This window comes from Syzygium oleosum, unplaced genomic scaffold (genome assembly GCF_021117445.2).
Source record: "Syzygium oleosum isolate NSW1041296 unplaced genomic scaffold, Sole_v2.1 Sole_v2.19, whole genome shotgun sequence".
Lineage (NCBI taxonomy): Eukaryota > Viridiplantae > Streptophyta > Magnoliopsida > Myrtales > Myrtaceae > Syzygium > Syzygium oleosum.
Genome location: NW_026607503.1, coordinates 1,352,302 through 1,423,468, shown reverse-complemented (window position 1 = coordinate 1,423,468; position 71,167 = coordinate 1,352,302). Strand labels below are relative to the sequence as shown.

The 71,167-nt window shown below is 40.6% G+C and overlaps 4 protein-coding genes, 2 long non-coding RNA genes and 1 pseudogene across 8 annotated transcripts; 4 read left to right on the top strand and 3 right to left on the bottom strand.

Moving 5' to 3' along the window:
• Nucleotides 1-8,082: 8,082 nt before the first annotated feature.
• LOC115670441 (uncharacterized) lies at nt 8,083-11,334 on the top strand. Of its 2 annotated transcripts, XM_030591720.2 has the most exons (3): nt 8,083-8,229; nt 8,657-10,336; nt 10,996-11,334. In XM_030591720.2, exons 2-3 carry the CDS (start codon nt 8,787-8,789, stop codon nt 11,282-11,284), a joined length of 1,839 nt encoding a protein of 612 aa, XP_030447580.1. In that variant the 5' UTR covers nt 8,083-8,229; nt 8,657-8,786; the 3' UTR covers nt 11,285-11,334. The 2 variants fall into 2 exon arrangements, with proteins under 2 accessions (XP_030447580.1, XP_056176000.1); XM_056320025.1 differs by lacking the exon at nt 8,083-8,229 and having other exon boundaries at nt 8,339-10,336.
• A 1,302-nt stretch (nt 11,335-12,636) lies between these two features.
• On the top strand, nt 12,637-13,052 carry LOC130140535 (uncharacterized). The gene is made up of 2 exons (XR_008818522.1): nt 12,637-12,840; nt 12,992-13,052. It is a non-coding gene; the product is annotated as an uncharacterized LOC130140535 (long non-coding RNA).
• A 159-nt stretch (nt 13,053-13,211) lies between these two features.
• Nucleotides 13,212-16,763, top strand: LOC130140503 (uncharacterized). The gene is made up of 2 exons (XR_008818489.1): nt 13,212-13,253; nt 16,709-16,763. It is a non-coding gene; the product is annotated as an uncharacterized LOC130140503 (long non-coding RNA).
• Nucleotides 16,764-22,195: 5,432 nt separating this feature from the next.
• On the bottom strand, nt 22,196-25,376 carry LOC115670352 (putative receptor-like protein kinase At3g47110; annotated as a pseudogene).
• Nucleotides 25,377-46,545: 21,169 nt separating this feature from the next.
• On the top strand, nt 46,546-49,157 carry LOC115670353 (transcription factor MYB64-like). Its single transcript, XM_030591608.2, has 3 exons — nt 46,546-46,994; nt 47,162-47,288; nt 48,270-49,157. The coding sequence occupies exons 1-3, from the start codon at nt 46,546-46,548 to the stop codon at nt 49,095-49,097; spliced, it is 1,404 nt and encodes a 467-aa protein (XP_030447468.1). The 3' UTR covers nt 49,098-49,157.
• A 9,929-nt stretch (nt 49,158-59,086) lies between these two features.
• On the bottom strand, nt 59,087-63,315 carry LOC115670482 (GDP-mannose transporter GONST2-like). 2 transcript variants are annotated; one of them, XM_030591773.2, is made up of 10 exons: nt 63,220-63,315; nt 62,467-62,679; nt 62,051-62,261; nt 61,765-61,904; nt 61,462-61,591; nt 60,583-60,681; nt 60,237-60,391; nt 60,031-60,147; nt 59,553-59,650; nt 59,087-59,467 (listed from the first exon to the last, which is right to left on the bottom strand). In XM_030591773.2, the coding sequence occupies exons 2-10, from the start codon at nt 62,676-62,678 to the stop codon at nt 59,424-59,426; spliced, it is 1,206 nt and encodes a 401-aa protein (XP_030447633.2). In that variant the 5' UTR covers nt 62,679; nt 63,220-63,315; the 3' UTR covers nt 59,087-59,423. The 2 variants fall into 2 exon arrangements, with proteins under 2 accessions (XP_030447633.2, XP_056176060.1); XM_056320085.1 differs by lacking the exon at nt 63,220-63,315 and having other exon boundaries at nt 62,051-62,364; nt 62,467-62,597.
• Nucleotides 63,316-69,117: 5,802 nt separating this feature from the next.
• On the bottom strand, nt 69,118-70,883 carry LOC115670436 (uncharacterized). The gene has a single exon (XM_030591713.2). It carries the CDS (start codon nt 70,669-70,671, stop codon nt 69,523-69,525), a length of 1,149 nt encoding a protein of 382 aa, XP_030447573.2. The 5' UTR covers nt 70,672-70,883; the 3' UTR covers nt 69,118-69,522.
• Nucleotides 70,884-71,167: the final 284 nt, after the last annotated feature.

The following is a 71,167-nucleotide window of genomic DNA, read 5'->3' as shown; positions in this document are numbered from 1 at the left end:
ATATGCCCAAGAACAAAACCATAAGGCTCAGTTTGGAACGGGCCAAAGCGGATAATATCTCAGTAAGTTAGTTCAGGGATGTCACAAATATGGCCTAAGGTTCATATCGAGCGAGTCCGAGCAAATAATTCCCTACTCGGGCACGAGCCAGTCCATATATGATGTCTGAACCCGCACAGACCCAATTGTTTATTCAAACTAATCTTATATCATGGACGGGTCTCGGCACGGACTTTCTTGACTACTAAGGGTCAATGGATCACCGCAAAGTGAATATCTGCAAGAATATCTCATATAGATTAATGAAACTTGCAAAACATACTTCTGTTTTTAGAAATATTCGGTCCAGACCCCTCGTCCGAGGCGTGGGCCGAACTTTTCTATTACAAAACACCCGTATTATTCCATGAAATTCCCATTAAAGTAAGGAATCTCCATCAAATTTTACTAGAGTACAAAAGCGTTCGTTTCCGCATCTCTAGCAGCAAGCGAGCAAGCATGTTTTCTAAAAGTGCGTCCATTGAATATCGCTAGGGTGCATTCATTATGCATGTGACATTTTGCCTTACCTTAAAGGAGTTAGTGAGAACAAGCATCATTGAGTAGTATGATGAGCCGACGCGACAAGTGGTTGGAGGAATGTGGTTTGGCGAAATCAAGAAGCCTTGAAAGCCTTGGCACTCTGGACATGTCAAGGCATCCCCGTCACTCATTATCGTGAATAGAGGTGATCACTGGTTAGTGACTCATTCAGCTCGAGAGGTAAATAAATGGATTTGGACGATGCTCTTGGATGAGAAAGCCCGGCCGTGTCCATTTTTGGCTTGGGCCGGCTCGGTTTGCAAGCTCCTATATCAATTTTGTGCGATTGGCAAGGTTGGACAACATATCAGGCCCGATCTTCGAGCTTGGGCGTGGCCCACCCGATGATCGCCTCCAATCGAGAAGTTTGCATGATGAGATATCTTTTTATCATTGAGAACGTTCGATATCACGACAGATGATTACAATCTCGTAGCTGTTCAGGGTGGCCTCATAAAATTAACAGCAACACAATGCGCCCTATGACCGGGCCATTTCGAAAAGGGTTTGTTGGTGTCGCCTTTTACCTGATGGATGTTGTGATGTGAAGACTGTGAACTGATGGGAGTGGCAATTCCTGTTGAATTGATCGCTACATATGCGCACTGTCACACACACGGCGATCCACCCTTCCCAAAGTTTCTCAATACTTTTCCTTTCGTCGCAACTTAAGGATGATGACAACGCTGGTTGAGTAAAGTGATTGTCGTCCTTCTCTATTGGAGATCTCCATGGTATTGTCACTTCAGGTTTAACTCTAGTTTTGACTATGGAGCTGCATTACCTCTCTCTATAAGTTAGGTTTTATCTTCAATTTGACTCCAGAGTTGCATTCGCTGTTGCGAAAAAGATCGTAATTCTGGCGTGATTTCCGTTCACAAACATGATTAGACGCCCGCATATTAGACTTTACTAGTTACTATGATTGAGATGCTCATCCATGTCCGGTTCATGAAAATTGCAAGGTTTTGGCATCTCCTCTCTAAGCAAGCATGTTTCGCCCTTCATTATGCTAAACAGACCGTAAATTGGATAAAACATAAATTAATCATAGATATCAATTCTTTAGTTTACCTGATGTAGATAATGCAAGCGAGTTACTTTTCTAGTTTATATAATCTCCTCTTCTCGTTACCGTCTCTGAGGCATTGAGCTAGTTTTTTTTTTTTTCAACCCGAAACTCTATGCTTGGGAACGAAAATCCGAACGCTGGTTCTCGGGTCCCCAGCATCCAGGACCAGATCTCTGGCGCCCAAGACCAAGTGCTAGTGCCCCAATCCTTGACGCCTTGGTTGTGGTCCATCAAGGCCGCACTGGGACTCTAGTGCCAATACCTGATTTCTCGGCTACCCATGTGTAAGTTACAAGTGCCCGAATAGTGTACGTTTATTTAGGAAAATCAAATTAGATTTTCCATACCAAACGATGGAAAATATTTACCAGATCATTTTCAAGTTTCAATCAAACTCCGGAAAATATTGTCATTTTCTTGAAAAATAACTTCCTAGAAAAATATTATCCGGAAATGTCACATTTTCCACAAAACAAATGTAGCCCAAGATTCTGAATTTTTTTATTTCATGTTAGGATGCACGTGTGAGTTGTGTTAGAGAAATCCTATATCGAATAATTAGTGTGGTGTAAAACAATTAATATATCTTAGTTGGCTCATAATTCATTGGCTTAAACTTTTGAGTGAAGACGGGTCCAACTGGATATATTAACAGGCTCGGACTTAGGCTCTTTCTTGGTGATTTCCCAGCCCAAAAGGTATTGGGTTTCTGCTATATTTCCGTAACATCCCGTGAAACTACTCATGATAAAAAAATCAACTTTTTCTTTATATTGGTCCTTTTAATTAGAATATGAATAAAAAATAATGTCATAAAATGCCGCTTCAGCACGAATTGGACCGATGTGTGACACTGAAAATACGGCGAAAAAAAAAAACTATTCATATCGAGACTAGAAGGTTCAAGGAATTATTCGTGTGAAAGATTGGGAGACTCGACGGCTCCGGTGAAAGATATTCTAGCCAATATGAATTGGAACCATTACACAATAATTTTACATACAGCCAAAATCATTTGACTAGTTGGACGGTATACATTGAACGTTTAGCATCAACTTGGTTATCGAAAAGTTTGCAAAAAATAAGCTGATTGGATCCCATAACATTAGAATTCTACATCTCAAGACATCACAATCGTAGGAGATAGCAATAATGTATCTACCCACCCAAAGATAAAATCTTTAGAAGACGACTTTCTTCACATGGAAAGATTGAGTTTCCTATTTCACAAGCATGCCCGATCTATTGTTAAGAAAATATCTCGCGCGAACTCGATCGACGACAAATTGAACCGATTGCAATCATCAATTACATGACTCCACCTGAATTTTATAAAAATTCAACCGCTATGGTTGCACTTGATTCACGAATTTGAACGGCGCAGTTAGCGACCCCTTTTTCATTCCAGCACTCGAAGACAAGACATCATTAGTTTCGTGTCGTCTGTTTACTGATTTTACATTTGAGTAGCTCCTTTGGCGGCCGAACAAACAACAGCTCACGCCCCAATGCTCCTGTCTGTCTTCGGCTGGTATACGCTGTATTACAGGGTAACAAAATCGAGGTTAAATCATGCGATAACGACCCCAACTCTAGGTAAACGAACGACGGGACGAAAGTGACTGGGGAGCCGGAGAAAGAGCCAATCGAATTCCAGCCGTGGAAAAGATCTTCCGCTCGACGACGCCGCGCCCGCCGTCCCATCGATCGCCTGTCACCGTCACCGACCGCCGCGCTATCTCCCCATGTGGGAATCTCGTGGCGCAAGTTGGCCTTACAGCTTTCGCATTCCCGAAGCTTTTTCTCTCTGCAATTCTGGACCGTCGGCTCCTTAGCCCTTCGCCTTCCAACGAGATATATATATATATATATATATCTGTCCAGATTTTGTCCCACTTTCCAACACTAAATATTTCTGTAAAAAAACAAACGAATAAATAGATAAATAAATAAAAAAGCAACTGCTGGTCTTATTATATATCAGTAAAATGAATATTAAAAAAGGGTTAATACCACGAAAACCCCAAATTAGTATACATGTGACAAATTTACCCCAAACTATCACAAAAAAATCCAAAACATGTAAATATGTGACAATTTTACCCTCCGTTAGTTTCCGTTAAATTTTACCGTTAAATTTCTAAGTTGGATGACACGTGATAGTTGACGGGTATACTAGTTTGGGGTTTTAACCTCCGTTTGTTACGGGTGTACCCGTTTGTGATTTTTCATGGTATTAATTCAATTTAACGGATAGCAAATTTGTTACAAATATACCAGTTTTGGGTTTTTAGAGGTTAAAAAATTAGTTTTTGGTAAATTTATCACAGGTGTACCAGTTTGGAGTTTTTGGTGATCAAAAAATTAATTTAAGGTAAATTTATCACATGTGTATCGGTTTGGAGTTTTTGTGGTATTAGCCCTATTAAAAAATGAGAGGAAAATTGGAAAAAGTGGGAGAACCGCTACTCATTGCCTCGTTGGAGAAATTCAACTTAATAATTGAGCAGTCTTTAGAACAAAATAAAGAAAAAAAAAAAACCACGGATGCTTTTATGCCCTCAGTGACTTAATTTAGCCCTTGGAGCCGCATTGTCGACCACTGAGAACGACGAATGACGTCACCCAACAATAATGCATTCCTTTTCTGTGAGGTAATTATTCGAGCATCTGTTGTGCGTGGTAATCGGAAGAAATCAAGTGATTTTGTCTATAGATAAAGCAACTTGGAGTGTCTTGTCTAACCTCAATTTTTACTAGAATAATCTCATGAAAATTCCTATTTGTTATTAGAGGATGACGACACGAATGATTCTTGAACTTTCAATTTGTTAAACGCGGTCCTTAAATTTTAGCGTAATGTTCAATGTGATCCTTAAATTTTTAATTATTCAATTTAGTCCATGGACTTATGAGTTTCAATGAGTCGGGGTCGGGTCGGGTCGGGTCGGATTTTCATGATGCCCAAAGGCGATCCAAAATACTAAACATATGTCTTGGCGGCCCGAGACAGAGCGACCCAAACGAGAATATCGACACACGATCGACCAGGGTCGGAGTCGGGTTAGGCGGGGTTCATGTTTCGAACAATGAATCCTAGAAAATTCTAGATTCTACGCTCTCTTTGCGCATCACCCATACGTTCACGTGGACTGTGTCCGCGACTCACTTTAGCGTAATTTTCAATGTGATCCTTAAATTTTTAATTATTCAATTTAGTCCCTGGACTTAAGAGTTTCAATGAGTCGAGGTCGAGTCGGGTTGAGTTTTCATGATGCCCAAACCGACCCGAAAAACTAAACATATGTGCTTGGCCCGACCCGAGACAAGACCCAAACAGAATATCGACACACGATCGGACCGGGTCGGGTCGGGGCGGGCCGGGTTCATGTTTCGAACAATGAATCCTAGAAAATTCTAGATTCTACGCTCTCTTCACGCATCACCCATACGTTCACGTGAACTGCGTCCGCGACCCACTTTAGCGTAATTTTCAATGTGATCATTGAATTTTTAATTATTCAATTTAGTCCATGGACTTAGGAGTTTCAATGAGTCGGGGTCGGGTTTTCATGATGCCCGAACCGACCTGAAATACTAAACATATGTGCTTGGCCCGACCCGAGACAGGACCCGAACAGAATATCGACACACGATCGGACCGGGTCGGGTCGGGGTCGGGCCGGGTTCATGTTTCGAACAATGAATCCTAGAAAATTCTAGATTCTACGCTCTCTTTGCGCATCACCCATACGTTCACGTGGACTGCGTCACTCGCGGTCGCGGACTCTCTCTCTCTCTCGTCAGTCACTCTTCAACTTCTCACAAGCGTACCGCTCGCCTTCTTCCATCACCAAGTCCCCATCATCTCCTCCTCCTTCGCCACACAAATTCCTCCTCATTCAAAGCCCATAAAAACCCATGTCGAACCGACCCTCGCCCGCCCATAGCCGGTGCGAGACCGGCGCCAAGCCTCCTGCCAAGCCGCAGCAGCAGTTGGTCCCCAAATCGATGCAGAACGAGACCCCTAGGGCCCCCAGCCCCACCGCCACGCTCTCGAGCTCCCTCCGGGGCCCGCCAGCTAAATACGCCTAATAATAGACCGCGACAGCGAAAAACTAAGAATCTCTTCCCCCCATGGACAGGACGACCTCCGGAAGCTCGGCGCCGCTTCACATCCTGAGTGCGGAGCCGAAGACGAGGGCCACGACGGCCGCCGCTCCGGCAGCGGAGAGGATCGACGGGGAGGCAGGGCCTCGACCTGGGCGGTCGCGGCGAGCGCTGTGAGGGCGAGGACGAGCACCACCACGGCCATGTTTGCGAGCTTTACAGCCCGCCATTGCCACGATCTCGAGCTTTGCAAGGGCGACGAGGAGGGGTTGAGCGAGACAGAGAGAGAGATGTAGCTAGGGTTTCCAAGAGCAAGAGTGAGTGAGCAGAGCAACAAAACCCAGAACCAAAAGAGGCGAGAGAGTGAGAGACATGTGGAAGAGATCTCCCCGTCCCAGGGTTTCATTGTTTCGGGTTGGGCTCGGGTACCCGAGCCCAATAGAGATCCAAAACAATACCCAAATGTTTTTACTAATACCCAAACAAGTTGAGGCCTAACCCGATCTAATACAAAAATTTTCGGTTTGGGCCGGGTTGGGTTGGGTCAGGCCGAATTGGGTTGAGTCAGGTCGTGTTCGATCGGGTTTTTTTGACAGCCCTACCTGGACTTTTGGTACACATTCAGTATCGCTCCTAAACTATGTATGAAAATGTTTAATGTAGTTTTTCCATTAACTCGACATTAGGAACAATGTAAAGTCTATGGACTAATTGAACATGTACCAAAAGTTCAGGGATCACATTGAATATTATGTTAAAATTCATGGACCATGTTGAGCAAATTAAAAATTTAAGAACCATATTGCACATTGAACTAAAATTCATGAACTATTTCTGAAAGTGAATGATAGTAATATTTTATCATATAGAGGCAAACTTTTCACTTGAAAAAGATGATAATATTCCCGTACAGTCTCTTCAATCTTCCACACGTTTTCAATTAGAATTCCAATTGGAATTGGATACTTCATTCAGTTTTTCAAAATACATCAATACGTCCTTCATATCTCTTTCGCTTTAGCTTTTCTTTCCAAAATTTTTACTTTAGCATACAAAATTTGAAGATAGAAGAATCTGCTAAGCTAAGTCTAATCTCGTGGGGTATTTTGTATAATTAGCCAGATCTTTGTTTATTCCTTTTAAGTGATATTAATCTATTCAATAAAGAAGAACATGGCACATCTTTTTATTTTTTTATTTTTGGCTAAGATAAATCATGGCACATCATTTAAAAAAGTAGATGAATGATTGGGATTAGTTTTTGTGATCGAAATCTCCCCATCTTAAAGTGATCCTTAGAGGTCACCCCACCGTAAAGCCCATCCGACAATTCAGATTAATTCTCGAATTTTCCTTTTTTTCTTTCCTTCCCTTTTCTTTCTACCTTTGCCATTTTCCAGTTTTGCCCTCTCTTCCACAAACCCGCAAGGGCCCCGAACCGAGCACCGTGCTCTCCGATCGTTAAAAAAAAATTTAAAAAAACCTTTCAAACACTCCCGTCGAAAGAAGGAATACACACGAGCCGATGTCTTCCCAACCCGACTCTAATTAAGAACTATAAAAAAAATCTCAATAAATGCATAAGCGATCCGCACGCATGAAAATCGATTACCGGAATCGATATCAACACGCCCGGCCACCGGCGCTAGGTGTAAAAAACTTTCTTTTCACGGGTCATCGATAAATAACGGAAAAATCCATCGATAAAAATCGAAATTGGGATTGGTCAAAAGCCGAACCAAATATCGAAAGCCACACGACGAAAAACGTAAAACCCGCTCGAAAGCGCGTTCTTTTACACGCGGAAGAGCAATTAAGACGGGTCGGTGGGGGGATCACGGTCTTTGGGACGCTCGGATCTCCTTTCCCGGGGGGGGGGCACGAGGTCCGCGGGCACACGTGGCGACCGATCAACGGCCAGATCGGATCCCCCCTCCCCCCCCCCCCCCCCCCGAGACTGGTCCCCGTGAAAGCAGCCGCGTGGCACTGGAAAAAATCCCCGCCCCCCCACGCATCGGGGGCTTCTGACGCGGGGGGGCCCCGCATCTCTGACCGGCCACCCGCTCTCCCTGTAAAAACACCGCACGTCTCGTACGGATCCCGAATGTTGCTTATTTTCGCGTGTATAATTCCAAACCCCGCCGAGCCCAAAAAAAAATCGCCTCCCCCCGAATTTCCACAAATACCCTTGCAACCGGCATTAGCCTGTCGAGGTTTTTTCGTCCCCTCTTTTTAATATATAATATATAAATTTTTTTTTTTTTTGCCCCGGGGTATAATTTTCCCGTTCGCCGTCTTGTATATATGGCTCTTCTGTGCTCCTGCTAGGGAGCGAAGCTACGGCGGCGACTTCCCTCCGCCAGAGATTTCGGCCGGGAAAACTCCTCGCTTCCCCCTTACCTGTTCCCTCGCCTCTTTTCCGAATCCGGGCTTCGCCAGAGAGAGAGAGAGATTCATCGATTCGGGTAATTTGTTGATTAGGGATTTTCCGAGCAAAAAAGTTTTCCCCTTTTTTCGTTTAGTCTTTCCGTGTGCCCGGGAGGAGGGAGCGGGCGGGGGTGCCCTCTTCGGGATCCGAGTTTTCCTGGGGGGAGCTGTTGAATCCGAGCTTCGAGCTTCTTTCGTGGGCACATGCGCATGAGCTTTTCGAGCTGACCGCTCGAAGTTTATTCTCGGGGTTATCTTTTCTCGAGAGAGTGAAGATTTTCCCCTGCTTTTCTTGGGTTGCGCTTTCCGGGAAAAAAGAAAAGAGTTGGGTCGATAGTGTGAGCGAGAGATCGAGACTCTGTTTCGGCGAAAGTTCATTAGCTTTTGTGGTGGTGGTGGTGGCAGCGGCGAACCTGTTTCTCCTCTCTTGCTGACTCGGTTTCGTTGGTGCCTGCGACTTCTCAGGTTTTGCGCGAAGGTGGGAGGAGCAAAAGTCGCGAGCTTTCCGATTGGTGGGAGCTTTTTTTCCCCGGGGAAAGTTTTGGATTTTCACGCTTGGAAAGCTTTCGCCTTTCGCTTTTGCTGCACCGTCATTATGGGGGTGAGAGTGCCGACGGCCTGCTTGCAGTGGTCGCAGCCCATCGTTCCCCAGCCGCCGTCCTCGTCCCAGACTCTGGCCTCCGCGATCTCTTCTCCTTCCTCGCGGCGGCGGCGGGCCCGGAGCGACGCCGGGCCTCTCCTGTGCCGGTACGTGCAGAGCCTGGAACGCTCTGCTCTGTCCGGCGCTCCTCCGTCGTCGACGGCGGCGAAGCTCCACAGGTTCCGATCCTCCGACTACTCGAAGCCCGGAGCTCGTACTGTGAAGCGCGCTTGCAGTGCGAGCCTCGACGACGCTTTCTCCGACGAGGAGTTCTCGAAGAGGATTCAGGAGCTGGCGCTCAGGTTTCAGCTCTCCGACGACGTTGATGGTGGCATGGATAGTATCTCTGCAGATGCAGAGGCGGAGGCGGAGGCGGAGGCAGAGTCGGTCTCTGGCTGTGGGGAGGACGAGGTTTCTTCGAGAATGAACAGTAGCGTCAACTTTGACTCTGAACATATACAACTTCCATTGTCGAATATAGAGCATAAAGAACATCCATGGCAAGACGAGAGAATTAAGCTAGACTCTTCAGATTATGAAGGCGGTGAGGCGATCATCCCTGCGAATATCGAGCGGAGGGCGAATAGCGTCGATCTCCCGCTCTCGCTGAGGATGATCAAGAGGAAGATGCAGTGGAAGGAGGGCTTCAGAGAGGCCGAAGAATCGGCGTATTGCTCTGTGAAGAAGGCCTTCGCCTCGATGGTTTTCATCATCCGAGAGCTCCACAGCTTCGCTCTGCAGATGAGGGAGGTCCTGTTTTACGAGGATTTGCAGGGGATCCTGGCCCGCGTGCAGCGAGAGATGCACGCCTCTTTCGTGTGGCTGTTTCAGCAGGTTTTCTCGCACACGCCGACGTTGATGGTCTACGTGATGATCTTGCTAGCGAATTTCACGGTGTACTCGATGGGGAGCAATGCGGCGATCGCAGTTGCACCGCCGGTTGGGACTTACGCTGCCGCCACAGAGATGGCTTCCGCGGTCGAAGTTCAAGACAATTCGCAGCAGAAGTTCGATTCGTCGACTGTTAAGACATTTTCGATTCCGTCGTCAAGTGGGAAGACGACTTCGGTAGGTGGAAACAATGGCGGGGGCGGGAAGGTTCGCCCCATCGCCAGCGGCATGGATGGCGAGGGACAGTTCCATCGGTCCGACAATTACCCTCCGATACTCCCCGACGGAGCCTCTCAATTATCCTCATTCGGGGCCACGACAGAAGCCGAGTCGGTCTCGGGGCAATCGATCCGGGAAGAGGAGATGCTGCTGTGGAACTCGATGGTCGAGGAGGCCTCGCAAATGCAGGCTCCCTCGAGGGACGAGGCCCTCGACCACGAGGTGACGCAGAAGTTTGTCTCGCCGGTGACGGCGAAAGCCGAACCCGACGACTACCCGGAGTATTTCAGGACGGAGCTGACCTACCAGACCAGCCTATATCAGGATCCTACCAACGCCGTCCTCCTTGTCAATTACGCTCAATTCCTCTACCTCGTCGCCCGCGACTACGACAGGTACTGTTCTTCTACGTGTTCCTGCCCACGTTTCTTCTTTCGGCCATGCACGACATAGAGCATTAGCATGTAATCTCACACTCATCATGCCACAAGGGGTGCAAACTTCACCAAAACTCCGAAATTTGATGAGCGGTCAACCGCAAATTCAGATTTTTCTTATTAAATAAATTTCTTTATTCTCTGTCCTCAGAGATCTTTTCCGGGGGGTCGGTCGGCGTTTAAAATTCAATGTTCCTCGAGAAATTCGTGCGGGTTCGATCCGAACTTGTCATCCTGTTCAAGGTGCCTGCTTGTTCTTGGTAGGTTGATAGGGAAGTGTGTGGTGGGAGTTTGCCATTCTAGGGAAAGAAAGATCGATTTGACTCGTCCTCATGCGATGGCCCAAAAGAAATTTATGAAAATACAAATATAAAAAAAGGAAGGAAAACATCGGCCTTGTAGGAAAAAGTCTCCATAACTTTAGCTCGACATGACGGAGAAAGGTGCTCGACTGTAGCTGTAGGTGTTGACCACCACTTGTTTTTCGTACGTTTGTTTTGGAGAAGCTAATGTTTGGCGGAATGTTCGTGGCGCATATCAGCCTATGGAACACTATGTAACGTGATTTGGCTTAAGCCCTTTGACGCCTTATCTTTTTGCTATGTTGGGTCGAACAGAGCCGAGGAGTACTTCAAGAAGGCGGTGGCGGCGGAGGAGCCGGCGGACGCGGAGGCGTGCAGCAAGTACGCGGGCTTCCTGTGGATGGCCAGGAACGACCTGTGGGCGGCGGAGGAGATGTACCTGGAGGCGATCTCGGCGGACCCGAGCAACTCGTTCTACGCCGCGAACTACGCCCACTTCCTGTGGAACACCGGGGGCGAGGATACGTGCTTCCCTCTCTCCGCTCCGGAGGAGGGGGAGGAGGATCGAGCCTGCATCGACGGTAGTGACCCCCATGAAGCATGACCATCATCAAAGTTTTTGACAAAACATCAAAATAAAAAATAAAAAAGAGCCATGCTGTTTTTCTTTTTCGGACCCTTTACTCAGAAATTCATTTTGTAGCAAGAACTATATACAGAAAAAAAAAAAACAAGAGAGAGGAAAAAAAGGACAGCTCCTTATTATTTTTTTTTGTGGCTTTTTGTTTGATCACGTGACCGGAGCATGCGAAGCCGCCGGGAGTGGCGAGCATATGGGCCGGTACGGTGTCCCGCGCAGCGCGCCTTGGGCCGGGGCTATGGCCGATGCACATTGCATGGTGGTGGATGGACGGTTTTGCTTCAGCTCTAATTTTTTTCTCCTTTTTTCTTTTTCCTTTTTTCTGTTTTGCCCGGTCGACACAACCCACGTGGCTTGGTGTAATTATAAATCTTTTGTTGATATGAAAGATCCTTTGAATAAGGCAATGAAATGGAAAGGAGAGGAATCTACTTTTCTTTGCGCACCGGATTGAAAGGAACGATCACCTAATTTTGAATTTTGTGGTTCGAGTCGGGTCGGGGCTCTTGATTGATGCGGATCATATTACATGTCTTTAGAAATGCGTTGGCATGCGCATACCAAGCAACTGTAGATACAATTAACACACATTTAAGCGAGACTTCACATTGAAAAGATCAATTTGCTCCTCTTGCCAATCTTCTTTAGCATTTTCGGTTAAAATCTGGTTTCGAGTGGGTCAATTTAAGATTTTAGAGATTGGTAGTTCCGGAAAGAAAGTGACGTTTCCTTTAATAAAGGCATAAGGATAATGGATGTGAAAGTGCGAAATGGTCTTCAGAGGTAACACTTAGATACGTACTCGGCGTTTTCAAAAGTAAAGGCACGTGAGCGGTCATTGAGCGAAATGCTAGGCAAGCTTATAATATCTTCCCCGAAAGCAAGAAAAAAAAACCAGGGGGCACGTGTTCATGTTCGCCGGATTGGATGCGTAATTGATTTAACGGAAGAAAGAACAGCCCTTGTGCTACAACACATGGGGATGTAAATGTAAATGTAAATGTAAATGTAATTGTAATGGTCCTCAATCCCAGGTTTTGTTTTTTTGGTCTGAAATATCAACTCTTCATTAATATCTTGTAAAAAAGAACCCACTAGCGGGGTCTCATAACAGAGCAGATCTCTAAGGGCCTGCGGAGAGCAGGTCAACCAGTTTTCGGTGAGTGCTTTTTTCCTGTAGATCTTTACTGCCTAGTCAGCCACACCATTCGTGACCCTGTTACAATGGACTAGCTTTAAATTAGAGAAAATAGAAATCAGCCCACGGGCTTCGCTGATAAGTGCGCGTTCTTCCCACGGCAGCTGTACTGAAGACTTCATACTTCTCACTAAACTAAGACAGTCTGACTCCAAAGTCAGTCTTTCGCCCGCACGTGGAGAGAGAAATTTCGGAGTTTCCACCATGGCTAGGGTTTCTGCTTGCTCGGCGGAGGAGACGAGGACGTTCTTTGCGAAGCCATTGATCAAAATCCCGGATGAGTTGCGGCACACACAAGCAATTGATCCTTCAAATGATCCAGGTTGGTGCGCTACATCAATATTTACTATTATTTCTCCCCTTTATGGAGGAATCCAGCTATCCTCCTCCTCCTTGTTTGCAGCTACTAATTTTCTGTGCAAGTTGCTCCATTTACTAAAGTTTCTGAGTATTTGTTACCCTGATTCGACCAGAGACTTCGGATCCGAAAGGAACCTTCTAAAGACGAGGCTATTTCTTGCTTTCTAGATTTTCTAGAGTACAGCCGAGACTAGTTCAAATTCTGGTGAGTTCTTTCTGCTGGGTATGTAATTTATCAGCCAATCTTTGATTCTGGAAGTTTGATATTCAGAGATCTGGATATTTAGTACAGGATCATCCCACACTACCTTTGTCCACTTGGAAAGAAGGAATAAATGCTCCGGGGTTTTGACATGCGCTCGGCAAATTGGGCAGGTAGGATCAGGTCTAATCTTCCTTCTGTATAAATTTTCCTTTGTTGGGAGAGCATTTTGACATACATTCCAAATAAAATTTCTGATTTTGTGGGGAGTTTCCATGCTCCAAATTATGTTCCAGAGTTTGTTTGAAGTTTGGTGAGAATAGGAGGCCTGATCTGTATTTGCTTTGCTGTCGTTTTTGCAAATAGTGTTGTAGCCACTCTTTACGGTGTACTCTCTTTCTCTCTTTCCAGTCCAGACCAGCTTGTCTACGTTCATCTGCGGTCTGATTTGGACTGTGAGGATCTCACTCACTATCTGTTCGTCAAACAATCTTCTCAAGATTGGTTCCTTCCACGTGGTTTCCTCCTGGTTTATCAATTCAGCAACCTTTGTTGGATCTCCAACATTAGCTGGTCCCCCTATAATTCCCCTTTTGAGCCACTTATCTTCCCTTATGTTAATGTTTTTCCCATTTCCTACTGACCACATGACCGAGTCTTCAATTGCTGTTCTCCCCATTAATATGCTTTGCCATCCCCAAGAGGGTCTGGATCCCTTCTTTGCCATCCAGAAACTCTTATTCGGGGTAGTATGTTCCTTTTAAAATCTGACTACACAGAGTTGTAGGGTTTTGTGCTAATTGCCAAACATGTTTCCCAAGCATGGCCTTGTTAAAGGATATTAAATCCCTAAAACCAAGGCCTCCCCTGTCTTTTCTTTGCTTTAGCAGTTCCCACTTCCTCCAGTATATTCCTTTTTTAGAGGTTTGATTCTTCCACCAAAATGCTGCTATTTTTTGCTCAATTGCCTAATACACTGAAACTGGGATCTTGAAAATGGACATCGCACATTGAGGTAATGCTTGGACTACTGTTTTTATGAGAATTTCTTTGCCTGCTTTAGACATTGTGTTCTCTTTCCACCCTTCCAGCTTCATGTTTACCCTCGCCAAGATCCAAACAAACATTTGCTTTTTGGATGCTTCCCAATCACAGGGAATACCTAAGTATTTTCCCATCTTATCAATCTCTGGGACTCTTAGTTCTCTTGCCATGTTCCTTCTTAATTCACTAGGGCAGTCCTTACTAAAATATATACCTGACTTGTTCAAATTAACTGCTTGCCCTAAAGTAAAGCAATACTGGTGAAGGATTGTAGCCAAGTTCTGACATTCTTGTAACTTTCCATCTAGAAAAAAGATTGAATCATCTGCAAAGAGTAGGTGAGATAGTACCGGGCAATGTCTATTTAATTTTATCCCTTTTATGGTGCCATCTTGCACAGATTTCTTCATCAACATTGATAGGAAGTTAGTAACCAATATGAATAAGTATGGAGATAGAGGGTCCCCTTGCCTTATTCCTCTTGTAGGTTGGAAGTAAGGCAAGGGTTCCCCATTCAACTAGACACTCAATGAGATTGTCGTAACACATTGCATGATCAAATTCACCCATCTTTCATTGAACCCCATTCTAATCATACATGCCTCTAGAAAGTCCCATTCAATCCAATCATATGCTTTTTGCATTTCTAACTTTAACACCGCCTGAAATTTTTGTTTTCTTTTTCAAACCCTTAGTTGGTGCAAAACTTCCTGGACAACTAGGATATTATCTTGGATTTGCCGTCCTCCTACAAAGGCACTCTGTTCAATTTCTATCAAATCTAGAAGCCATGGTTTTAGCCTATTAGCTAGCACCTTTGAAATGATCTTGTATGCGAAATTACACAAGCTTATTGGTCTAAACTCTTCCAGCTTCTTTGGGTTTTCTACTTTTGGCACCAAAGAGATAAGTGTTCTATTCAATTGAGGATTTAGCACTCCAGTTTGGAAAAATTTACTCACCTCTAAAAATACTTCCAGCTTTATGTCTTCCCAATAGTGCTGAAAGAACTGGCCATTCAAGCCATATGGACCGGTGCTTTTGAAGTTCCAAGTTGAAACATTGCTTGCTTTACCTCTTCTAGTGTTACTTCATCTAACAGGCTCATGTTTGTTTCCTCCTTCACACGACAAGAGCAGTTTTCAAGCAGTGGAGTAAAGTCTTGAAGCCCAACTGAGCTGTATAGCTCTCTGAAGAAGTCATATGTCATCGTTTTTATTTGTTCTTGGTCCCGGTTCCAGTGGCCTTCTGAGTCCTTGAGCATTGAAATTTTGTTTCGCTATCTCCTCTATATGGTAGTGGCGTGAAAAATCGTACTGTTTCGATCCCCACACTTGAGCCAATTAATCCTCGAACGCATTGCCCAATACATCTCCTCCTAACTCCATAGCGTTTCAATTTCTTCTGTCAACTTTTCTAGTTGTTCTTTTCCCTTTTCAGCATTTCGACTGTTTGTCAGGCACTTAATTTCTTCCATTAATTGCTTTATTCTTTCCTGTCCATTTGAAAATTTCTTCTTACTCTAGCCCTGCAATGCAACAGTAACCTTTTTCAGCCTGACCAAGAGACCCGCATTTTTCCTTGTGGGAGAAGTCCAGGCCTTATTGATTACTCTTTTACATCTCTCATCCTCTAGCCAAAATGCTTCGAAGCTGAAATTCTTCTTCCTCCTCTTTTGGGCTTGAAAAATGGACAATATGATCGGGCTATGGTCAGAACCAATAGCCGGTAATGCATATACTTCTGCCTTAGGGAATTCTAGCCTCCAATTGAAGTTGTTTACTGCTATATCAAGTCTTTCCTTCACAAGCTCTTCTCCTTCACGATTATTTGACCAGGTAAATGCGTAACTCTTACTTTCAAGGTCCATTAGTACGCATCTATACAGAAACTCCCTAAATGCATGAAGTCTATAACGCTCGGCCAATCTTTTCCCTACCTTTTCCCAATGATACATGATTTCGTTGAAGTCCCCCATGCAAACCCAAGGCAGCTGATTCATCTCGCTGATTCTATGTATTTCATCCTACACCCTGAGTTTTGCTTGGTAGTTTGTTGGTGCATGTACAAATGTCACTCTCATTTTAGTTTTATAATTCTCCTCTTCACATACAATGTCTATCGATTCAGCTGAAGCATATAAAACCGAAAGAGCAGCAGAAACATTCCACATGATTGCTAAGCCTCCCCTTATCCCAGTTGGGTTGACAACAAAGCACTCATCCAATTTCAACCGCCTCCTTAATCTGTAAATCTTCTCTTCTTGACTTTTTGTTTCCATAAGAAATAGTACCTCGGGCCTTTCTTGAGCCACTAAGGCTCTCAAAGCTTGGACTGTCAGAGGTGTGCTCAACCCCTGACAGTTCCAACTTAAAATCTTCATTTTGACCCCGATGGCTTATTAGGGCTAGCCAACAGCCCATTTTTTCTGAGCCTTCCAATACCTGGATTGGCGTTTCAAGAAGTTGGTCTTCATCTACTAGTAGCATATTGTTCCCTTGAGAGTTGTAGGGACTGAACTTTTTGATCTTCTTACTCACAGGAGTTTTCTGTCCACTTTGTTTCTTCTTGTTGGAACTAGTAGGTACAATTGTTAAATCAAGTTCCCTGGGGAGAGCCTGGTCTCCAGCCAATATATCGGAAAATTTCAACAAATGCTCACTCTCAATGGCTGAGTTACATGTTTCAGTAAGTTCACTCTTTCTTTTGTCCTTGTTATTGTGCTGAAGTTGCTTGATGGGGCTAGATTTGTCCTTCTCATAAAGTACTATTTGTCCGGAGTGGGTAAGTGTCTTCGGGATTCTTTCCTCTTCCATAGGTTCAATTGAGTCTTTGCCATGAAATAACTTCCGGAATGGACTTTTACTGCTTACCTCAGCCTTCAGCCATGAGTCGAATAATCTCTCCTCATCAATGTTAAAATCCTCGTCTCTAAATGGCACCTCCTCACAATCATAAGCATAATGACCTATTTTCCCACAAGAGAAGCAAAAATACGGGAGCCTCTCATATTTAAAGTCTAGCTAGATTTTCTTACCTCCATTATTAGCAAGCATTATAGACTGCAGTGGTAAATTCAAATCCAAAATCACTCTCGCCCTTCCATAGGACACCATACCTTTAGTCTCTACTTTAGCTTCATGCACCTGCCCTATATTTCCAGCTGCACCACGAACTAGTTCCTCAGAAATCCACTCAAAAGGATCCCCAGAATATGTACCTAGAAATCACAAGAGTCAAAATTATAGCACAAGGTGGTGGTATTTGGTTCCCAATGCTTCAAAATCAAGAGATTAGTCATGAAGGACCATAGACCTTGGTCCATCACTTTTTTATTCGCAGCTTCAGAATCAAAAGTAATGGCAAAAATACCTTGCTCTAATGGTGTGAAATCAACATTCTCCACACGCCATTGTCTCCTCATTGTGCTTTGGAAGGCTTGAAAAATGATTTTAGGGTTTTTGAGAAGTTGCCCTATCAGAGTTAAACGACCATCCTTTGCTTTCGCTGATGCAAGAATTTCTTCCACATTTTTAGTGACTTTATCTGACCACATTCTTCGTAATCTTTTGCAGAGAAGGGCCAGTCTCTGGTCTGAATCTTCATACGGCTCCATGGTGGTGATGCAAAGTCCAAACTACTGGAGTTCCCAGCACAGGATCAAGCAAAATTTGCTTACCCTTCACAGTGGGTTCCCAGCTGCAGAGAAGGACTCAAGTGTTAGACGAAGGCATTTCAAGCTATTTGTGTGCAGTAGATCGAAAGGGGAGAAAGGATTTTGGGTGGAGCTTTAGTGTTTACAGAAGTGGATTTCTATAAACGATTAATGATTTGTGATGACTGAGACAGAAAAAACTGCATTTTTGCTTTCAGGGATGAAATGAGGCAGTTAGGGTTTTACAGAAACGAAGCTACCCCATTAGGTAGAGGGAAGCTCTTCCGAGAGAAGAAAGAGGATTACCTTGTCCCCCTCGAGATTACATCCAAGGTGTCTCAATCCCAAGGTTGGCCAAGCAGCAAAATGACGGCCAAACCACGTCAAGTATAGCCCTTGTGCTACTTCATTTCATTTCTTTATAAAACTTTTTATACAAAGTATTTTATTGCGATTTATTCTTATCATTTTGAAAATTATTAATTACTTTAGAATTTGCTGGGGGTTTACAGAATTATACTCGTCGTACTTTCATTATGAAAAAAGAAGTTTTTGCTCTTTGTGGTTATTGTGCTCGAGCGGATGTGTTTCGGGAGTTTAGTAAGTGTTTTACCAATTTCACATTTCGTCAATATGTAGCCCGAAATTAAAGGTCCGCGATTTCTCCAAAATTTATATATAGCGTGCACTTTGTATATTTCTATTTTTTTCATCATGATCGATTTTCATTTATCGAAATGTGATTGTAGCAATCGTATCTGCGGACCAATGAGCTATACCGGAGCTCGTTAATCAAGGCCCAACTTAATTAACGTATCTATATTTTCTCAAAGCCTTTTTTTTTTAATTGTGAAGGAAGTGATGTTTACTTCATCAATATAACAGGTAATTTCATTCACCCGTTTCCCGTTATATCTCTATTTTGTCAGGAAGCAAATACCTTCTCCGTCTCGCACCCACGTTTGACTGTGCGGGTGCATCAAAATTCTCTCACACAAACAAAAGTGCATTGTTTCGACGAAAAAAAAAAAAACAAAAGTATATTGTTGCCCGTGTTATTTGAGTGGGGGAAAAAAGCATCGTTATAACTTCTTTTCTGTTGAGAAAATATCCTAAATTTATCGTATAGAGGTCGATTCAATCTTTAACTTTTCAATTCGGTCAATTTTATTTTTTTTGTCGAAATGCGAATTTATTCGATGAAAAGTGCTCAAACACACGTGCTCACTAAGGGAGCATTCAGACAAGGTAGAGCTAACCAATTACTAAGGCAGAGAATTTAATCTTTGGGTCTTCGCTACCCAGTCCGCAACAAAATTAGCCTCATGTTTGCGGTGGGCTAGCTTCAAGTGTGCAAATGAGCTCATGGACCACTGGGCCTTAGATATTAGAGATTGTACTACTTCCCACGGAGCTTCGATAGATTTGGAAAGAGATAATGACACAAACCATCCTTAAACTTAGGTCCAATGTGTAGTGCCTGAATTTTAGCCTAATGTTCAATGTGATCCCTGAACTTTTAATTTGTTTACTGTTGTCTCTGAACTTTTGGTACATGTTCAATGTAGTCCCTGAACTATATGAAAATGTTCAATATAGCCCCTGAACTTGAATTAATGGAAGGACTACATTGAACATTTTCAAATAGTTTAGGGACTAAACTAAATATGTATCAAAAGTTCAAGGATGTCATTGAAAAATTAAAAGTTTAAGGACCACATTGCATATTGAGCTAAAGTTTAAGAATTATTTGTGTTATTTTTCCATTTGGAATAGCTTCTACCAACAACTCAGAACAGCCTGACACCACTTCAAGTACTTCACTTCTCCTATTTTCCACGAGAGAGAGAGAGAGAGAGAGAGAGCTCATAGGGTTTCGACATGGAAGGTGGAGTGCAATTACAGAATTGGCGAACCCATCAATGATCATCCCCGGCGAGTCGCGGATCACGCAGGCTATAGCTCCGGTGTTTGTTCTATCCCCAAACGACCCATCGATATTCATTTTTAAGATTCGGCCTCTCGGTGGAATCCAATGTCAAGGTAATTCTCCGATCTCCGATTGAAGCTTCATCTTTTTTCCCATTCCATCTCTAAAAATCACTAAGGTCGCTGGGTTTGGGATTTGTTGCCGAAATACAAAATTGTTCCTCACCTTCCAAATTGACAAGAGAACGCAAGCCACCGTGTCGAGGGAAGGTGGGTCTACATAGTGGGTACTGTAAGCTTGTAACCAATCTTCGATTCTTGCTAACCCTGACCTTGAAATTATGACTTGTAGCGTAGGAGCAGTCCAAATAGAAGCGGTCCAAGAACAGAGCAAGAAGAGGTGCTCCACTGTTTCCGCATCTTGATTACAAAAAGGGCAAGTGGGTGAAGCTATTATATTTCTCCCGAATAGGTTATCTCTGGTAAGGATTGCATTTTGGCATAAGCTCCATTGGAAAATTTTGATTCTTGGGGGCATATTCAGACGCCAAATACGTTTCCAAAGCTTGTGGGGTGGCTGGTATGATGTTGAGGCCTGTGCTGTGGAATCTTGTTTTACCTCTTTTCTCTCCAATGTATAGGCGCTCTTCACGGTAAGCTGACCCGATTTAGTTCCTGTCCGTACAAGTTTATCCTGCGAAATTTGAGTCTTCAGGGGAATTGTTAGTATTTCAATAACTATTTGCTCGTCAAAGAGTTTGTATAGGGTCTGTTCATCCCATTTATCTTCCTCGTTCAAAATCAAATCATCCACTTTTGTTGGTTCTTCATACCCTGCTGGTCAGTAGGCAAAGCATTTTGTTGGGAAGGGATACAATCTGACATTCTGTTATGTGGTCAGTAGGCACTGGTAATAAAAACAAAATTCATGAGGACAGATGGCTTAAATGTGTAATTTAGTCAATTTAGTCTTAAACTTTTGACGATTCTCCAATATAGTCTATCCGGCTAATTTTGGCTGGAAATCACTGACCCGGCGACCGCTGCCCGCCCTCATCGGACTAAGTTATTATAGGCCCACCAGCTTCCGTATGGTTCTTCCCTAAACCATACACCTACTGGAAGGGGTCTCGCTTTACTACCATATTGTGACATCCCTGGATTAACTCACTTGATGTATTGTCCGCTTTGGCCAATCCCATCTTAAGCCTCACGGTTTTGTCTTTTGGTGTATAGATAGACATTTTTCTAAGAGGTCACCCAATCTGATAGTACTCTAGGCCACGCATGCTTAACTTTGGAGTTTCAAAGCAAAGTTTGCCTTTAGGTCAAAAGGCACCTTCGTGAGTTAAAACCAGTTTTTTCGACAAAAAAGAAGTTAATTCCAGTTTTCCAAATTATATCCCTGACATGCTCTCCCCCTATTCGGTGTACAAATCGGTTCATTCTTGCCCCCTTTGCTATCTTGAAAGCTTGCTAGGAGCCGCTTCTTATCCAAGTTCTCTAACCCAGTGACCATTTCCCGCCCTCGTTGGACCAGGTCGTTGCAAGCATAGTTGAGGTAAAATGTGAAAATCCGTATAAAATTTCTCACCCTCCGGTGGAGGTGTTGGCGCACGCATTCATTGGTGGGTTCATGTCTCACTATAGTTGGAACTCCATTTTAGAGAGCTTGTGGCACGGAGTGCCAATCCTGATGTGGCCCATATACGCAGAGCAGTAGTTGAACGCCTTCACGATGGTGAAGGAACTGTGATTAGTGGTGGAGTTGTGGCTGGACTACTGGGAGAACGGCGTTGGCGGCCATCTGGTGCCAACGGAGGAGATAGAGAGGGCCGTCGGATGCTTGATGGGTGGTGGCGCGGCAATGATAAAGAAGAAGGTGAAGGAAATGAGGGAGGTGGCTAGGAACGCCGTGAAGGAAGACGGGTCCTCGTATGATTCTATTGGAAGGTTGATTCAAGACTTCATCAAGAACATTGAATAAAAAGCTCAAGAAAAAGTAGCATTTGCCTTCAATTGTAACCATCACGTATATGTCACTTTGATCTTGCTCTGTCCTTGATTGTTTCTCACCAGCAACATGTCTTGCTCATTTGCTTAACGAAAATGCTTACTAATTTGTCAAGTTTTTTAAATTACCATAGTCAGCAAGTCACTGTATTTGCTTTGCTCTGTAACCATGTCGATGAACTTGCATTTAGCTGTTTCTTTGTTAAATTCCTTCCGAGGGGACGGATGACTTATGATGCATTGAAATAAATCCGAGAAAAGAACTAGTAAGATGTTATTTATCTCCTGAAGCAGGCTCTTCTGTAGTTGAAGAGAAAGGCGTTTATTTGGCTTAAGAATATAGAGATAGCAAATTCTTTGCCTCTCACATACATGAAGCAGTAGACTTGCATTTTGCGTTTACATTCAGGCACTGCGAAGAAACTAAAAAGGAATTGGAAATGCAACAAGAGAAGTTAAATCCTCGTCCTAATCTTACATGCCATGACTGAGAAACTTCTCTCTGACTGCACATAACTCAGATAAAGCATTCGTCATGTCCATGCGCTCAACCGGAAGTTCCACCGAGCAGAGGACTCCAATTCTCATAATGGCAGTAACCCCTTCCTCAAATCTTACCATGTCGACATCACTAATTTGGCCACCATTGATCCCCGCAAGATGCTCCGAAGATAGCAGTGAAGGGTCTAGGATCTTTACCGTGCCTTCGAGTAAAGCAGTCTTGACGAATTCGTGGAGGGTCCATCCATCCTTAAACATAACATCTGTAGGTCTTATTCCTGTGAACATCTCGAGCAATAGTATCCCGAAGCTGTACACGTCTCCCAGCAACGATGAAGTACCACCGAGGCCATATTCTAGAAATCAACATCGGCTTTGTCAAGTCAGATGAGTACTTAGTACTTAGCTTGAACCAGTATGATTAGAAAGCAGAAGAGCTAACATACCTGGAGCTACATAGCCGATGGTTCCTTTTAAACCACTGGAGCTTGCTTGACATTGAGAAGCATCTAGGTTTGTGCTTCCGCGAAGAAATCGTGCTAGCCCGAAATCACACACACGAGCTACCATGTCAAGATCAAGAAGAACATTGCTTGGCTTTAGATCACCGTGTACAATGCTCGTCTGACAACGGTGGTGAAGATATTCAATGGCAGAAGCCACATCAATGGCAATGTCTAACCTCTGGCTGAGATTGAGCTTTAGCATGTCGAGCTGATTTTCACTGGGGTGCAACCACTGTTCTAAACTACCATTTCGCATCAGGTCGTAGACTAGAGCCTTGAATTCCGCACCTGTGAAGTCGATGCTCGAGCAAAAACAGTGATGATGTTGACAAGATTTCGGTGGCGTATGTTTCTCAGCGCTTCACATTCTGCCAAGAAGCTTTTAAAAGCCCCCTTTTGTTTTAGGTTGAGCACTTTCACTGCCACCAGTCGATTTCCATCTAGCATTCCTCTATACACAGAGCCGTGGCTCCCTTGGCCAATCAAATTAGATGGCGAGAACTCATCGGTCACTTGGCGGAGCTTTGCATAGGAAACCTTTCGGAAGCGCTCATCTGTTGGCAATGCAGCGCTAGGTCTCGTCCTAGATTTCCTCCTCCAGTACACAACAACAATGAAGCATGTCAACATGATTAAAAACGAGACAGTTACCACGATAGTTAATTTCAGTTTCGGAAGCTTTCTCCGCTTCTTCGTGCCGCGAACTTCGCATGCAGGAAGTCCAAGTTCCTTGATGCCCCCACATAGTTCTTTGTTTCCGATTACCGATATGCGCTTTTTATCTCTAAAAATCCCCTCCTGCGGTACCTCTCCTTCAAGGCTATTGAAGGACAGATTCAAAACTTCGAGCACAGTGAAATTCTCGAAATAGATGGGAATTTGACCGGACAATCTGTTGTCGAGAGATTGAGGTACTGAAGGCCAATCGGGGTCCTTAGAGAAGGCGGTATACTTCCTTCAAAAAAATTGCCTGCCATGTCCAAGCTTCGCAGCATCAGACACTGGGACAAAGTGCTTGGTATTTCTCCGGTTAGCCTGTTGTCAGAGAGGTCAACATCCACAATTTTGCTCATGTTACCCACTTCAAGGGGTAATGGCCCTGTTAAGGAATTTCGAGCAACTTGGAGATTGCGGGATAGAGAAGAAAGGCCGATGACCTCTTTGGGGATTGTACCATTGAGGTTGTTATATGATAGTACTAGTGATTGCAATTGTAGACACTGTCCAAGGCTTGGGGGAATGTTGCCTTCTAATTGATTATACTGAAGTCGCAGGCTAAGCAATTGGGTGGCGTTTCCAAGGGAGGAAGGAATTGGCCCAGAAATCCTATTACCCCATAGCAAAAGAATCGTCAAATTTTTGAGCTTACCAACGCCATGGGGAATTTCACCGCTGATCCTGTTGTTATATATCGCCAGCCTCTGTAGGCCATTCAGGTTCTGAATTTCTGGAGGCATATTACTTGTGATCTGGTTTGATCCCGGGTGTAAGTTCAGAAGCGTATTCGTGAAATTAGCAACGGAAGCAGGTAATTCTCCTCTTAATTTGTTGTGGCCGAAATCAAACACTTTCAGTTTTGTGCAGTTGGTTAAATCAGTGATGAAACTTAAGCCGTCGGGTCCTGTTTGTAACTGATTATTGGCAAAACTCACCGCCGTAAGATTCATCAAGCTTCCAAGATTGGCCGGCACATTTCCTGTAAACTTATTAGAAGATAGAGAAAGATATTCAAGTCCAGTTGCGTTAGGCAATGAAGGTGGTACTTGCCCTGAAAATCCGTTGCTCGAAAGGTAAAGCCCCTGGAGACGAGGAAAATAGTTGCCAATTTCCGAAGGGATTTCACCATATAAGCTGTTGACCACTACATCGAGGTGAACAAGTGATGTAAGATTGTATACAGAAGAAGGGATACGTCCTGTCAAATTATTAAAAGATAATAGTAAGACTTCTAATTTTGAGATGCTTCCGAGCTCGGCCGGTATTTGACCTCTTAGGTCATTGTCGGCCAACTGTAACCATATAAGTGAAGATCCATTCCCTAACCAAATTGGAATCCCTCCAGTAAGATCATTCTTTGAGACCCGAAAATGAGTGAGTTCTCTCTCAACTAAATATTGAAGCTCGTCAGGTATCCTCCCAATGAGCCGATTGGATCGCAAATCAAGGTATTGTATAACTGCACAAGACGACAAATTCCGTGGTATCTCCCCTCCAAGTTCATTGTAGCTGAGGAGGAGAGTCTTCAATCTGAACAGCCTCCCGAACTCTTCTGGAATGTTGCCTCGGAGCCGATTTGCCCTTAGATCAATACGCCTCAAGAAGGTGAGATTCCCTATGTTAGGAGGGATTGTGCCAACGAGCTTTTGATTCTTCAAGTCGAGGGCGGTGACTCTTCCCATGTGGCGGCGACTACAAGAAACTCCTAGCCAGTTGCAGTGACTAACAGACTCATTCCAAGAACCCATGATACCTTGAGGATCTTCAATCATCTTGTCCTTGAAGGCAAACAATGCCGTCCTGTCAGTTTCATTTCCGGGATAGGAAGCATAGACAATACAAGTCTTGGAGTGAGTTTGATGTATGACGAGAATGAGGCTGATAAAAGCTGGTACTAAATGCATTCTCAGGTTTGGCAAAGTTGCTTCCATGCTTGATCTGTTAAAACAGAGCAAGCAGAAAGACCAGATAACGGTGTTCTTAAGTTCTCTCGGCCAACTAAAAGCATGAGATTGACCATTCAAATTTGTTGGATCCAAAGGCCATAATTTAGTCCACAAAAAGACTTTGACTTTTCTTCAAGACCCATAAATTCATTTTAGGTTAACTTTGTACAATACTAATCGTGACAACCCAAATCCAATTTGATGCGTACGTAATTTCTAAAGATTTTCTGGGGCATCCGGACAAGTGAACAACCGCAGGGCGAGCTTGGAATAAGAGTTTGTGCGACGTTTGATAAAAATACTATAACTTTTGATCCGAGAGTAGTTAGAGAGCCCCTAATGCCAATTTGAATAGCTAACTCAGAGTACAATGCTGTATTTCTACAACTTTTATGGTTAATTTTCAAGATTTCGAGGGTTTTGCTGCTGGGTCCCTGTTGCAAACACTTCCGGCCATGAAGACCGCCTATGGAGAAATATTTGTCAGGGACATTTTGCTATTTGATTTGTTAGAAGTTTGTCGTGCCACAATAATAAGATTATTAAGAAATGATTGTATTGGAGCAAATCTGAATCTTGTTATCAGAAGTAATTGCCAAACCTTGGACTCATGGCAGAAGAGGTAAACTGCAGGTCCCGAACATGGAGGATGCAAAATCAATGAACCGGAGAAAAACCTTGGAAGTTTCTTTGTGGGTCCAAAGGCCCACAATTCAATCCCCAAGAAGTTCGAGAACCCGTGGACTTAGCAAGTCATGCGTTAGAAAACAAAAGAGCAAGTCATGTTACGTAGAAGACCATTTAACTTTGGGCTTAAATTCCTGTTTAGAAAATTCAACTCAGCATACAAGCGTTGACGAGGTCGACTCATGTTCGACTGGTCACTAGACTTATGGCGCGTGCTGCACGCGGGTGACAAATAGACCTGTAATTCAGCACCAAGTACAAACAAGAGGGCGATGACTTATGTGTCCTGATAAAGTCACCTTAAAGATTATTGGAGGGTGGGGAAAAGTCACACTTATGGCACCGATAATGCAGTTGTCTCATCTTAAAATGAAGAATTTTCGCGCTAAAGTTTGAACCACTCAGTCCAAGTAAGCTTGAAATATCGCTGAAAACACTATGATGTATTGCTTCGCGTCGACTTGAGGTGCTACCTATTCCCTAAGATATTTGTGAGAGACGGATGGAAGTGAAAATGAGAGGGAGAGATCTCTACTTTACAGAAAGCTTTTCGATTTTTTTTAGGAATAATGACACAAATAGTTTCTAAACTTTGGCCTAATGTTCAATGTGGTCCATGAATTTTAATTTGTTCAATTTGATCCTTGGACTTTTAATACATGTTCAATGTAGTCCCTAAACTATATGCAAATGTTCAATGTAATCCCTGAAGTTGAATTAATGGAAGAACTACATTGAATAATTTCAAATAGTTCAGGGATTAAATTAAACATGTACCAAAAGTTCAGAGACGACATTAAATAAATTAAAAATTCAGAGATCACATTGAATATTAGGTTAAAGTTGGAGGGTTACATTGAATAAATTAAAAATTCATGTACCACATTGCAAATTAGGCCAAAGTTCAGAGACTGATTATGTCATTTTTCCTTATTTTTATTTAAAATGTGGCCGGCCGTGCCCGACTGTCGAATGGTCACCGGGTCAGTCTAGGCCCATGCAATGTAGTTGGCCTCATAAAGGAGAAAATTTTGGGCCGAGCCCGGCCATGTAGCCATTCATATCCCTAATTGGATGTTTGATTGGCTGTGGACAAAATAAAGTAAGAGTAACATCTACAAAAAATATGACAATATATTAAATTTTCATAGGGCCAAAAATTACTATAGCTAGCACACATATCTTTCTCCATTTTAACAACTACAACATATCGGTTTTGCCACCTACGAGCGAGCGATACTAGGTTTCAAGATGTTCTTAAAATAATTTCAGATATAATATTTATAAGACTTTATTAATCCAAGAAAGAGAAAGATCATATTTTCTACTTGTCAATACCTTCATATCCAAAATGTAAATACTTCATGAAATTCGCCAAAAGCTCGAGCTATAACGTCTAGTTAGATAATAGAAAACGAGTTGGTTTGATTAGAACGGTTAGGATAGTAAATATGGCTATTGTTTTTTTTTCTTCAAGAGCAACTTTATATGAATCCGTTTGGGGGCCTGTTTGGTTCAACTTTGAAAATGCTACTTGGGGAATGCAAATACCTTTGGGTGAAAGCCAATTGGGGAAATGCAAATGGTGTTTGGTAAAAATATTTTGTAAAGCTACTTTGGCCAAAATATAGTGTTTGGTAAATTTTTTTGCAAATGGACTTTGAGAATTATTTTATTTATTAAAAAAAAAAATAAAACCTACCATCGCCGGAACCGCGCCGGCGACCTCACGGCCGGCGAGATAGATCCGCATCGGCGAGCCGATCTGCCGCCGTCGGCGGTCGCCCAAGGCCAGCGACCCTCGGCGGGGTCGCACGACCCGGGCGACGGCCGCTCGGGTCGCGCGACCTCAGCGGCCGTCGCCCGGGTCGTGCGACCCGCCAAGGGTCGCCCGCTCAAGCGACCGCTTGCGGTGGCAGATCCGCGGCTCGTCGGTGTCACGCCCGACCTTGCCGGCCCTTCTCCTCGCCGGCTACCCTCACGGCCGCCCTCGTCGGTTACTGGTGAAGAACGACTTCAAACCAAAAAAAAAAAAATATATTGGTGAACAGTAGCATTCGTGGAATGCTAGCATTTGGCCAATGCTAGGCCAAATCTTCGAACCAAACACTCCAAGATTTTGGGAAGGGGCTTTCGGGGCTCAAAGCCCCTTCCCAAAGCTGAACCAAACACCCCCTGGATCTCCTTTTCTTTTTACCTTATTACTTTTGTTGCTCTTGATTTTTCTTTAATAAATTAAGTCATCTTTCTAGTTTAGTTGACCTATATGTTGAACGAAAAGTGGAATTTACATACAAAACTTATAGTCAATTTCCCTCTCGAGAATAGTGGAAATGATTGGAAAAGCAATAAATTGGATTAAAAAAGAAAAAAAATAGCTTCCTTTTATAAAATAATAAAGGCGTTTCAGACCATATATCCGAGTAGAAAGTTTTTTCTTTCCTTTTTGTTTTTCAAAATAACCGTGTCTTCTAACTTTATATTATAATGAAATTTATTGGTCTAGCAAAAAAGAAAAAGAAATTAATTGTTACTTACAAATGTAAATAGTGTCTTTATGTGATCTTTGTGCTTTGACGTAAGTTAAAATCATTTTGTTGTGGATAGCAAACATAGCACGTAAGTGAAAATAATTTTTATTTGAGAGCTCTATAAGGTATTAACAGGAAACTTACCAATTTAGTCATTAATATTTGAGCAAAATTTCAATGTAGACCTTCTGACCAATTACCACCGAAACTCACTAACGTGGCAATCCACTAGAACGTTATTTCAAGGAAAGTTATTCACATCGGTGTGCTACATAGGACGTCTGCGTTCACCGGATGTCATGTTAGCAATTTCCGATAACAATTGGCCGAAAAGATAATATTGGAATTTCGCATGAAAGTTTAGAACTACATTAGTAAAATTGAAAAGTTTAGGATTGAATTGACATTCATACAATACGTTTATGACTGATTTGGTAATTATCCCAAAGGAAACTAAGCTAACACTGCATTACAAACTTGTTTATGAAGATTATATATAGTACAGTATAGTCAGAATGAATATGTGCATAATATATCGCTCCTTCATTGAATCAGCTATCAGTCGATGTCAAATAGTTATTTCAGTTCTAGTAGCGTAAAATTCAAAAAGTATTTAGTAATCTTAGAGTAAATATCTCTTATTGAACTTTAATGTTTTAAAATTTTCTTATGCGTGAAATGTGCACGAGCATGTGGCAAGTATGTGTATATAATCACTAACTAGTAAATTAGTAGAAAGCCCAATTATAATAAGGTTTAGTTAGCGAGCACCGTCACGATCGAAAGGCATTAGAAAGGAACTCAAAACTATAAAAAGTCCGCTTAAAAAAATCCCCGACTTCCTCTCCCACTACAAATTGTCCTTTTAGTTACAAGATTAATTGATATGAGCCCTCCCCTTTCTTTTATCTTAGACGTCCCCTTCCCAACACTTAAGCAAAGATTGGAGCATGTTTAGTTGCACTTTGAGACAAGAAAAGCCAGTTCTGAATTTCCGTTATAATTCAAAAAATTATTTAAGGTTTTAAAAATCATGAAAAATTTAGAGTGATTTTAGACTTCATTTATTTTGTGAAAAATGAATGATTTAAAAAATATTTTCCTAAAAATAATCTCTTATATCGCTTACAAAAATGAGTGAATGAAAATTTTTTTTATAACCGACAACAATTCATGTGTAGACTTTTTCATGGACAATGAAAATGTTTTTTGTTCACTCATTTTTGTAAGCAATACAAGTAATCATTTTTAGAAAAATATTTTTCAAATCATTTATTTTCGGCGAAAGAAACGGAGCCAGGCTTCGTTCATTTTAGAGAAAACAAATTCCAAGAAAACTTTTTTCGGATTTTCCAGTGTTCGTTTCACGGAAATAAACTAGTCATGGAAAACATTTTCCACCAATGGCAAAAACACCTTCAAAAGTGAGGAAAATGTTTTATGCTTTTCAGAAAGCGAAAAACATTTTCCATATCTTATTTCTCCTCATTTTCTTTCACAAAACACGTTTTATTTTATTTTTATTTTTCTTTTTTTAAAAAATTTGAATTTTTAATTATTTTTTAATCTTTTTTTTCTCCTCTTTTTAATTCTTTTATTTCTTCCTCTGCCGGTTGCCGGCCACAACGATGGCCGGCGACCAGCCACAAGTGAGGCTTGGCCTTGCTCGCCCAAGGCCGGTGAGCTCGAGCCTCACCTCACCGGCCTCAAGCGAGGCCTCGCTAGATCTGGCGAGGCAAAGCCGGCCTAGTGAGGCTCGAACTTGGCCTCCGGCGAGGCCAACGAGCTAAAGCGTTGCCTTGCCGGCCTTGGGCGAGGTCAAGAGTAGCCTTGCCTCGCCAGATCTGGCAAGGCTCGAGCTTGGCCTTAAGCTAGGCCGGCGAGCTCGAGCGTCGCCTCGCCAACCTCGAGTGAGGCCTTAGGCCGTGGCCGGCGACCGGCAGAGGAAGAAATAAAAGAATAAAAAAGAAGAGAAAAGAAAAGAAAAGAAATATAAAAAAAATTAATTTTTTTTAAAATAATTAAAATTTTGATTTAAAAAAATTATTAAAAGGAGTGTAGGGAAGAAATTTAAATCAGATTTTCCATATCGAACAATGGAAAATATTTTCCAGTTTATTTTCAGATCTCAGCCAAGCACCGGAAAATATTGTTATTTTTCTGGAAAATGACTTTCCGAAAAACATTTTCTAGAAACGTCACATTTTCCGTGAAACGAACATAGCCTTAATGTCACTACATATATATTTATATTGGTGTATTTCGCATTTATTAATAATAATCTTATTTTTAAACTACAAAGTTAAATAATAATCTAAAAGTAAAAATAAGAAACCAAAAGCAAATACTCAAGCTATAGAATATGAGAAGTAATATAACTAGGGACTTTAATAACGAAGCCATTAATCTCTCCACCTCCCTCTTTCTACTTTTGTCCATGAGAGGATGCTCGGTGCTTCAAGCTCCAGCTTCCAATTTGAAAAAAACCAAAACAACATGCCAAAAGAAAAAAAAAATAGGAAAATGACACAAACAGTCTTTGAACTTTGACCAAATTTGTAATTTGATTCTTGAACTTTTAATTTGTTCAATATAATCCCTAAACTTTACCCCAATATTCAATGTGGTCCCCGAACTTTTAATTTATTCAATGTCATCCCTGAACTTTTGGTACATGTTCAATTCAGTCCCTAAACTATATAAGAATGTTCAATACAGTCCTTTCCACTAATTCAAGTTCAGGGACTACATTGAACATTTTCATATAGTTCAGGGATTGAATTGAAAATGTACCAAAAGTTCAAGGATGACATTGAACAAAATAAAAGTTTAGGGATCACATTGAATATTAGTCTAAAGTTCAGGAACTACATTGAATAAATTAAAAGTTCATGGACCAAATTGCACATTGGGCCAAAGTTCTTGGACTGTTTGTGTCATTATCCAAAAAAAAAAAACCACAAAAACCTAATGCAATGAAATATAAGAAAATTAAAATTTAAGAAAAAATTAACCTGAAATAAAGCTAAAATCTAATCTTATATGTTTTGGATGAAAATTTGGCATGACTTTAGAGATTTCGAATATTGGGAACGAAGATAATGAAGGGAAGCATTCTAAGTAGCTTTTTAATGGCTTAAAGAGCCCCTTGATTAGCCATATTCGTTGTCCATAATTTACTTTGCCGTTTCCTAATAGCCATTTATAAGAAGGCAAAACACGAACTTTCATTTCCATTGAGAGGGGAAAAGTGTCAAAAAAGTCATAAATCAATTGCATTTGTGCCAATTTAGTCATAACCCTTTTGACTTAAAGCTAATTCAGTCATTCCGACTAATTTTGACTGGATATTGCTGATGTGAACGCTAGCCAGCCTACGTGGCACGGTCAGCACTGAAGCGGACATTTTTTTAATAATATTTTAATAATTTTCTATTTTTTCTCTCTATTTCCCTTTATTTTCTTTTCCTTCTCTCTTTTTTTCCTCCTCTTTCCTCCATTGGCCAGCAAGGGCAAGCGTCGACGAGGCTGTCCTTGCCAAATCTGGCAAGCCCAGGCGTCACCTGGGCAAGGGTCGACCACGCCAGATTTGGTGAGGTTGGTGTCGCCGATCGGCCTCACCAAATTTAGTAGGGCCAGGCGTCACCTGGGTAAGGGTCACCCTCGCTCAAGCAAGGCCAGCCCTCGCCGACCACTGGAGGAAAGAGGAGGAAAAAAAAGATAGAAAAAAACAATAACTGGAAAATTTATAACATTATGCTTGGGCCTGGTTTCTATCTTTTTTATTTAATTTATAACATTAACAATCACTGGAAAATTAAAAAAATAATTGAAATAATTATGAGAATTCAAACAATAAATTAAAAATCAAACATATATTTTTTTGTAAATTTTAGTTTAAAAAATTTTTAAAATGATTTATTAAAATAAATATGAATATATTGAAAACTTAGGCTCCGTTCGTTTCACAAAAAAAAAACTTCCAGGAAAATTTTTTCTTGATTTTTCGGTGTTTATTTCACGGAAAACAAACTAGTCATGGAAAAAAAACCTTTAAAAGTGAGGAAATTTTCCATATCTTCTTTCATCTCATTTTCTTTCAAATAACACATTTTCCTTTTATTTTTATTTTATTTTTTAAATTTTTTTTTAAATTTTTTTTTTCTTCTTCCTTGATCGGTTTTCGACCACAGGCGAGCTTGAGCCTCGCCACAGGTCGGCAAGCTCGCTAGTGAGGCTCGAACTCGCTGGCTTGTGGCGAGGTCGAGCTCGCCCAAGGCCGGCGAGCTTGAGCCCCGCCGAATCTGACGAGCTAGAGCCTCGCCTGAGGTCGCCAGAACCTCGCCGACATTTGGCAACCTTGCCCGAGGGAGCCAAAGCCTCGTTGACCTCTGGCGATCTCGGGCGAGGGTCGAACCTCGCCCAACTCGCCAGCCTCGAGCGAGCTCGATCTTGTCGAAATTTGGCGAGCTCGAGCCTCACCGGCTTGTGGTGAGGCTAGAGCTCACCTGTGGTTGGTCGCCGGCCGTTGCCGTGGCCGGCGACTGGCCAAGGAAGGAAAAAAAAAAAAGAGAAAAAAGAAAAACAATTGGATAATTAAAAAATAATTAAAAATTTCAAAATTTTTGTAATTTTCCCTAGAAAATCAAATCGAATACCAAACAGTGAAAAATATTTTCCAGTTCATTTTCAAGTTTCAACTGAACACCAGAAAATATTATCATTTTCCTTGAAATTGGCTTCTTGGAAAACATTTTCCAAAAACGCCACATTTTCCATGAAACGAATAGTAATTAAAATTACATCATACAATTTCACCTATATTAAATACGAATACATCAAAGAAATAAAACTTCAGAAAAATACAAATATATCATGCCTAGGCCTGGAAATTGTCTTTTTTTTAATCTAACTTATAAACTATTATTAATTAAAAATTTCAAAAACTATTGAAAAAAATCAAGGGAAATCAAATAATAAGTAAAAAATTAAAAAAAAACCAATAAAAATCTTGTAAATTTTGTTTTGAAAATTTTCTAAAATAATTTCTTAAATTAAATGTCAATATATTAAAATTTTAATTAGAATTACACCATGCAATTTTACTTACATGAAGTACGAATACATCATAGAAATACAACTTCAGAGAAATACAAATAGGTTCTTGACTCGTAACATGAGGAAGGACCTTGATTTCGAATGTCTTCCAAATAGCATATGTTCGTTGGTGCGAAGTCTACGCGGCACCATTCAGGGTTTGTTGTAGTGGCGGTATAGGGGTTTCGCTGATGGGAGGGGTGTCGATATCGCCTCGAGGAGGGGCGGTGGCTCACTGTCTTGTTGTCATTGTGAAATTCTTATTGGCGCTCATATAGAGCGGGCACGTAGGAAGTTCCTGCTTCTCCAGGGTAGTGAGGGAATCAATGTGCCGCTACTAATCTGGAGATACTGGCTCACCATATGGGAAGCGGGTTGGATAGTGATTTTGGTCTATTTCAAGATTGAAATAGCAAGGGAAAACTTGTATAACGGGTGAGAATTTGTTAGAAAGTCGGATTTTTTTTAGAATTTGTGAGAGAAGTGGCGTAGGTAAAAATGAGAGAGAAAGATCTCTAATTTATATTTTTTGGGCCCATGTGGACTCGGCCTCATGAAAAGAAAATTTTTGGCCCGACTACACCGACAGCCATTCCTATCCCTAATTGGATGTTTAATTGGCTCTTCCTGTAATAAAACAAGAGAAACGTCTCCAAAGAAATGACAGTATCCTAGAGTTTCATAGGCCAAAGTTACTACAGCAAGCACTCACATCTTTCTCTTTTTTCCTTTCACTATTGGTTACTACTACAATATATTGATTTTGCCACCCATGACAGGGTGATTCTTGGTTTCAGATATTCTGAAAATAACTTTAGATTCAATATCTATAAGTCTCTTATTATTTCAAGAAAGAGAAAAATTGCTTTTCTAATTGTCAATACCTTCATATCCATCAAACTTTGGTATGTATATTGATTAAAATTCCAAATATTAGTGACTTACGAAAGTTTGGATCAAAGTCATGCAAAGCGCAACTTAAACTCTAGTAGATAATAGAAATCGAGTTCGTCTCCTAAGAATGGCTTTTTATAATAGTATATATGATCATTGGTTTTTTCTTCAAGAGCTACTCTACATGAGTCCGTTTGTATTTCCTTTTCTTTTCAACTTACTAATTTTGTTCTTCTTGATATTACTTCAATAAATTCTGTCATATGTGTAACGACTGGAATTCATACAATTTGAATAGCAAAATAATAAATAATTTAATCTCAAATGTCTACAATTATACAATTTTTTATACATAATCAAACTCCCAGTACGAAATATCATCCTATACTCTTGTTATGCACTCTGATCCAATCCTCAAAAAGATCTTCAGAAGTGCTAATCTAGTGCCCTCGAACTCCAAACTCGAGGGCATTTAGAGGAATCGCTATAGTTCAAAATGTACCAATCATTTATTTATTCAAGTTATTTCGTAGTTATTTACATGTTCATAAAAGAATAGTTCAATCACTCGAGAGATACAACATATATTCTTAGTGCTTGTAATATAATCCCAATCTGAAGTGTTAACCAATTCAGCTTTTGTAAGCACGTTATATAACGTAGATTTACAAGCATATCAAGAATCCACATACTCATAAAATCAGTTATAATAGCTAACCAATCATGTCGATTTTCCTTCAACACTTGTCCACTACCGTAGTAAGGAGATCAACATATTCAAACAACGAGTGTTCACATGCACTTTCTAAACATATTATTTAAGTTTGTTTAAGGTAATGTAATACATACATCATGACAATAATCATGTGGGCAATGCATAGAATAGATGTCATGAGCTAAGATTCCGCTGAACACTCAAATGCACACAAATGAACGTATCAATGTCATGATGTGTATCTATTCTCTGCTCGCCATTGGCTAAAGATGCATCATCACCATCAACTCATGGGGGACAAAATCATAAACACATCTTTGTCACGTTTCTTAGTCTATCCATTAGAGGTATCCTCTACATTAATGAGGATAAATACACTAATATATAACCGCATGATGATGGATATACCATAATATTACATCACAAACTATACAAGCCATCAGGCTACACAAGCCATATCATTTTGTGTATGAACTGACTTCATGCCCTCTCAACCTTGTATAGTCCTGTTTTTAGATGATAGAACATATGTTTTTTACCAGAGTCTTATTTACATACTCATACAAGAGAGTTCACTTTCTGGCGGATAGATCATGGAAAAGGTTTTCATCTTATGGCATCATTGACATGAAAATCATCATATCATCACTATTACCAAATTACATAATGATAATGCAAATATTATTACACTAATCTTTTGACATTTCCCGTATTATCATTTTGGAACCAAATATCTATTAATCATCATAGGCAAATCCACAAGCTCTTATTCATAAAACAATCATCAATCAATCCTAGAGTTCCCAATAGTCGTACATCACATGATATTATGATTATTCCCAATTTGTCATTAAGACTAAAATGTATGCTTAGCCCCAAGTCCTTCAGACAAAGGTCCCTTATCTTCTCATTTCACTCCGTACATGACATGAATTACATACATGTATAATAAAAACAACATAACCGTGTGTATATATATCACGAAGAATATCAACATAGGCGTTCCTTCGTCATAGTGCATCAATATACAATATATTAATCTCTTGATGCTTTCTACATAATTAAGTAATCTTTTTCTTTTAAATCATATGCGCTACGATATATCAACACTACATGCTATATAATTACATCTGTACATATCACATAGCATTAATTCCAATATGGCCCGCACCTCAATTTTTCTCTTAATCTAGTTTCACTAATCAAGTTAATAAACTAAGGACATTCATTTGCTATTTGATCAATATGAAATCTTATTGAAATTATATCCATGTCTCATATTTTGTAAAATTACCAAAATAACCCACTTTTCAATATACTTTTGCAATTAAGTCTAAATTTTGACAACATAGATAAATTGTTTAGATTAGGCAATTAGTTGTAAGACTAACTAAGAACCTACCATCATTAGCATGTAAATAGCCCCCATAATTTTCAGTTTTAGAATATGAAACCTCTAACTTTTGGCAAAAGTACACTATAAGTGTCATAACTTGTGTACGGCGATCACTTTGGTGCTATAACTTTTTTTCGGATCACTTTGGTGCCAAGTCGGAGGAAAATAGATCACTTTAGTGACTCCGGCCAAAATTCCAGCCAAAAAGATGACCTGACATTTATATTAAAAAAAAATGGTTTGATTTGTACACGTGAAAATTATGTGGCTTTTTTTCAAATTTTTTAATTTTTAGAAAAATAATAATAATTAAAAAAAAAAAAAAAAAGGTTGCAGCAGTGGCGAGGGAGCCCTCGCCGCTGCTGCGCCAACCCATCACTGCCGGGAAGGGCCGGCGGTGGTGGGCGCAGTGGTCAGCGAGGGTCGCCGGCTCCTGGTTGGGGCCCGGCAACCTTCGCCTCGCCCAGCGAGGGCCGGATCCGGCGAGGCGAGACCTCGCCGTCGCGACCCAGGTGACGGCGAGGTCTCGCCTCGCCCAGCAAAGGCGAGGCCGACCTCGCCGTCGCACTGGGTCGCGACAGCGAGGTCGGCCTCGGCGTCGCCTGGGTCGCGACAATGGTCGGGTCGGCCTCGCTTGGGACGAGGCGAGGCCTCGCCGTCGCAACCCGGGCGACGGCGAGGTCTCGCCGCCCGGCGAAGGCGAGGCCGACCTCGCCGTCGCCTCGGGTCGCGGCGGCGAGGTCTCGCCTCGCTGGATCCGGCCCTCGCTGGGCGAGGCGAGGGTCGCGGCCCCGACCCGGGGCCCGGCGACCCTCGCCGACCACTGCGCCCACCACCGCCGGCCCTTCCTGGCGGTGGTGGGTTGGCGGCATCAGCGGCGAGGGCTCCCTCGCCGCTGCTGCAGCCTTTTATTTATTTATTTATTTATTTAATATAATATAATTTTTTTTAAAAGTACACGTCAGTGGGCTAAATGGCGTCGTTTTTTGTTTTTAATGCTGACTGGACCTCTTCGACGAGCCGTGTCAGCGCCACATCGCATTTCCGGCGAGCCACGTAAGCATTGGCACTAAAATGATCGTTTTTCAAAAAAGTTGGCACCAAAGTGATCCGAAAAATCCTTACAAAAAAAAAAAGTGATCCGAAAAAAAGTTATGGCACCAAAGTGATCGCCGTACACAAGTTGTGGCACTTTTGGCGTACTTTTGCCCTAACTTTTAGAAATTACAAAATAGTCCACATTCTACAGTACTTAGATTTTTTACCCGATTTCATTTCCTTTAATTTATCTACCTTAATCACTAACTAATAATCATTTTAATTATTAAATTTAATTATTCACAGAAGCATTTATATGCTGTGAATTTACGTTTTTGCCCGTGTATTTCAAAAAATTAGTATTTTACCCCTTTTACATGCATAGTTTCATCTTTTCTAATGCCTTTACTCATCAAAGTCATTCAAAATCCTCTTCAAATCATTCAACCATGAACATAGCATGACTCATGGTATCTTTTAATGGCATAATGAACATACTAGACTTTTTATGTGATATCAGTAACAATTTCGTAACAAAAGTACAAGTAGAACTCATCCATCATCAACATAGCATCACCCATGATAAAAAAAAATCATATATAATAACTCATACATAGTCTTGCCTCTTATTAGCACATCATGTAATCATTAATTCCTTTTAACAACATATATCTATAATATTATTCATACTTTAAGCTAAAATCAAACAAGAATTAAGAGTACTAAGAGGATCAAGCCAATTCAACCCCTAGAGTACCTTGAGTGGAATTTTGAAAACACAAAGCCTTTAATCACCTTGAAAGCAAAATAACCAGCACAAATTAACAATTCTCATTATTTTAAAACAACAAAATTAGTTTGATATTACCAGTTTGGGGTTTATGATGGTCAAAAAATTAGTTTAGGGTAAATCTGTCACAAGTGTACCGGTTTGGGATTTTTAATGGTCAAAAAATTACTTTGGGGTAAATTTATTACAAGTGTACCGGTTTGGGGTTTTTCGTGATATTAACTTTAAAAATAAATGAATCCGTGAATTTTATCTTATAAAGACTTTATAGATGAGGCTAAAAACACAACTCCAATTTGATAGATTTAAGAGGTTAACTGAAATAAGATATGAGTTAGAACTTTTGATTTGCTTGACAAGATTGGAAAGTGCATTAAGATTTCAAGATGAAGGTTTGAAAATAGGGATGAGTTGGCTCTTTTCTTTCTAAAAACTAAGATAGAAATTCTTATGAAGTCGAAGAGTTTGTGGTGAGGTGAGCTACAGCCAAGATGAGGAAGTGAAATAGGAAAACTTAACTCATATTTTAGAAGAGTTGCAAATGATAGGCACTAATTAACTAGGGTTAAAAAATCATGATGAGAGAGAAGTGTTCAAATAGAAAAGTTACAAGTGGCTTATTTTGAGTAGCTAAATGAAGACATTTGATTAGAGTACTAAGTGAAAAATGGAGAGAAGTGTTCAAGTAAAAAAAGTGACAAATGGCTTAGTTTTTTTTTTATATCGAAAAATGGCTTAGTTTAGGTCATTAAAAAAGATATTTGATAAGTTGTGATGATATTTTGCATTTCGGTAAATAAACAAGGAAATCGGTGTCTGTTCTAAACATCGATAATTCGGAAAAATATTTTGAACCCACTAAAATTATTTGCAAAACCTATTGGATCCAAGGAAATTTTTACTCAATAAATTTTAACTTTGTTAATTATCTGCTACGTATTTCAAGGATATCGGTCCTCGCCGACAATTACTATAGCGATAAATTTTTCTCCGTCACTCTATAGAGTTAATATATATGTTAATATCTATTAATTTAAGCATATTAAAATTGGTAAAAACATATTTCTCATTTATTTCCTTTAATTATAACTCCTCCTAAGCTTAGAACCCTCAACGGAATTGCGTTCCAAAAAACCACGGATACAAAAAGTGTCTTTCAAATTTTCCGCACGTTACACACTTAATGACCTAGCTAATTGAAGTTTTCACAAATGTCATCCAAAAATCCAGGTAAAATAATAATTATCTTAATATCCTAAATATTATCGGTTAATGTATGAAATGCCGGATGTCACAGTGTGTGTGGTTTAATTGATCTATATGGTGATTGAAAAGTGGAATGTACACATAAACCTTATGGAAAATTTACCTCTCGAGAATAGTGGAAATGATTATAAAAGCAATAAATTGGATTTAAGAAAGAATAAATTGCTTCCTTTTATAAAATATTAAAGGTGTTTCCAACCATATATCAAAGTTGAAAGTTTTTTTTTGCCTTCAAAAGAACCGTGTCTTCTAACTTTCATTCGAATGAGATTAATTGGTTTAGCAAAAAGAAAGAAAAAAATTAATTTTTACTTATAATAAATAGGGTCGTTATGTGATCTGTGTGCTTGTGACAAGATCGTAAACATCATTTTGGGGGGGGGGGGGGGGAGGGAGGAGTCTTAAACATATTATATTTGTACTAATTCAATTATAAACTTTTCAATTATACCAATTGAATCTTAAACCTTTTGACATTTTGTCAACGTAGTCAATCCAACTAATTTTGGCTAGAAATTGCTAACGTGAACGTCAGCCATTCTACGTGGCACAGCATACATTAATCTAGACATTTTTTGCAATTTTTCTTATTTATTATTTTTCTTTTCTTTTCCTTTTCTTTTCTTTCTTTTTTTTCCTTCTTGCTTCGCTGGCCATCGATCGGCTTAAGGCAACAACCGCAACTCTCGCTGGGATCTGGCAAGGGGTGACCTTGCCAGAGGCCAATGAGGGTCGGCCTTGCCGGCTTCGAGCGAGCTTGCTCGAAGTTTAGTAAAAACGAAGAAAGAAATTAATTTTTACTTATAATAAATAATGCTTTTATGTGATCTTTGTCCTTGTGACAAGGTGGTAAACATCATTTTTTTTTGGGAAAAGTACCAAAAAGTCTTAAACTGCACCTGTGCCAATTCAGTCATAAAACTTTTAATTGTATCAATTTAGTCCTAAACCTTTTGGCATTTTACCAATATAGTCCATCCAACTTGTTTTGGCCGGAAATCGCTAACATGGGCATCAACTATCTTACGTGACACGGCAAGCGCTGACATGGACAATTTTTGCAATTTATTATTATTTTTTTCTTTTCTTTTCATTTTTTTTTGTTCTTCCTTCATCAGTCGCCGGGCCTCGGAGATGGCTGGTGACTAGCCAAAGGCCAACCCTCATAGACCGTTGCCTGTGGCCGGTCATTGGCCATCGTCGAGGCCCGACGACCGGTGGAGGAAGAAGGAAAATAAAAAGAAAGAAAAGAAAAGGAAAAGAAAATAATAATATTATAAAAAATTCAAAAAAATTATAAAAATTGTCCACATCGGATGGCCGGTGTCCACATCAGTGATTTTCAGTTAAGATTGGCCAGATGGACTATATTAGCACAATGTCAAAAGGTTTATGACCTAATTAGTACAATTAAAAGATTTAGAACTGAATCGGTATAAGTGTAATAAGTTTAGAACTTTTTGGTATTTTTTTGTGTATAGCAAAAGTAGCAAAGTGGAATCGAGTAGATGTTTTCGAATTTCGGGTCATAGATTGATCCACCAATTTTGATCATTTTGCTAATACTATTACCTAAACTGGGCTTTGACGTACGAGGCTCCTAAGCTTCTCTACAATAAATTCTCCTTTCAGAATTAGCCCAATTCCCTAAAAAACCCCCAAGTTTAGCCTTTGTTCCAATTATATCCCAAACTTTTTTTTGTCTCATAAAAAACCCCAAACTTTTACTTTTGTCCCAAATCTACCCCGTTAACTTTTCGTCCAATTTTTTAATTTTATTTTTTATTTTTTCGAATTTTTTTTATTTTTTCTTTTCTTTCCTTTTTCCTTTCCTCTTCTTTTTTTTTTGTTTCACCTTCAACCTCTGGCTGGTCGCCGATCCAGCGACCGGCCTGAGGCGGGGGCCGGCGAGGTCGGCCGCGCCAGCCGCTGGCGAGGCTCGGCCTCGCCCAACGCCGGCGAGGCCGACCTCGCCAATAGCCGGCGGGGTCGAGCCTCGCCAACCACGGCGAGGACAGGTCCGGCGAGGGCTCGGCCCCGCCGGCGATTGGCGAGGTCGGCCTCGCCCAAAGAACGGCGAGGTCGGCCGAGGCCGAACCTCGCCGTTGCTGGGCGAGGCCGACCTCGCCGCAGCCGGCGGGCCGAGCCTCGCCAGATCCGGCGAGGGCTCGACCACGCCGGCCGCGGCGAGGCTCGGCCCGCCGGCGTTGGGCGAGGCCGACTTCACCAATAGCCGGCGGGGCTGAGCCTCATCGTGGCTGGCGAGGCTCGGCCCCGCCGGCTATTGGCGAGGTCGGCCCCGCCGGCAACTGGCGAGGTCGGCCTCGCCCAGCAACGGCGAGGCCGAGCCTCGCCAGACACGGCGAGGCTCGGCCCCGCCGGCTATTGACGAGGTCGGCCTCGCCGGCTATTGGCGAGGTCGGCCTCGCCCAACGCCGGCGGGGCCGAGCCTCGCCAGCGACCAGTGGGGCCGACCTCGCCGGCCAGAGGTTGAAGGTGAAACAAAATAAAAAGAAAAGAACAGAAAAAATAAAAAAAATTCGAAAAAAAAAAAATAATAATATTAAAGAATTGAACAAAAAGTTAACGGGGTAGATTTTGGACAAAAGTAAAAGCTTAGGGTTTTTTATGAGACAAAAAAAGATTGAGATATAATTGGGACAAAGGTTAAAGTTGGGGTTTTTTAGGGAATTGGGCCTTCGGAATTAGGTTACTACTCCATAACTAAGTGATCTGCTCCATTATTAAATTCCAATCGTGCATTAATTGTCCTGTAATTATCAACTAAGCCCCCAGTCCCTTTTCGATTGGCTGAGCCCACATCACTTGTTTCATTAGCTTCTTTCAGCATCCGGAGTTTAAGCAAATTTGATTTCATTTAGGCATATGGCGAAGTCTTCGAGGCACATGTCTGAACATATGGCCAATCAACAATCCACAAATACCGAAAAAAGAAGTTTACAAAATAAAAAAAAAATTCTCAATTTCATAAAGTACTAAAATATTAAGTTTAATCCCAAGAAAAAAATTAAACTGAAATAAAATCAAAACTAAGAAAGAATAAACCCCAATTACTGCGTTCTGTCAAGGACTAAAATGATTTGCCCTGCAAGAATCAAAATTATATACACATACATGATATATTCATAAAATATTAAAAAATTGGAAATAAAATTAAATCAACCCATGATAGAAGATGAAGTTTAACACTTGATTATACACATCAAATAATAATAATGGAGACCTAAGTTTAGAGCAAATTTCGCTTATTGAGCTTTGGTTTTCAAAATTGATCAACCATGCGGTGTGCACAAGTAGTGTGGCTAGTATAGAATAAATCACTAACTAGTATAAACTCATAAGATATGTAACTATGACAATATCAGATAATGATAAAATCACTATATCTAGCCAATAGCACCATTCTCTTAGTGTAAAAGACAACTTAATTTTAGTTTTATTAGTGTAAAGTGGCAAAAGTATTTAGTAATTTTAGAGTACATTTCTCTTATTGAAATTTATTTTTTTAAAATTCTTATCCGTGCAATGTGCACGAGCATGTGGCAAGTATATTTGTAAATTATCACTAAATAGTAAATTCAAGAGATCTAATAATAATAAGGTTTTGTTAATGAGTACCATCACGATTCGAGAGGCGCATTAAGCAGCCCTCAAAACTAACTTCTTATCACTTAAGCAAAGATTCGAGCATGTTTAGTTGGGCTTTACAGTAGACGAAAAAAGGTTAATCTTGAATCTCCATTATAATAATCTAATTTATTATTAATAATAGAAATCTGATATCACTCGACGCATTTCTTAATAATAATCTGATTTCTAACTACGACCATAAGTAATAAGCTAAAAGTTAAAATAAGAAAAACTTCGTACTATACGTCCAGCGTCAAAATGGTCAAGTCAAATGAGTAGTGTGCTTAAGTCGACCCAGATAACTTTCCAAATTTCGACATTTTCTTCCCTTAATTGCAAATGAATTGATGATTTAATATTACAGACTTTAAAAACGAAGCCATAAACCTCTTCACCTCTCTATTTCTACTTCTGTCCATGAGAGGAAACTCGGATCTGCTCCATTTGTTTCACGGAAAAAGAATGATTTGAAAAAAAAAATTCTTAAAAATGATCGACTCATATCATTTACAAAAATAAATGACCAAAAAATATATTCATCGTCCACAAAAATGTTTAGACATACATTGTTGTCGATAATGAAAATACTTTTTATTGATTAATTATTTCAAGTGATACAAGCAATCATTTTTAAGAAAATATTTTATAAATCATTCATTTTCAGCGAAATAAATAGAGCCTTAAGCTCCTCAAATTGTCCACGAGATCGATGGCCATCGACATGGAAGTCTGATTATAAGATCAAGCATAAAACAATTGTTCATGTCTCATGTATCTCATCTTACAGATCTTATTAGCCAACCAGCTTAACAAAATTTTGGTTTCATTTGCACATGTGGCAAAATGTTTGACAGAGACCAAAAGAACATGCCAAAAGAAGGAAAAAAAATCCTACTGCAATGAAATACTAGAAAAATAAAATTCAACAAAAGATTAATCTGAAATAAAACTAAAATTAACCAAGAATAAAATCCAACAGCTAAGTTCAAATAAAGAACAAAAGAACATGCCAAAAGAGAGTAAATTCCCACTAAAATACCATGATATCCAATTCTGTTCCATATGAATTTGATAAAAAATAATCTTAAATTAAAATTAAAGCTAGAAGTGAAAATAAACAGAAAAATAAAAACCAATTGCTACATTCGGTCAAGGACTAAAATGCAATTAGGTAGGAACGAAAATTATACTCACATGTATAATCGAATGACATTGAGAGTGTAATTGAATTGAACCATGGAAGAAAATAAAGGTTAACAATTATTAATATGTGCCAAATAGTATAGAAGACCTAACTTAAGAAATCATTTGAATTCAGTGAAGAGCTAAAGTTATACATTCATTTTCTAGAAACTGAAAGATGGAGATTTTAAGATGAAAGATGAATTATAGATTCGATTTACGAAGATTATATACTAGAGTATGTTTCAGAATGTTATGCACATGTGAGATATTCCTCCTTCATTGAATCAGCTATTTGTTGATGTCATCAAGTATATTTAAAAGTTGTAAAAGCACAATTTAAGACTATTTCTTTTGTATTTTTAGTCAATAAAACGCTAGATGACAATACCCACTAACTTTAGAGCATGCTTCGCTTTTTGAACCTTGATTTTTGAAATTCGTCACTCGTATAGTGAACATGGGCAGAGTGGCTAGTCTACATGTAAATCACTGACTAGTACAAACTTGTAAGACATCTAATTATGACAACGTTACATGATTATAAAATCATTAAATGAGATGATTATCCCTCCAATTACTAGTTAGTGTTTAGTAAGGGGAGAAAAGATGGATATTTACCAAAGATAATTAAATTAATAAGAGTTTATTATGACCGGTCCATGACTAGTTGGCTAAAATTCTACATCGCAACCCAATGGATAGAATGTTTGAACAAAGCCGCCCTCTAGACAGATTGGTTGGCAGTAGGATCTGTTTCATTCGATTTGTGAAATCAGCCACGCATAGATGACCCGTTATTATTTCTTTTTGAAGTTATGCGATTCCTTTTTGATTGGTCGTTCTCTCAATTCGATGTTGGCTTAGAACATATTTGAGATTCCTATCCTCATATCTTGCCAATAGAACCATCGCAATTCCAAAGGCGCATTTAGTAGCCCCTACTACGTATTAAAAGCCAGCTTAAAGTTCTCCCCAATTTCCTTTTCCCTTCTATTCACAAATTAACCCTTTAATTGCAAAATTGACTATGATCACTCCCATTTCTTTTATGTTTGACCCCCGCATGGCTTTAACATACCAAACTTAACCTCCTAGAACTCAACCAAAGAGTCGAGCCGGTTTGCAAGAAAGTTAAAAAAAAAAAAAAGCACAAAAGAGCCAGTTTTGTATTTTTCTATAAAAAATAATTTGTAAGTTATTTGAGGTTTTAAAAAATTCCGGAAAAAAAAACATATGTGATTTTAGATGCTGACATAACATATTTTTGAAAATGGGTATATCCCGCATTAAATAATAACCTAATTTCATACTCCGAAGCTAAATAATAAGCTAAAAGTTAAAAAAAATCAAATGCCAAATCAGATACTCAAATTAGACTAATGAGAAGTAGGACATTCATTAAAATTGGAACTTGGCAATTCTTATCCAGCCTTAGACTGGTCAAATCGAATATGTGGTGCTCAAGCTCAAGCAAGATAACTTTCCATATCTACACCCCTTTTAATTTTTTTCCCTATATTGCAAATGAATTAATTAATGACACATTATTAGGGACTTTAATGACGAACCCATTAATCCCTCCACCTCTCTCTTTCTAGTTTTGCCTGAGTGAGGAAGCTTAGGAGTTACATCAGCTCGAGAATGTCGAACCGTCGGATCGTCGACGAGATCGACGGCTATTAACCCACCAAGGCTAATCACAAGCCCAAGCATGAGCAATTTTTGTTTATATACCTTTGTGCGTAGCTCATTTTAAGGATTTTTTAGGAGCAAGATAGGTTTAACAAAAAAAAAAACAAAGGGCGTCACCAACCTTCCCAAAATCAAGCGAATTCTCACGCCTAAGAGTAAATACTCCTTCCTTTATTTCAGCATTCTCATTCTTTCCTTCAAGCTTTTCTCTCATGGAAGGAGCTGGAGACAAGCCCTCTTTAAATCGTCCTTGCCTGCCATTCAAAGCTCTAGAGAGCTTCTTATGGAGCCAAGCACACATCTCCGACCACCAAGCGAGTTGTCACGAGAACACGAAGCAAACGGAAGAGAACTCCGCTCCGTTCGGTAATGCGTCGAGTGGGTTTGCTTTGGTCAATCATGGCCATCTCGCGGGCGATGCGATCTCGTGGCAAGGTCACCCGGACGTCGAGGCGAGCTTTGCTGACGGTCTGATCATGGATGCCGGTTCCTACGGGAACAACTGGGTGGTGGCGAATGAGCCAAACCCTAGAGAGGGTGCGAGAGATGATCGAGTGGTCAAAGTGCCGGGGAAGAGCAAGAAGTTGGCGACGGGGAAGAGAGTCAAAAGAGGGTCTCATGCGACTCTCATCAAAGGACAGTGGACCGAAGAAGAGGACAGGTTTTTATTCCTTCTTTTCTTTCATCTTGGATGGATATGTAATCTCTCCTTTTAGTTTCAATCTTTCTTTTTTTCTGCAAAAGAACTTGGGTGTGAAGCATTTTAGCCTTTGTTAGGGTTTGGTTTTTCATGTCTATGAATTCGCGTGCGTTCTGATGTTTGTGAAGAAAACTGGTGAGCTTGGTGAAGCAATATGGAGTGAGAAAATGGGCGCAGATTGCTGAGAAGTTGGCTGGTCGAGCCGGCAAGCAGTGTCGCGAAAGATGGCACAATCATTTGCGACCAGACATCAAGGTTCTCTCTCTCTCTCTCTCTCTCTCTCTCTCTCTCTCTCTCTCTCTCTCTCTCTCTCTCTCTCTCTCTCTCTATCGAAGCATCTGGTACTAATTTCACACTTGTTCTTCCGATTCTTCTTCCAAGTCTATGATCTGTATCAGCCCATGCTGAACTGTTTCCCCAGAATTTAGGTTTTGCTTCAGATTTTTATCACGAAGCTGTTTTGCACATACACCACTTTGTCGTTGTTGTTATATCCGTCGTTTTATATCGAAGATGAGAGTGTCTCGTTCTAAGCAATGATATAAAGAACTAGGTTGAACCCAGAAACACATGGGAATTTGTTTCGTTCGATCACTGCAGAACTTTAATTTATCGTTGGAAATAAAAATAAAAAATTTAATCTTGCTTATCATCTTGCAGTTTGATAAAAATTACATGAAAAAAAATAGGGAAGAATTTACGTCCAAGACCCAGATCGTATATCATGTGAAGCTTTCATCGATCCTTCTTCAGTTGATAACGGAACGTCTCACGCCTGTTTCCTCCCTCTTTCCCTCACTTTGAGAGACATTTTCAAATACAAAAATGTTTTCTAGCGGTCGACTTTCTGGTGCTTGTTCTGACAACGCCAACCGTACTTTGATTCCACCCCTCTTTTTCCCCAACACACCGTCATTTTTCATGTGAATTTGAATAATAATATGCAGCACTCCAGCCCATCGTCTCTCTCTCTAAACGTTCTGATTTAGGCTCAAAGTTTCTCACAATCTGAAAGATTAGCTCTAGATATTCAACGGATCCAAAGTTCACCCACATACCCTCTCAAACAAAAACAAAGAAAACCACTTGGGTCGTTACAAAGTTGCCAGTGTGACCTTAATTCCTGCGAGAGAGAGAGAGAGAGAGATTTCAAATGGCTTCTTTTGACCGGATTTTACTCGTGTTTTGCCTCTCACATAGTTTCTGGTTCCAAATGTCATGCGATGTGTGAAATAGAAGGACAGCTGGTGCGAGGAAGAGGAGAAAATACTGGTGGGGGCTCACGAGGAGGTCGGCAACAGGTGGGCTGAGATCGCCAAACGCATCCCAGGCCGCACTGAGAACGCCATCAAGAACCACTGGAACGCCACCAAACGCCGCCAGAATTCCCGGCGGACGAAGCTCGGCCTCCACGGCGGTCAGCACCACAACACCACTCAAAGCGGTGGCAAGAACAGTAATAACAATAACAATAACAAGCCACATTCTTCCGTCCTTGAAGACTACATCAGGAGCAAGAACCTCCACAACACCGCCACCGCCGCACAAGCACAGGCCAAGAAAGCTGGACCTAGCCCCACTGAATGCAATGACCCGCCAAAGCAGCAGTTCCATTTCTTCCTTCCGGAGCTGTCGGAGACGTATGACGATGAGGTGCGTTTCATGCAGAAGTTCTTCCCGGCCAGCAACTACGGCGACAACCGGCTGCAGCTAGGCGATGTGACTGGGAAAGACCGCCTTATAGACAGGCCGAGCATGGTGGTTCACACCGACAACATGATTGAAGCAACTGGTGATCAAGTGAGTCCCGCCACCAACGCCAAGAGCCTCCTGATGAACAATCCTGACCTCTATCTGTCTTCCTTGTTGAACGGGGTGGATTATCACTCGTCTTGCTCTTCTTCCAATTCGGTTGGGTATCACTGTGGCTATGGCTATGACTACAATGGTGCGAGCGGAGGGACGGCGGTGGCAACTGATCAGGCCTTCACGCCATACGGTGGGAGAGAGATGGATCTGATAGAGATGGTGTCTTCCTCTCAAGTTTCCCAGGGTAGCAATTAGCATGCATGAAGCGCACTGCGCTAGGGTTTCTGAGGGTCGCTAAGCTTTTGGGTCGACATGCGTGTGGTCAATACTTCTGGTTTAATTTCTTTTTCTGTTTTGTTGATGATTTGTAGAGTTATAGAGAACTAATCTGTGAGTTTGAACAAATGATCTAATTTCTTGGTTTGAGCATCGTTTGGCTAAAAAATATGTGTTGCTTCTATCACAGAGTTTGACATAGCGCTGAGGGTATTCAAACCAACATTACAATGAAAAGAACTTTAGCTCTAGATTAATTTGTGTGATTTTAGCCACATATTATCAAAACAACATATACAAATAATTTGTGTGATTTAGCTATATCTTCTGTTGGCCGTTTGTGTACTTCATTTTTGTATCAATACTATAGTCCTAATTACGACAACGCAGCATAAAGAGAAAGGTATAAGAGTTGCGTAGTCACTTGATTTTTGCATACACCCTCCATTAGATGATTGACATAAGATAATTTTGTGGAAACATTTTCTACGTACAAAAAAAAATTAATTCCATCCACTCTCACTCCTTGTCCTTGATATTTCCATAATTCAATGAGAAAATTCGATTCATAGGAAACCATAATAGAGATATAACGCTTAACAGCTTCACAATGATTTAGGAAATCAAAGTTATCAAGGTGGAACTAGAAAGAGAAAGATTTTTGAATTTAAGTAATGTTCAACGAAAAGGAAAATGCCAGGCTTAGCCACAGATTAGTTAAAACAATAAAAGAAAAACTTATACTTGGTGCATGTGTGACCGCGGAGTTTAAATTTAGAAACTCCTCCATAGTAATTAAGATACCAATAAAAAAAATGGTATGCATCACCCTAGGAGCTACGTATTCAAATTTTTGCAGGGACGACAATTGGAAAACTAAAAATAGTTTCAACTTTCAACTTTCCTTCGTCACAATAACAAAAGAAAAAGAAAGAGGAAAAATTTCAAGATCGAGCCCATTTTCTTAAAAGAACATGAGTTGCACTTATTTAAGTGCACCATCAACCACTGGGGGCTTGCCCAGTGGCCACCATTCTCGGGTGGGGAGCTCGAAACTCCCCTCCTCCGAATAGCTTGATTTATCGGTTAATGAGGTTTCTCCATAAGGGCCCGCTAGGTAGGGGTGAGCGCGGTTCCAGGGTAGAACCGGGAACCGGAGAACCGGACCCGGTGGATCCGGTTCGGTTCCAGGTTCCATGGACAGAGGGTCCGGTTCCCAGTTCCACATTTTTAGGAACCGGAACCCGGAACCGCAACCGAAACATTAACTTAGTATTTAGAAACCCTAATTCCCAAATGCTCCCTTCTCCTCCTGAATCACACCCGATCCTCCATCATCGTCCCTCCAAAGCTCCCTCCTGCTTCCGCTTCTGCCTCGCTCCTTGCTCCCGCTTCCGCTTCGCCTCGCCCTCGCTCCCGCTTCCATACTCTCCAGCTTCGACCCCGCTTTCAAGAACCATGCTTTCTCGCCTATAGATTCGAAAGGAAGCACTTTCGCTCTCAGTGGCCTCTCCGTCTTGGTTTCGAGCCATTGGAACAAGCTTCCGCAAGACCGTAGAAGAAAGATCCGAAGCTCCGGGAGCCGGAGACTTCCCTTTTCTCTTGCTCCAAGGGCTGTTCTGTTTCGGATTTTACCCATCTTCTTGCTGATTCTTGAGGTGACCCAAATGTTTTTAAGTGTTGGGTGTCACTGATTTAAGTCGAGGTACGGAATGTAGATCTTTTCGGTTGCTGAACTGCAAATTTTGGTGCTTGTCTATGGTTTTGTGGGTCTGTTTGTTTTGATTTGAGATTTGCTTCTGGGAGTTTTGGGCTTGCTGTTCTTGGTGATTCTAGCTGGTTTAAGAGGTCAGTTAAAGCTCAAAACTTCCTAGTCCTTAATTGAGAGCTGCAACTCCGAAGTGAAGTGGGTTTGCAAGAATTTTTGCTTGAGATGTGAGTGAATGGAAACTCAAGAATGCGGAGGCAATTATATGTTGGTTTCAATTGGCAGTTCACGAATTGTATGAGCACAATTGGCTCGGGATGGTGTCCTTTTCGAAACGTGATTTTTCCTTTTCGATGTTGTTCGGTTGTAGTTCGGATTAGGTAAGCAATCAAATCTTGGTGTGGGTACTGGATTGAGCTACTCCTGGTGGTACTGGAGGTGTCAAGACTATTGAGATCAGTGGAAATTAGCCATTGATTTCTTCCAGTGGAACAACTGTATAATTAAGAGCCTATGCGGCATTGGCTTCTTTTGTTTGAGTCTTTAGAACTTTTGCCTTGTCTTGTTCCTTATTTGGCTTTTGAAGTCTGTTGGTGTTGTTGATGCCCGTGCAGACACTGTATTTGAAGTGCTTTCAAACCTTGAGCGCCAGCGGAGATATGAGTAAGCTTCATAATTTTTCTGTATAGTGCCATTGCCTTATATATGGCTCAGCTCATCTATTATATCCGCAGGTGGGACCCATTCACTAGTGATCTGGAGTTGGTAGAATCTTATGATGGACACTATGATGTTGTTTATGGGACATATGATCCAAAATACCTCACCAGGTAAGGTAGATACAAGATAGACCTGTCTTCGTTTTCTTTATCACTGAGCGGTGTTATGGCGTTGTGATTCCAAAGATCTTATATCCCTATCATTTATTCATATTTGTGTTTAAGAACATGCAACTGGAGTGATACAATTGTCTTAATAATTAATTTTTGTGTTGCTGTTGAGGAAACGGTGTAGAAACTTATTTTAGATAAAATTCTCTGGACTGAGTGATTTATGACAATGTTCGCTTAATTCCTACCCTGTAATTCTTTAAATCTTATTTGATCAAAGGCTCATGTCCATACTTCTATTGTCTTTCCAGTTTGATCTTTCTGAAGTTTTAAATCTCAAACATAATCTTTTTGCCATTTTAAAATTAGAATGTCTTGCTCTTACAATTTATACAATGTCCGTGTTTCACATTTTACTAATTGATCAGCCAAGACTGAAAAGATCTTATATGTTTTGGTACTCCTACAGCGATAAAAGAAACTTATGCCACATCGAGAAACTCCTTTCATACATCTAGTTCTTGGCTGTACATAGTACTGTGAAGTATATGTGTGCAAACATGTGCCTATTGTCACATCAGGGCATTGTGTATGTATCATTAAGATGATCTAATATTGCGTTTATTTTCGTTTTGTTTAATTCAAAACGAAATTAAAAAAAAAAAGAACTTGTTGGAATCTGGAACCGACCCTGGAATCTGTGACAGGGTAGGTTCCGGGTTCCTCATTTTGAGGAACCTGTACCCGAGGGTAGGTTCCAGGTTCCAGGCGGAACCTACCCGGAACCTGGAACCGCTCACCCCTACCGCTAGGAGCCCGCCAGCTCTCATCGTAAGGGAGTTTCAATTTCCAAAAATACAATTGGCATACCATAAAAAAAAGTACACCCCCAAAGTCGACCATCTCGATTCAACCGACCACGCGATGGCCCCGTGCTCATATGTCGTAATTTCTCTACAAAGTGTCTGAAATACAAAACTTTAAAAGCTTCCAATTGCTCACTGAGATTTATTCCTTTGAGATCCCGTGGTTACAATAAATCCCCAAAACTTTATGTATTCTTTAACCTTTAGCATTTATTATGGTTTCTTGGAGGGATGTTTTTTTTTTTTTTTGGTAACGAGGATCCGCCACTATTCCCCGGGGACGAGCCCGCACAGGTAATCGGGGCGCCTATACCTCGGGGGAGACCAGCCCAGCAACCCACCGCCAGGGCCCCCCACTTAAATTAAGGAACCGAGCGGGGATTCGAACCCGGAACCTCTAAGGAGGAAAGGAAAGCGCCCACCAACTCAGCCATGCACAGGTGGTTCTTGGAGGGATGTTGATTATTCGATATTTAAAAAAAAAAGGAAATCCCATATGAGCCAAAATTGAAAAATTGAACTTGCATCCAATAAGTACCTTATTTCAACTTTGTTAACCTATACAATATTAACACCGACTTTGTTAATAAGTGTCCTAAGTAACTTGTCAATAGGGATGGAAGCAGGACCGGTTTGAGACGGCTAACCTCATCTCGAACCCATCTGGTTAAGCTTTTATTACTTCCCATACCTATCCTAATCCCATTCTAGATTTTGATATAAAATCCCAAACCCGCCTCACTGATGTAGTAGAGTATCGGTCGAGTACTTGCAATTTGCTATATTACTAAAACAAACTAAACACGTAATAAACCACATCAAATTTGCAAATACAAACATTTATTTAAAACTCATATTTTGCAGGTCTTCAATTAGAAAAAAAAATACAAAAGTACAAAATATAATATTAAAAATGTTAAGACCAAGGATCATGAAAATGTGAAACAATCATAACATGTGAAATCAGACTTGAAATAGTGGCTGATACTGAAAACATTAGTCTACAATTCAATATCTAAAAGGATTAGAAAAAATAAACAAGTCACCTTAGTTGTTTACATAAATGATTTATGGAGTTGTACTTTTGAGTTTACCCATAAGGTAAATCTCGAAAACGTGTTCAATCCTAATACCATTGAAATAATTATGTATGTTTACTGAATGACCTAAGGATTATCAAGGAAATAAAGGCATTTTAGTAATTAATACATATCAGGTTCAATATGAGTTTCCCTGTCATGAAAGCCTGAACTCATCCCAACCCCGCTAGAATTCTTTAGCAGTTGACCCCAACCACCTTATCTTAGTAATTGATACATTTAGGGCGTGAATAATAACCATTTTGTTTCTGTCCAGAACTAGTTTTCTGTTCCCGGAAACAGATTTGGAACAGAAACCCGTTTGGTAATGCAATTTCATTTTTCTATTTCTGGAACAACTTTTTGTTCCAGAACTGGTTCTGGACCAAAAATCAGAACAAAAAAAAGTAGGTTTTCTGTTTCTGAACGAGAAATGAAAATCATTTTTAAAAGAACCTGTATTCTCTCTTCAAAACATATCTCTTCCTAAATTTGGCCCCGGTTAATTCCCGGCGGGAAAATAAAAAAATTCTAAAAAAAATTAGAAAAATCATAAAAAATTAGAAAAATCAGAAAAAATAAAAAAAATTAATAAATTTTTTTTAGAAAATCCGGAAAATTTCTAAAAATCTCAAAAAAAATTTCAGAAAATCCATAAAAATTCATAAAAATTTCCAGAAAATAAAATAAAAAGTCAAATTTCGGGAAAATAGGAAATTTGGTGAATTTTTTCAAAAAAAAATCAAAATATAAAAAATTTCAAAACTTCACAAGATGGCTTAGAATACTTGTGGCCACCCACTTTGAGTGAAATTTTAAATTTTTGAGGTGCCCAAATGGTATTTTTGAAGACTCTTTAGTTTAGGAATTTAAAAGGGGTTTTAACCCCTAAAAAACCCTGAAAGGGGTTTAACCCCAAAAGGGGTTCTAAAAAAATGGATTTCTATTTCGGAAAATAGAAATTTGTATTGTTATCAAACAGGTTTCTGTTCCAGGAAATAGAAATTTTATGCTGTTATCAAACGGGTTTCTGTTCCAGAAATAGAAATTTTTTGTCGTTATCAAACGGGTTTCTTTTCTCAGAAACTCGTCCTGGAAACAGAAACAGAATGGTTATCATTCGCGCCCTTAGGGATTGGCAAGTGGCTACCCATCGGGCATCTCGATTTCATTTCTACTTGTTAAACATCCAAATAAGGAGAATTGGTTAAATGCATCGTCTCTCCCGTGTTATATGTAATTATTGGCTATCAAACCTTTCTTTTTTAGGTATTCTCATTCGCAAGACCCTAGCACAGTAGATTCTTGCATGTTTTTTAAATTAATTTATTTGGGACAATTATTGTTGCAGAAGGTAAGCAATTGAACAATAAAATAAACAAAATGAGGAAATAAATCATACACCATATTTACGTTGTTTAATCAGTGTGATCTACATCCATGTGAGAGCAATACAGAATTCTACTATATATCAAGTAATACAACGGAGATTACAATAACACTCAAATAACTCAAATACTTTCAGTGTTTTCTAGCCCTCAATTACTACCAATAACTCACACAGTATTTAGCCATCATAATTCTTCGCAAAATAATCTCTCAATCTTACGTAAGAATTACATAAAATCTTAACGCAAGATTTTCACTGTTTCAAACACTCGGTGTGTAATTCACGAACACAAGCACCTCTTACATACTCTTCACAAAGAAATCACACTTCTTATATAGACAGGAATTCGATGCAATATGAAACTTCTTTTTAAGAAATATTTTCCAACTAAGAAACCATTCAACTAGAAACTAACTCAAATTATGAAACCTACTTAAATTAGGAAAGTTTCCTTTTCGAACTCAAACTTAAGACATATTTTCAACAATCTCTACCTGTGCTCAACATTTGAGTGGAGTCACAATTGCTTCTTTGAAAATCGAAACTTTACTGCTACTCTCCCACAACCCCACATGGGCTTAACCGCCATAGACATTTTTCAAGTCAAGCCATGCTGAAACTTTGGCATAACTGTGTACCTCATCAAAACACCAACTCCACATGCACCTTTTTATACTCCACAAAGATTCTCAAGTATAACCTCCTCTACCATAGATAAAGTAAAACCACTGTTACATCCATTTCTATCAGAAGATTAAACACCCACATTGTCAAACTCATCAGCTACAACAACTGTTAGTTCTATAGGCTTTACATCGCTACAAGCACCATATGTGTTTATTACCACGCTAGTACCCACTACCTTAGAAGTTTCTATTTGTAACTCCACCTTAGGCTGAACACCGTTCATATGCAAATAAGCACTACCGCAATCATTCCTAGCCAGAAAGACTAGCTCGTTAAATGTAACTTCTTTGTTGACAACAAATGAATTCAATTCAAGACGCTACAATCGATAGCTCCACTCACCTTGTGCATGACCTATGAATATGCACTTTATTGCAATCGCATCGAGCTTACCCATCACCGACTCGAACATAACACGGACAATCAAATATTCTAAGGATAGAACAATGAGCAACATTACCTGACCACATTTTTTCGGGAGTCCAACATCTAATCTAGTCGATAGGGATCAAATCACTAGGTAGCTCGCCTTATTAAGTGCATCCGCGAGAAATCTCCTAATTTTGCCAGTACTAGAGAGCAATTTATGGGCCGTCTCTAGTAATGTTCTGATTATCAATTCTACAACCTATTGTGGTACTAGTGCGATGTCTCATTGTGCCTTTCTACATGCAAAATTCGTTTAATTACTCTAAATAGAACTCCATGCTACTATCAATCCACACATGTTCCAGTATTCTTTTCGATCAAAACTCTCAACTGCCTAATCCTGGCAATAGTATCAAACTTGTGCTTCAGCACAAACACCAAAGTCTTTCTTGAGTAGTCATCCACAACTATTAGCATATATTTGGTACTCTTCTTAAAAAAAAACTGCGACAACTTGCGACCAACCCAGTGAATCAACTCTGCAATCTCTGTGGTTTCTCCGATAGTCGAGCTGAACTACACTTTCCCTCATTGATGTAAGTCATAGCACTAGCATACATATAACTTATGAGTAATATAATTACACAATAAATTCCTTTCACTTATATCTTTAGGCTTCTCTCGCCAATTTGCCCCATGTATGTCACAATTCAGATTCTCGAACTGGTGCATCCAACGTCTCCGCGGCGAAATTCGTCACCGTCTCACCTTGAAGCTCATACAGGTCACTATATTTAATTCTTCTCATTATCACCACGGTACCTTGAACAACCTTCGAAACTCCACATTCTGAAGTATACCAACACTCAGCTGAATCTAAGGTATTCTAGGAATAAGATTCTTCTTCAATTATGGAACATGCCTCACTTTAGTCGATATCATCATGATATTATACATTATAATCTAACGTCCCAACACCCACAACATTTACACTCACATTGTTAGCCAACTACACTTATTACTATTCATGCATTAATAAGTAGTAAACCAGTTTTTATTCAGTGCAGCGCAAATTGAACAACTAGAATCCATAATTCATCCATCCATAATCAGCATTATTCTAATTCCTTTACCCTATTCATTCTTTAGTTTTAGGTAATTTCTTCTAAGATACCCCATCTTGCCACAACATCACCGGTCCTAAACTGACTGCGCCTGTTCATGTTCGCACTACTCTTGCTAACACGATTACTAGTTCTTCTTTTAGCTTCACCTACTAAAATAAGTTCACTGGATGCTCTCCTACGAATGTCTTCACTCATAATCAAATCGCGAAACCCCATCAACTGTCTAGCTTGTTGACCTTGAGGAATTACTAACAACAGTAACAGTAGTATTTCAACTATCAGACAATGAACACGATATAATCAAAGCATATACCTCATCTTCAAAGCCAATATCACTGAACTCAATTGGCTAACGGCCACATTAAATTCAGTGATATGATCAATAACCAATGCACCTTCGCCCATCACTAAGTTAAACAGATGCGCAATAAGTAGACTTTTTTTTATTGTAGAGGGCTTCTCGTACATGTCTGACATGGCTTTTATCAAACCCATGGTAGTATTCTCTTTCACGATGTTAAACGCGAGATTACAAGTCAACTTTAGCTTAATAATACTCAGCGTTTGTCTATCTAGCAAATTCCAATTAGCTTGCTTCATCGAGCCTAAATTCCAATTAGCTTGTTTCTCCCGAAACAAGAGTAGCATATTGCTCTTATAAAGATAATTCTCAATTTGCATCTTTCATAAACAAAATCCTTCACATTAAATCTATTGATTTTCACTTTTCCTTTTTCTGTGACCATCTATTTGCTTTAACTCAGTCAAACCTGGCTCTGATACCAATTGTTACGGAAGGTAAGCGATCGAACAATAAAGTAAACATAATAAAAAATAAATCAAATGTTAAATTTCATAATTCAGTCGGTATGACTTACATCCACGAAGAGAGTAGCACATGATTTCACTATAAGCGAAGCAACATAATGGAAATTACAACCACAATCGAGTAATTCAAGCATTATCAGCTTTTCCTATCCCCCAATTACACTTAATAATCCACACAATGTTTAGCCCTCACAATTTCATGCGAAATAATCTCTTAATCTCACAAAAGAATTAGATAAAATCTTAACACAAGATTTTTACGGCTTCAAACACTCATGATGTAATTCACAAGCACAAGCTTCTCTTGGATACTCTTCACAAAGCAATTCCTCTTCTTACATAGACAAAACTTAGATCCAAAATAGGATACCTCTTTTTAAGAAACCTTCTTAAACTAGAAATCAACTCAAATTAGGAAACCTACTTGAACTAGGAAAATTCCTTTTTCGGGCTCAAACTTGAGGCATATTTTCAACAATTGCAATAAGTAACTCATTGTAACAACTGGATGTATTCGTAATTTGCCGAGAGATGAGTTGGCTGGCTTACTGCCACTTCAGATTTCTGTTTGCGCTCATCTAACTTTTAAACTTTTTCCCCCCTTTATTAAATACCTCAGGTATGAAATTATAGCGATAAAGTGTTCGAATGTAATTGCTCGTGTTTTTCACTTCATGTAGTCCCTGAACGTGCAGTCACATAATGTGGTGCTCTTCCAACTCTTAATTATCAACCAACGGTCCAAGCCTTCCCTTGTAGTCATTTTAACCATGTAGGTGTAACATCAAAATCTTTAACATGTTGATATTCGGAGATAAGCTTTAAGTTATGCGAGCTTGCTCGCATATCGAACAAGTATGGTCGGCGAAGATTGTAGTCGAGGTACGTGGTTGAGGAACAAACTAGTTCCTCTGCGATCCTGTTCCAGAAGTCCTGTTTGCTGAAACTCTGTCCTACGCGAGTCAAGTGATCATGCAAAATGATATTACAAGCGCACCCTAGGTTTGTTACAAATTTGTCACTCAAGAGGCAATATAAAATGTCGTCAAGATTGTACTGAAGCCAAGGTTGATGACAAGTCGAGAGCACTGAATAGTCGAATTGAAGAATACCGCATTAGCACAGCTCTGATACAAAATTCCATGGGAAAGCTATTCTTTGGGGAAAAAATCGCTTTGCTGCTATTTGCCTAGATTGCCAATGATACAACACGGATGCAAACTGTTATTTTGCCTCTGGTCAACGGAGATCATACTCACTTCAGAAGCGGAATACCTGAACCTCTTAGAAAACAAAACTGCCCTGAATTATGGAAACATTGAAAAAATCATCATCGTGTGCAGAACCTCTGCTTGTTCATCCATTAGGAGATCCATATCAGCCAGAATTAGTTTCCTTCATAGAGTGCCTAGGTTTTGCGATCAAGACATTTTGGCCCTTGCAAAAAATATTCCGGCAAATAGACCTGGAACAAAGATTCCGTGTGAGATGATTTATATTCAGCAAGTGAGCAAATTTAGCATTGAGTTTGGAGTAATTTCAGTGATTACCAAATAGAATACTGAAAAAGTTGGGTACACTTAGTGGAACCTTGAACACAAGTAGACCAGCGATAGAGATGGGAATCTTGTTTAAGGAACCCACCAGACTGCAAAAGAATACAAGACACATAAGTCATTCTAAAACGCACGGCAGTTTAGTTGTGCTGCATAAAAAGATAACACCTCTTGAGTGATACGAGATATCCAATAAATACTTAAAACAGGTGTACTGAGAAATCCATGGAGACTAATTTAAGGTAGAGAGTGAGTTGAATTTATTGACAAATCTATGACCCAAGGCCAAGGACTAGTTATTGGGAGCGATAACTGCTATACTCAAGCAGAACATGTAAAGGACGCAGCCCGTAATCCTCTAACCTTTTCAAATAGTTCTATCTAATTACTTGATTGTACAATTGCAATGGTGAATTGGACATCATCAAGAGAAACTTTCCACCTAATTGCAAGTCCCACCATGATAAAGTACCTGTAAGTGGTTGGCCCAGTTTGATGCAGAAACCACATAGAGGTAAAGCTAATGGCGAGTCCAAACAATCCACTAGCTGTCGCAACAACCCAAAACATGGGCATTCTTATTACGTCCCTGTATATCCCCAAACATGTGAGATAAGGTAACAATAGCTTTGAAAGAGATTGTATGTAAGCTGAAGTGGTGAAACAGTAGATCTTTACGTATTTACTATGTACTGCCATTCACCAAAGAGTAGGATAGAGAAGACGGCGAAAGGTAGAGATAATAAATTATTCAGCAAGACCATTGAGACTTCATTGAGAGATCCAGATCTTGTGAATTGTTTAGCTTTGTCCATCACCCGACGCAGAGTGAGCTGTGACAAATACAAATGTAGCATGTTGATTAGAAAGTGATGCAGAGATGCCAAAATGGATCTGTGCCAGACAAGTACTGTTTTGATACTCCTTCCACCAAACTAACAATTCAAAAACAATCTTCTGAAAAATCACTAATTTGACTAGTAAGATTGAGAATGAGCCAATGGAGCAAGGAAAAATTACGTACCGAATAACTTGCTGTAAAAACACAATTTAAGAATTGCCATGCGTAGCCCACCGAATCAAAGGAGAGGTCAGTGATACCACCAGTGATAGCAGAGATTATCTGCAGTAATAGATACATTTAGCACCCATAGCTCGATCTCTACATCCATGAAGCGGGAAATGAGAAGGTAGAAGTTTATGTAGTGTTACTATGATGCAGACAGAATTACGAGATTGTTATGCTGCAGTACCTTTGTGCAAAGTTCAAATTAAGAGCCATTTACATATAGCCCTCAAACCTCAAAGCAGAAAAAAATGGTGGATTGAAAAACTAATTTACATCAACAATCTTTAGGCCTATCCTTTAGATGCCCTGAAAGAAGAGAATGAGGTCCGTCTATAGTCCAGTGTTTCAGTTACGGCAATTTTCTCAACGTGGGATGATTTTCTCAACATGGATTAGTAACCTTGTACAAGTCATCTAGAAACTTTCCAAACAGATCAAGTCATGATCACGGGACCATTGAAGAACTCTGACGATGTGATTACAAGAAGACCTTCTCAAGTTTCTGCTGTCCCGAAAAGAGCAAGATAATAAAGAGATATTTCGACAGTTGCAAATTTCGAGGGAACAATGTCTAATCATACAGAAGTATAATTTACTGGTAAGCTGCTTCATGCTCGAGCCTTTTCCTAAGGCATTTGGTGTTTCATAATCGAAGTATTATAAGCCAAAAAAAATGAAACTGATCCATATGTCATCCAGATTACATCAGGTTCAAGGAAAGATTGAGAAAACGAGGGGTTTCCTAACCATATAAAATTTTAGCAGGTGGATTAGGAAATGGTTCAAGAACATATTTACATGTGCGACTGAGGAGAAGTGGAAGAGGACCATTACCATTAGAAACATAGCAATCCAAACCTTCTGGTTCTGGTGCTTCCGGAATATATACAATTCACCAATTGCTGTCAGAATATTTGTTACATTCTTCAAAATTGTCACCATTGCAATGTTTATATATCTCAAACTGAAGAGGAAATGCAAGAGAGTATTAAATATATTATTTTCAAATACATCCCATCCAGGGGAATAACAAAAGACAGAAACGAAAATGAGCTTTTGCTTTCATTAACATCCTCCAAACTTGGGTTCCAGGTCTACCTTATGAAACTACAATTGCACAAACTATTGTTGACGTACCTATACATGCCTGAAACAAGCATGCCAATGAAGATAATATTCACAGGGAGCCAGACCCTAATGAGCTTCCAATTGAGCTTTTCCACTGAAACTACTCCGAATAGACCCAGGACAGCTACAATTACCGAACTAATCAAATTCTGCAGTCAAGTCATGCAAAACTCAGTTTCTCAAATCACTGGCCATAATCGAGGAGTAGATAACAATACATACATTCAGGATAATAACCCCCAGAACTCATTTAATAGTATATGGCGAGAATACTTGAAAGGAAGAGATAACATACTTGATAAAACATCAAACTTATTCCAGCCTCGAAGTTATAACTTGATAGGACAACTTTGTTTAGCAATATCATACTGCAAGAGGAAATGCAGTAAGCTGTTCCAGATACCAGAGGTCCAGATCTTCTTGCTGATCCATTCTCACGCTTTGCACCATCATGAATTGGAAGGCTGATACTTTCACTCATAGCTGCTCGGTTCCCTCTAAAAAACCTGCTTAGTGCTTATGCTAAGTAATTAGATTGTGTTCTGTCTGTATCTATAAGCTGTCTGAGGCTTAAACGTTATTTCTCTATGTAAAATTGCAATTCATTCACTGCATGGAAGGGTTTCAGATTAGCAGCAATTGGCTGGACACATCAAATATAAACTTTGAGAGCAACAGGGTAGCTAAATCCAGTGAGAGATGTTATCCTACCGGTCATGAATTGATCTATGTTCTTTGTTGGACACGGTGCCGTTAGTTGATCTCAATCCTTGCTTTTCAGCATCATCTACCATCCTGAATGCTAAATTACTTCTTGCACCTGATGACGCCACTTCTCCATCTAAATGGCTTATCTCGTGCTCCTCATAGCCGTGACGGTTGATGGCATCTAATTTGAAATCAGATGGCATGCCAGGCTGCATGCTGAAGAAAGTGGAGGTTAATTTTCATAAGAGGACAATAGAAGGTGTGAGGAAAAGCTATTGATTCCGAAATGGGTTCTAAATTATCGCCAAGTTCTATACAACTCCGCTACCAATGCCGAGTGGAAAGAAACTCTGAAGATGTCAGCTAAAATTAGAAACAAGAAGAGTCTTGCCATGAGACGATTTCAAGGAACTAATGGGTATCCATCTAAATATGTATATTGGAGATGAAACATAAGTAGGACAACTCTAATCCTTTCCTTCATTTGCTTTTGCTTTTTGGCACAGTCAAAACGACGGCATTAAATTGGAACAGGGAAAAATCGTCCCTGCCTGAGCCCCCCCAATTTTCAACTGATCTCATCCTATCAGATTCCGTTTTCTCCAAAATGAAACGACCAAGCTCAATAAAACAAAACTGATTCGAGCTCTCAAATTGCGCAAACACAAGTAAGAGAAAAAGGGAAGGAAAAAAAAACCCAGTAACCAAGCAATCAAAGAGCAATGGACCAACACGAAATGAACCTGAAGCACGTACATGGTGAACCGCGGGGACGAAAGTATCACGTGAAGTCCGAAAGCGTTTCTCCAGAAACCAACAGCAGAGCAACTCCACCCCACACACACACGCACACACACAAAAGGATGCAATAATGCGCGCAGAGCAGGACTCCAAAGCGATCGTTTTAAAGAGAGAGCGGAGAAGCGGAAAGCATGCGCCAACTGTAGTAGGCAAAATAATCACCAGGGCGATAATGCAGAATGCGTGACGAAGCGAGATCTTTCCCGGGAGCACGCAAAGGGCATAGGGAGAGAGAGAGAGAGAGAGAGAGAGAGAGCTGTAAAGATGAAAGCTTCGAAGGGTGACAACAAGAGTAAATGAGGAACGGAGTGCGAGAGAGGGGGACGGATCGGACTGTCGGTGATCATCCAGGAGTTCAAAAAAAGGGAAAGAAAGAAAGAATAGGCGGGCCGGAACACAAGTCTCGAGGTCGCAAAAGTCAAATCCACCGTCAATGGCGGCCATTCCACGTTATTCTTCTCCCCGCTCCTGCTCGCTTCGAGATTGGGGAAGAAGAAGAAGATGATGATGATGATGGTGATGATGGAGGCGGAGGAGGAGGAGGTGGTCAAAGGCTTCGCGAGGTGTCGTTCTGCGAATCGGACGCGTACCTGCGAATCGGAAGGAGGAAAAGGAAAACTGCAAAGGAGCAGCAATGCCGAGCGGGAGATCTTCGAAGCCAGCTTTTTGCGCGGAAAATAAGGTGGGCCCCGATATTATATTATAAAATATCGAATAATGTCGGGAGCAACAGTATCGTAAAAACCGATGATAATTTCACGCATCGCTTTGGTTATTCAATTCTGAAAAATCAAATTTTATTTTTCCAAGGTAAAAAATTTTAAGGGATAATGACACTGACATTCTCTGAACTTTGACTCAATATGCAATTTGGTTCATGAATTTTTAATTTGTTCAATGAGTCCCTGAACTTTATGCTAATGTTCGATGTGACCCCTTAACTTTTAATTTGTTCAATGTTATCCCTCAATTCAGTCCCTGAACTATATGAAAATGTTTAATGTAGTCCCTAAACTTAAATTAATGGAAATGACTGCATTGAACATTTTCATATAGTTCAGGGACTGAATTGAACATGTACCAAAAGTTCATGGATGACATTGAACAAATTAAAAGTTCATGGACTGTTTGTGTCATTTTTCCAACTTTTAAAGATAATGACATAAATTGTCTCTAAATTTTGGCATAATGTGCAATGTGGTCCTTGAATTTTTAAATTATTTAATGTTGTCCTTGAATTTTTGTTACATATTCAATTTAGTTCCTAACGGTAGAACCTAGAATCTACCCATCAAAACTGGTTCCTAAATTTGTGGAACCTCCAATCGACCATGTATACTCTAGAACTTGGAACCTATTATGCCACAGGTTACGAAGCCGGTTCCAGGATCTACCCGGGTTTCACTTGTATTCTTTATTGAACAATTGCAGTGAATCATCACCTTTAATGACCACATTTTGTTGCTCCAATATACTGACCATAACTCATATTTAAATACAAGAAGAATATGAAACATTAACAAAGTAAAAGTATCAATCATTGATATCGCTAGAAATGGAAGCTCAAACTAATGGTTCCAGATTACATACTCATCATCGGAAGCCATGGAATACCGCAGGATTGTATGAAGACATAGAACAAAGACTTGTTCCATGGAATTGGAACCTAACCGTTGAGACCGATTCCCCAATTTTTGGAACCTGAAACCTACCCTGCATACCCTGAAACTTTAAATTAGAGGGATCGGTTCGATTCCCGATTCTACCCTGGAACTATGGTCACCCCTACCTAGACTACGTGAAAATGTTCAATCTTGTTCCTACATTTGAATTACTGGAATGAAAGTATTGAACATTTTCCTATATTTCAGTGACTAAATTGAATACGTATCAAAAGTCCAGAGATCACATTAGACAAATTAGAAGTCTAGAGACCATTTGTGTCGTTATCCCAAACTTTTAAGACATGTCTAAGGAACAAGTCTTGAGTGCTTCCAAGCCAATAACTAAATAAACTAAAATTTTATCTAACAATCGAAAACTTAAAAGATTACCATAAATTTTGTTTTTTTGCGTTTAAAAAATAACGTCATATTGTGAATGAGCGAAGAAGAAGATAAAAAAAATGCGTAACCATATGGTTGATATTAAAAATTCCTTATTTTTTATTGTAAAATCATGTAAATACAAATTGAAATCGAATGTACATAATAAAAATAGCATTGCTAGAGAATGCTGTCTTGTAGTCAACTTTAGTTCGTACAAAGTCAAAGATTTTGAATTCGAGTCCTCATGCTTCTTGGGATCAGATTTTTCCATGCTCTTATTTGTCTTCCCTATTATACATTTCCACGTTTTAATCTCGAGTCAAAATCTAGCTCATTGTGAGAAATTTTGAAGTGTTTATTTCTGAGGGTTAATATCACAAAAAATTCCAAACTAGTACATACGTGACAACTTTATCCCGAATTAATTTTTTGACCACGAAAAACCCTAAATTGGTATATATGTGACAAATGACCCAAAATTAATTTTTTGACAAAAAAACCCAAAACCGGTACACTTGTGACAAATATACCCTCCATTAAATTGGATTTATACAACGAAAAATCATAAATTTGTAAACATGTGACAAACGGAGGGGTAAAACCCTAAATTGGTACACTTATCAACTGTCACGTGTCATCCAACTCAACGATTTGACAGTAAAATTTAACGAAAAATAATGAAAGGTAAATTTGTCACAGGTCTACCAGTATGGAGTTTTTGGTGGTCGAAAAATTAATTTTTGATAAATTTATCACATGTATATCAATTTAAGGTTTTTCGTGATATTAATCCTAAATATTAAACCAAGTCTTCATTAGAATAGTTATCAGTACCCCTTAAAAAAAAAGTCAAATTTTGCTTCCTCTGCTTTTAATGTCGCGGTTTCGGCTCGCTTGATTGATTATTAGCACTTGAGAAGCTTCTGAATTTTATTTGTATTGTATTGCACCATGCTCCACGTGGCTTCGCTTAGATGGGAATCACAAAGTCCAATTCATCCAACTATATACTCATTTGAAAGCATACCAAACATATATTTTTTTTCTAAGCAAGAATATTACGTATGTACATAATCAAAACAAGAGTCTACAAAGCAAGCAACGCTAATGAAACAAGGTGAGCAATAATAGACCTAGAAGAGGGAGTGATGATCATCCCGAGCTGGATTACGTACCGTGGATCGGAGGTTAATAATTAGTACTAGATCAGTCCAATGCCGTGCTGGGCCGGACTTTGGGTATCCGTATGAACTGCTGAGCACAAGAGTGCAGCCAAAGTGACGAGCCAGTGCCGCCGCAGCCGGTGACCCCGAGAAGATCGATTCGAAGGACATTGCGTTTGCACTTGTCTATGCACATGCGTCCTCGGAACATCTAGATAAGATGCACATTCACTCCAAAAAGTGTTCTAGGGTTGAGAACGGTTACCACCAAACCGAACTAAACGGGACTTGAACTGTCGGCTCAATTCGGTCCGATCCGATCTTTTCCATACCGTCATACAAAACTGTCTTTCTACGAATTAAGTTGCTGTGTTTTCCGAACCGGAGACCTACATGTAAGCTAACCATTGCTGTTACAATCGAACTTTGCTGTATCATGCAGCTTTTATCACTGTATTCTATCTGTGTAGAAACGGGACATAAATCTTTAAGGATTGCTTTGTCGTCTCTTACGTGAGAGGGGAGCTGCTTGATACGAATGGCGCAACCGAAAGCATACTCCGACAGCTTATCTTTAGTCGTGTCGTGCAGGATATGCACATTTAGAAAGGAGAGAATCTTGGGAGATAGAGATGGATGGATGGGAATTGAACTGACCTAATCCCATCGCCGAATGGCTCCAATTTAGGTGGGACGATTGTCGACTCAACCGCTCACGCCCTCCATTCAATTATTTTCGATCCATCTCATTGGGACCCCCTTTTAATTATTCGACCGACACCTGAAAAATTCATTACTCTATGGCTTTCCCTAACATGACTTATGCAATATTACGTCTAAGCTCAATAAGTAAACGTTTCGATCGGAGGAGATGCGAATGAAATTCTTCGCGTGAGCATCCAAACGGCCATTTTTGTCGCATGAAGGGACCTCTCGCAGCCCCGAATTCCGGTCGGGGCCGTGATAAGTATAGCCCTCGTCGCTCTCACGCCCAACGCCACTTTACCCTCTACTTATAAATTTACTAATTTTACATACCGAGTTTATCTCATCCTCCTTTGCCACGTCCACTGGCATGTACACTCATTTTACCATCTTCATCTTTCGTAAATCGACGTGACATCGTTCGTCAAGTCATAGATCTAGACCCTTCCTAAGCCAATACCCATGTCCTAACAACTGCATCCAGCTTATACATCCTTTCCTAAACCGTAAATGGTTAGACAGTCATGTCCTATTATACTCATTCGGGTCGAGTTGTGGAAGCAATGCATTCATTTTAAATAATCTATGCCTTGCTCTACTAACTACCGGCCAACCACAGCGATTACACTTTTGAGATTAGCAATAGAGTTAGCCTTAAGTGCGTTCGATTCTCGTCTTCTTTTTCACCTACATTCATGATGAATTTGGTACGCCCTTGGTATAATCAATGTTTATTTATACACTAAGTAGCTTGGTATATATAAATTATGTGGGCTGCATGCTTCGCATGCATGCGCCAAAAGGCCTTGAATACGCCACTCAGATAAAAATAAAAGCTTGAGTGGGCCATTCTTCTCTCGTCCTATCCAATCACACGGTGGAGGTCACACAGCCCAGCTCTTTGCGAACAATGATGAACATTGAGCATAGGCATGGAAACCGACTAGACTATATATTTAGAGAAATTACCCGATGAAGCAAAGAGAAGAATCTTGAGGACCCATGTCCCTCTTTTTTGGATTTGATGCGAGTTCCAATATCTTTTTTACTAATCTAGAGGCATAGACCTGAAGACTCAACTGTCGAAAGATTTATAAATTACTCTATAAGTCTCGTTAACCGGTTAAGTCCAAATCTTTTACTTGTACAGATGGCCCGAATCAAAAACACGTAGCTGGTAGGACTTAAAAAGGTGGCCTCCGGTTCTCGAGCTGGAAATCTCCCGACGCCTCAATATCCAGCGCCAACCCTGTTTTCCGCCTTCTTCCTACAGTTTTTTTTTTCGATTTATTTCTTTTATTTTGTCAAAAAAGTCTTGTGGTTCTCTATTATTACTAGAAACACTTTCATAGTAGAACATCGTATGGCATAATCTTCTTTTTCGATTAAAAGAATTATGATTGTGCTAGTTACTTCATGTGAGATGGCAGGACGATGGACCGACAAAAAGTTTTGCGGATGTTTAATGCTGTTGGACAGTGGGGGCGGCAATGGTGATGGTTCTTGTAGACCGTGCTACAAATAATGAACTCAAGAAATTAATTTGCGTTATTTTCCAATTATAACTCTTTCTTTTTCTCAAAATCCAAGTGTAATCATCTTATTTTCCAAGTATAATCTTACTCTACACGGGGAAGTATGTCCCCCTGTCCAGTTTAGGCTTAGACACCAAGATAATTTCTCCTTAAAATTAGAAGTAAATACAAGTACGAGTGAATTAATCAAGTAAACTGGTCATTCCCATTTGGGCATCTAAGATGCATTATTCTAGAGATTTCACAAACTGAGTGCTCGTGCGACCCTTATTAAGCAAATAAACATGAGAAGTTTCGGTTTTTAGCACGCCCATTGGATCATATATACAATTAATATTCTGAAAATCGATAATATTCGATACTCAAGACGTCAAATAGACAGAATCACAAAGACTCGTCCTCTTATCAAGCTCATTGGATCACTAATTTACCTTTTAATTCTTTGCATATATATACACATTATATATTTAAGCAGAGTTGTTACACAACCAAAACTTCTCTAGCTCGGTAGCTCCCACCTAATCTCCCACTACACAGATATTAACTCAACCGTCAACCGCTTCCCAAATCTCTAATTGATGATAAACAAAGAAAAAAACAAAAAAGACGAAGAAGAAATTCTCTAATCCATACCTCTTCACACACACACTGGCATGGCATGGCATGGCATGGCATGATGTTAATGAGTAACGATACCCTTACCCAACACACCCACATGCATCAAACTCATGCAAACTCAAAAAGAGAGCCGAGAAACTTTTTCCACGTCCCCGTAATTATTATGATTCCTAATTCCACACGGCTCGTTCACACGGTGTACACGATCACGAAGCAAGGGAGCACGGCCCTCGGATTGAAGACCAGCAGATCCTCGTCGTCCAACCTGGTGAGGGCCCCACTCCCTCCCCGCCCGACGACCGAGTCGTACCCCCCGCCCTCCTCCTTGTCCACCTCGTCCGCCTCGCACCCGACCCGCCCCGCCACGACCCGGCACACCAGCATGGCCCGCTTCACGTGCATGAACCCGAACTCCTCCAACACCTCGTCGGGGACCGTCGCGTGCGCCCTCCACCCGCTGGACAGCGTCGAGATGCCGTCCAGCTTCTTCGAGAAGCCCGACTTGATGATCCCGCACACGTTGCAGTACTGCTGGCTGCAGATGCTGGAGTTGCCGTCTTGCCCCAGGTCGCACGTGAATGTCGAGCAGTGGAACCGGAGGAGCTCGTTGCCGTCGGCGACGCACCGCTCGTCCCGCCGCATGGCGGCCCGGGCTGCCCGCGCCTTCACCGACTCGCGGTACTCCTCGAACCGGGACAGCACCCTCGGGCCGTGGTGGATCTTCAGGATCCGGAGTACCTTCAGGCCCCTGCCCGCGGGCCAGCCCGTCTGGAATATGATCTGGACAATGTTGCGGCCGGAGTCCTCGCCGATGAGCTCCGACACTGCGTGCCGCGTTGCGTGATGCTGCTCGAGCAGCTGCGACTTCGGGAAGACCTCGCCACAGGACGTGCAAGGGAAGATTGCGTCGCTGCGGAGGGGGAAGAACAGGTCGGCGGGGTCGGGCTCCGCTTGGAGGAGCGTCCCCGGCCTGGGCTTCTCGCCGGGTGGGGTCGAGGTGAGCTCCGCGAGGGCTTGAGCTTCCGGCGGCGGGACTAGGGAGGCTATGGATCGTTGGGAGTTTCGGGCGGAGGAGAGAGAGGGCGCTGGAAGGTGAGACGTTCGAGGTTTGGAGATGAGGATGCGCTTGAGGCATGACCAGGAGGAAGAGAGAGCTTTGCGGGGCTTGAAGAGGGAGACGGTCGGAGAGGCTTTGCGTTTCTTGGTGCTCGTGGCGGCGGCGGCGGAGGAGGAGGAGGAGGAGAAGATGAAGCAGCCGAGGTGTAGGAGGAGGAGGAGGAGGAGAGAGCGGAACTTGCTGAAGAAGGACGGCGAGGGTGATGATCCGAAGCTCGCCATCGTTTGCAGGGATTGGAGTCTCAGCTTTTCATGTGATCAGCGAGTCGCTTGCCAGTTGCAACTCCTGACCTCTGTGTTCTGTGTTCATGTCATGAGAAAGAGAGAGAGAGAGAGAGAGAGAGAGGTGTAAAGTGAATGATGGAAGAAGAAAGGGAAAGCAGAGAGTAAAGGAAAGGAAAAAGAAGGAAAAGGATGGAATGTAAAGGGGAGGGTGGTGGGGGCATGTTATGGAATGGAAGAATAAAGTTGAAAGGAGTAGGTGTAACGCAACTTCATGGCAGATTAGCATCCTCCTCACCCCCATAAAAAAAAATATTGCAATTAATAAGTCCTGTTGCTGAATAATGTATAACATTATTTACGAAGCGCGCCAAAATTGAGTACGCAAAAGCCTAGTTGTACTTTCTACTATAGATTTAATAATTGAGTGCACCTACTGGTTAAAAGTTTTTAAGGATTTGTACCGATTGAACATTGAGAGTTTGATTGCATTTGG

Excerpts from the sequence above, each read along its gene's own strand:
- LOC115670441 (XM_030591720.2), top strand. The coding sequence starts at position 8,787 with ATGGGGGTGAGAGTGCCGACGGCCTGCTTGCAGTGGTCGCAGCCCATC. Across the intron at positions 10,337-10,995 it reads GTCGCCCGCGACTACGACAG|AGCCGAGGAGTACTTCAAGA; the intron begins GTACTGTTCTTC and ends TGGGTCGAACAG.
- LOC115670353 (XM_030591608.2), top strand. The coding sequence starts at position 46,546 with ATGGAAGGAGCTGGAGACAAGCCCTCTTTAAATCGTCCTTGCCTGCCA. Across the intron at positions 46,995-47,161 it reads TGGACCGAAGAAGAGGACAG|AAAACTGGTGAGCTTGGTGA; the intron begins GTTTTTATTCCT and ends ATGTTTGTGAAG. Across the intron at positions 47,289-48,269 it reads ATTTGCGACCAGACATCAAG|AAGGACAGCTGGTGCGAGGA; the intron begins GTTCTCTCTCTC and ends TGTGTGAAATAG.
- LOC115670482 (XM_030591773.2), bottom strand. The coding sequence starts at position 62,678 with ATGCAGCCTGGCATGCCATCTGATTTCAAATTAGATGCCATCAACCGT. Across the intron at positions 60,148-60,236 it reads TGGCAGTACATAGTAAATAC|GGACGTAATAAGAATGCCCA; the intron begins GTAAAGATCTAC and ends GGGGATATACAG. Across the intron at positions 59,468-59,552 it reads CTTTTTCAGTATTCTATTTG|GTCTATTTGCCGGAATATTT; the intron begins GTAATCACTGAA and ends TCTTTGTTCCAG.
- LOC115670436 (XM_030591713.2), bottom strand. The coding sequence starts at position 70,671 with ATGGCGAGCTTCGGATCATCACCCTCGCCGTCCTTCTTCAGCAAGTTC.